This window comes from Oreochromis niloticus, linkage group LG1, assembly GCF_001858045.2.
Source record: "Oreochromis niloticus isolate F11D_XX linkage group LG1, O_niloticus_UMD_NMBU, whole genome shotgun sequence".
Lineage (NCBI taxonomy): Eukaryota > Metazoa > Chordata > Actinopteri > Cichliformes > Cichlidae > Oreochromis > Oreochromis niloticus.
In genome coordinates, this window is record NC_031965.2 from 33448897 (window position 1) to 33509844 (window position 60948).

Consider the following 60948-nt stretch of genomic DNA (forward strand, 5'->3'; position numbering starts at 1 on the left):
CTTCTTTTGAAATAATGGTGCTAGCATGTCACCTACAATTTAAGTCACAGTGCTTTGCTTTGCACAAAACAGTGCTTAATTTCACTCTGTCATCCCCTTATGCTAGAGTCACACTAAGGAAAACAATTGTTGGAGACTTTGCCTACCAGAATTATTACGACTGTGTTCAATGAACTCGCAGTTGCACTGCTACTAAAATGCTTGCTTCAAAGACAGAAGGCAGGTCTGGGAACACTCACAGCTGCTTTCTTCAAACCAATGTTGGCACATCACAACAGAGATAAAACTGCAATAAGAGTCAGTTTGCAGTTAGTCCATGTTTTCCTCTTTCTCCTTCCGGGTAGTAGGGACAAACCAATCGGGCATTGATCTGATAAGCCAATTGTCAGAATCTTACAGTCCTTCATTTTAAATCTGTCTGCAGTAAATATAAAACATAATCAATTATGGAGTAAACTGAATGTGGGTTGGAGTAGTGTATGTAGCCTCTACTCTTTGGGTGAAGATCTCTCCAAACATCTATTATGTCCACCTCTTCCATTAATGTTTTCACTTTCTTAGGAAGGGGTTTGTTCTGAGGTGATGATCCCAATGAGTCTAGTCTAGGGTTTAACTTGAAATTGAAGTCCCCCCACATATTACTACCCACTGAGAGTTTGCCATCATATCGAAGACATTTTTGTAGAACAGCCATTTGCTTCCCGTAGGAGCATAAACGTTTAAAAGCGTTACCTCATTCTCCTCCATTTTCCTGGTATTTACACAAACCTTCCCTTCTAATCATAAATTTTCATCCGGTGTTCACACTTTAGTAAAACTTAGTGAAATAAGAATAATGACTCGTCCGTGGCCACTTCTATATGAGGAGAAAAATACATGACTGAAGACTGTTCTTTTAATTTTGCATATTTGGATTAAGTCAAGTGTGTCTGCTGTTGAAAAGCTATCTGTGCTTTTTCTATTTTCAATTTCGAGAGAATTTTTCACCTCTTAATTGGATGCAGTACCCCATTTACACTGAATGAAATAATTTTCACCAATTCCTCATGTATAATGCTCATTTATATGTAATAAACACTGTTCCTTTCCAGGCCATCAATAGCGATAACTGCCACAGATTGCTGTCTCCCTTCTTTGTTTCGCTAGTGGCCCAACTTTTCGTCTAGTTTATTCATAAATAAAGTTTTGTAGCATTAATTAAATGCTGACCCAAACTAAAGTGCATTCATTCAGAAATTATTTGGTGTTCCCTACATTACTACCTTTTCTGTTTGGTCAAATCTAAATACTTTCAACTTTTCTCTGTAAGTTGAGGCTCTCTTGGTTGCTGTTCATGGAGGCTTCACCATCTGAATCCTTAGCAGTCTCGTACATCTTTGTCTCGTCTTCGTAAAGAATGCTGAGATGAGCAGGGTAGAGAGTGTGGAACCTGATGTTTTTATCCTTCAGACCATTCCTCACTTCCATGTAATCACGTCTTCTGGCAAGGATTCCCAGAGCGTAGTCGTGGTCGATGCTGATCTTACAGTTGTCCCATGTGTAGCCTTTCTTTTGCCAGGCCCGCCTCACCACTCCCTCCTTCATTCTGTAATTCAGGAACTTCATGAGGATGGATCGGGGTTGTGCTCCCGGTGGGGGCTTTGGAGCCAACGCTCTGTGAGCTCTCTCAATCACCATGTTTTTCTCATTGTCAGTGTCCAAATTTTCTCTCAGTAATTTCTCCACGAACTGAATCATCGCTTTTGGCTCACCCTCAGCTCCCTCCAGGACACCATATATTCTCACATTTTCTCTTCTTAAGCATCGCTCTTGGTTGGTTAGTCTCAGCTGGGTCTGCTTGTGCATTTTTAGCAGCTCAGATAAAGCCTCCTCCGTTTTTTGCAGCCTCTCGTCGTTTTCCAGGGTTCTAGCTCCCACCTCATCCAGTCTTGTGTCGGTTTTTGCTATTTCTCCTTTAGTATCTTCGAGCTGTTCTTTGACATCTTGTCTGAAGTTGCATATTTCTCTAAGAATCACGGTTAAATTCACCGAAACCTCCCCTCCACTCCCTTCCATCATCCGAAGTCAGGTTAGCTGTGTGACGGCTAGCATTGGTTTCTCAATGTGGTGTTGTTTCGTTGATTTTATCGATGAGTAGAGCAGATTTCAACCCTTTCTCAAAATTAGAGGAAAAATTATTTTTACCTCTGCTTATATTGTCTTCAGGATAGTTTATGTTGGCTTTTTTTGGAAGGCTGTTTACTATCCTGCCATCTCTCACAAACTGGAAAGTCATAAAAGAGGTTTCTAAGTTTGTAGATAAGGATCAGCTGGCCCAACGCATTAAAGGAAAAGAAAGACAATTCTGGAAATTCACATACATTGCAAACAAAAGCATTACCATATTACCAACTGCCTGTTGTTCTGCATACCTACAACAGAAGCAGTGGAGACTGTCATAAAACAACTACAGCAAGACAGCTCCTTAGAAAACAGAACCAGCGTTACCCTCGATCAGATTTGCAGACTGTTAGACCTCTGCTTTACCACCACATATTTTAAATACAACAAGGGTTTCTACAGACAAAAACATGGATGTGCAATGAGCACCCCAGTGCCACCCATTGTAACCAACTTTTACTGTCCAATCAACCCAGTGAAAAGAAAGATTTAATCAGGGAAGATTCAAATTATAACAGTTTGCCATTTGTGGACCGTGCTGTGTACACTGAGGAGAATGGAAACCTCAACACTGAAGAAGCCCACACACACAGACCAGTACCTACTCTTTGACTCCCACCCCCCTCTGGAACACAGACTTGGAGTAATCAGGACCGTGCAACAGAAAACGATCCGTCTAAGCAAAAAGGCCAAAAGAGAAGGTGCACACACACGTAAAGAAACCTCTTGAAACAAGTTGTTATCCCAGTTGGGCTTTGATGAAATCAGCAAAGATGCACGATATAGAAGGTCAGACACCAGCTAGGAAGAAACAGAATGACAAACAGAAACAACGTTGTCATCCCTTATTTTGCAGGTTTATCAGAGAAACTCGGGATAATCTTCTCCACTCATGACATCCCAGTGCACTTCAAACCTAGCCACACACTCAGACAAAAAACTGGTTCATCCCAAGTACAAAACTCCCAGAGACAAACCAAACAACTTAGTGTATACTGTGCAGTGCAGCGAGGAATGCTCAGACCTCTGCATTGGAGAAACCAAACAGCCACTCCATAAACGTATTGAAAGAGGAGTGAAGAAGCCATCTGTGAAAGACCATCCTTGAAGAGAGGGGGTGGCTTATCACACCCACTGTCTGCCACTTACAATCCAGTTTTGAGATCTTCTCCCAGGCACTTTAACGCCCACTCACATCTGGCGTCAGCTGATCTCAATAGGTCACATGATAGGGTGAGTAAAGGTTTCACCTGAAACCACTGCTGATAATGACCCACACCCTTTTTCACACCTTGGCTCATGTGATGAGGCATATGATCAATAGTGGGTCAATGACCCTCTTAAGGGACAACTCCCACTAGGGCTTAAATAGCTGGGACTCTCCACCATTTGTTCTTTGTTCCTAAGAAGCTTCTCGGATGACAGAAGAAGAAATCCAGTCGCTTTTTCTTTTCAAGCTCCTTAATTTGTTTGAAGCTGTTGCCTACCACCAGGCCACCTATGCAATTACCCTGTGAAAAATTTAAGATCAGCTGTTCCTTAGACCCTTTGACATTTTATTTCAATTCATTACTTTTTTGTGCAGTTGCAATAATAATAATGTTTGATTTGACACAAAATCCCAGGGCACACTTGGGTTTACCTCAAGGCACAGCAGTATGTTACCACTATCCATTAACACGTGTTTGGATTGTGAAACAATACTGGCTAAAAATATATCCTTATATCCTTGAGTTGCTATTTTTGTCTTTGTGTTTGAGTAGATCTACAGAGGTTTAGGGGAGTAAGAATAAAATGCAGCATTATAACATTTGGAGCTTTTAGGCAAGATGACTTATACAGTACAGAGTCATGCATCCATTTTTGGCCTAGCTGTGTAAGTGCCTGGCTCTGCAGGGCTGCTGTGATTTAACACATTGCCTCCTTTCAGTGAATCAGGATATGAGGAGGGAGCAGGTTATTATTTATAGACTAAATTCCTTTCTTTTAAATGAGGAGCTAGAGCATTTTGGGGTTAGCTGTCTGGCTTAAGACTCTTGCTCAAGAGCACTTTGTTAGAAGAATGCTCAACTCACCTGTTTCCTTCACCCAGGTTTTTCCCATTTAACATTCCCCATTCAAGCCTTTGACCCTTTAATCATAAGCCTGCTTCTCTAACCTATACCACACAGCTGCCCCAATTAAAAAAAAACATTATGTCCAAAATTGTCCCCTGCTGGGAGATAATGTAAAGTAAATTACCACTATCATCTCTTATCAGTCTTAATGCGGTTCCAGCCACACTACCAAGTGATATTATAGCTGTTGTTAAATGTTACAGTCATTAACGGTACGCCATAACTCTCATTGTGCTACTTTAGAACCGCACAAATCGAAGCAGATCATTTGTTATGCTGATCATGTCATCAATCACTCTCTTCGTAAAGCTGCACAGCATTAGTTTAAGCTCCCTCCGCTTCAGAGTAGCCACTATAACACAAGACGAGGATCGACTGACTGATTTATCTTTGATAAGTAACCATCTGAGAGAACTTCTGACTGAAAAGCTGGTGGACTGAGTTATTTATTTATTTGTTGGATAAGTTTGTGTTACTCAGAGACTGTCTGCTCACTAACAGATACAGCTGGCCTACTAGCTGACTTAACTGTTGAGAAACTAATTGAGTGACTGAGAGATTGGTTTACCGTGTGACTGGCGGAGTTGACTTGCTCGCTTGATACCGAGCAAATCAATTTCAAGGGGAGCGGTGGTTGCTTCGGTAGAGAACTGAGCCCAATTGGCAGAAGGAACACTAATTACCACCAGGAGCCACGGATACATGTTTTGGTTGGATGTCTCGATTCCTCGTCTTCCTCTGAATGCTGATTATATTCCGCTGTGGGAGCCGACCTTCTCGACGGCCTACAGATGAGACTAAAGCCTGCTCTGTTTTGTTCCAACATCGCAATCCTCAGAGAGAGCAGAGATGAAAGATAGATAGCAAGGGAAGTAATGGAGCTGTTGACTTTGTTGTAATTAAAGAAGACAATGACTGAAGTTGTTAATCAGGCTGATGAATGTCTCCCGCTCTTTCCTTTGTGTATGGATAGCAATGCTGTACGCACTAAGCTGATGAGAGAATTACAGTTCTCTCACTGTATTAAATAGGATCATAGAACGTGCACGTTTTATCAGGATTATCCTCCTCTTTGAAAAAAAGATCAATACTACTACTTTCTAAAGCAAGAAAGATTTCTTTAGTGTCATAGTGATATCTTGAAAATCATACTCAGTATGCATATCAAAGCCTCTCCATATAATCTGAAAAGTAAGTATATGCAGTTTGCTCATTTGACATTTTTCTTTGGTCTGTGATCGATGTGGGAGAATGTAGTGATTAACTGTCAGGAGTTTGCTTGGTGTCCTTTCAGTCTATCCCTCCAAAAAGAGCAGGGCCTGCAGCCTTGTTAACAGGAGATGGCTTAATTAGTGAAGGAGCAAGAAGGGAGTGGAATGATGATGCATTTTGCCTCTTTTTACCTAGGTCTGCACTGAGGATTACCTGCCTCCCATCTGTAATTGATGCTTCTGCCCTTTCCAAAGACTGCTAAGATGAGCATTATGAAACACACAGTAGTTGTAGTATTTCAATGCCTTCTGCTACTTTTAAGGATTATGATGCGCAACAATTAATCTGTTGTATTAACGAGCATAGCCTAAGTAACAAAAGCCAGATATTATGGAGCCTGACATGAGGCTTTTAGGGCAGCCAAAATCACAACTGAAATTAAAAACAGGTTAAACCCCTGCCCCTTCACACAGTAGCTAGGTAGTGATATCAGACACCACAAAGCTTGCATGACTGGTACAGTGCATGATCCCAAATTTTTGGAAATGTAGAAGAGGAAGAAAAGAGAGCAGAGATGGACTAAAATAAAACGTGTTAACTCATGGCTAAGAGTTATTTTTTTAAGTGGAGACAGGTTTATTTATGCCACAAAATTTAGAAGAATAAATCAAAGTAGACTTTGTGTCAAAGCTGTAATGTTACCGCTAACGAGTCAATCAAATCTTTTATTCCTCATGCAATCTCTCTCTACAAATCACATTTGTCTAGCAGAGAATGTTCTTTTCTGCTATTTTTAAATCCTGTTGTGCTTCATTGATTTTGAAATATTTCACTTATTACTCTCACAAAAGACTTACAAAAATCTGAGATAAATAAATCATTTCTTCTCTTACTCTTACTCGTATGTTGTTAAAAACACTGGAAAAGAATGTATTTATTGCTAACAGAGCCACATAACTTTTAATGTAAAGCTTTATGAAGCCCTTCTTATGGAGGATTAGAAATGCTATTACTGCCACTACTACTAATAATAATGATGATCATCACATAATGCTATGACAATATTATTTTGGTCATCCCACCCAGCATTAGTGCCACATACACCTGTAGCAAACTCACTGTACTAATAATATCTAAAACTCAAAGGAGGAAGCAAAACACAAGAGAATAAAATTTATTATGAACTGGCCAGTAATCTAAAAAACTGCATTACATTTAGTTTTTTAGAATGAAGAGTCACATTTTGATAACATTAATCTTTTCTGTTTCTATATTTACTTTTCAGAGAGAATGTCTGGAGGAAAAAAATCAAGAAATGGCAATGCTTTGGTAATGGCTATTTAATGGCTACTTGCCCTCATACAAAGGGACAGATGGCAGACATGACTTTTATAGAGGTCATGCTGGACAGACAGTTTAGTGACAATAAGATTTTGAAATGACAGTGAAACATCTGTAAGACATCTTTGTAAGATAAGGCGATGACATTCGGTCTTAGATATTTTTATATCACTACTTTATCATTTGTCAATTTCACTTTTTTGAAAATGTCACAATTCCTAACAATTCCTGAGTAATGTTTGATAAAGATGTGTGGATACTGTGAATCTTAAGAAAAGAGACAAAAAGGGAGCAACAAAGATGGTGGGAAAGGAAAAATATAGAGCTGAGATATATAGCACAAAAAAAGGGTAAAAAAAAAGACAGGGAATGAGTGGAAAGGGGGAGGTGGAAAGGAGGGAGAAGGCTGGAGAGAGATGGAAATTGAAGAGATGTAGTGAATCAATGTGCTTGTCACATCTCCATCCCTTGGGATCCATGTTTTTTAATCTAATTAGCCAGCCTGGTCTTTGTGTTGCTGTCTATCAGTGGTAGCGTCTCAAGGTCAGATCCTCCTTCAGAGGTCTGAGCAGAAACACCAGTCCTGTTGGTATTCAATTACAGCTTAGCCTCACTCTAAACCTCCACATCAGACCTCTCTGCTCAGCAAAGCATCCAGTGGAAACACTCGGAGTGTGTTCATATGCATTTTAGCTCCAAAACATACACACACTCCGCTGATACTCTGATTACGCTAATGCACACTCATTACGGTTCACAGGAATATGTCAGCGCTGCGTAGAGCTCTGCATGTAAATTTCACTGTCGGAGTCAGTCAATTAGTCAAAGCATCATTAATAAATGTACAGACGAGTGACAAATTAAAGGAAAAGCCTGGATAAAAGAACGGAGAAATACTGATGCACTGCATGGTACACCTGAGCTATTATAAGGTGTGCATAAAAATGCTAAATAGGAGTAGATAATTGTAATTTTGCATCAGTTTGCCTAGATGAAAGATTGTTTTGACTTTGATTTTGGGTTCTTTGTCAGGAAACAGTTTGGAGGAGCTTCAGTCACAAAGACTGTTTAAGAACCGATATCTGTATTCAGATCAAAGACGGTATGAAAGACGAACTTAACTAAAGTGGTAACACCCATTGGTCTTAAGATATTTCAAAGCTTCAGCATTAATGTTTTGCCCATCAGTATGTTGTTTTCTTGAGGGTGGAGTGCTAAGTTAGAAGCTAACAAGAGCAAGTTTACTTAGCAGCTGCATACATAAATTGTACAGGTGCAATGCAAAAATGCAGATACCTGCTTTTTAGGTACAAACAAAATACTAAAATTTCAGTCACCAAAATTTAGGCATAAACTTCTTGGACGGTCTCTGGCACAAATCAAGCCAGAAAATCAATTAAAATGTTCCAAATGTCACACACATAGTATCGAGGTCCAATTTAATGACCAAAGTAGCAGAAATGATGCTTGCAGACACCCATCAGGCCCAGCAGCCTTTTCTAGGACACCTGTCAATCAAATCAGCCACACCCCTAATTTAATTATCCAGGTGAATGAGTCATGGAAAAAGAAAGAAGAATTGCCCTACTCAGAGTTGTTATGAAGGAGAAATTATCCATAGAGGCCAAAACTGTAGCGTGTACCTGGCTGTAATATACTTTTTAACATTGTAAAGTTTTAACATGGGAGTCTGTGGGGATTGACTGTCTTCTGAACCAGTCTCATCTAGAGGAACTGCAGTTTTTGACACTCATTTTTCAGCCTTGGAGGATTCTTTTTAATACAGCTCTATGGGGAAAACAGCAACATAAACTGGTATTTACAGCTCAAAGAGGGATACCAGTGTAAGGTTGTAGTAAATAAATCGCTGATTACAAAGAAAGTATGAAAAAACATTAGGGCCATTTTAAGAACAAGAAGCTACAGAGTAAGTGGAAGAGGTTATTACTACGAGAGAAAAAAATGATGCTTTTACTTGTATTACTGTATGACTGCAAATCGCACTACAGAAAAACTTGTGATATAACTTTAACTTGTAATATACTGTTTAAATTGTGTCCTGGTGGCATTTGTGTTATGATGACATTGATCTGAACTTGCAAAAGCAAAAGGATGTGATCCTTAGACAAAATATAAAATAAGACAAAATAGTTTTTCTTGCAAATGTATGACTTGATACTTGGAAGGATGTTAAGTAAATATACAGCATCTCTTTTTTTTAACCAACATCTGCTTTATTATCTATGAAAAAAGGGGTAAAAATGTCAGTAATTAGTTACCTTTTATTGCAATTTCATAAAGACAACAGCACACGTTTGAAAGGTTTTACTGTTGTGAAAGCATAGGTAATCACTGAAATTTTGCACTTTTCTAGAAATGGCAATGCAAATTAAGCATTTTTACTGACCTCTAAGTCATAGTATGTCATAGTAGTATGGAAAACATTAGCACGGTGTTGTTACTACATACTAAAGTCATGGCACTATTTTAAAAAAGAAATAAATCATTATTCTGAGGGTGTGCTGATGGAATGACCCCTTTATCCTACGATGAAACATATCTATCCTGATGGGAGTGGTCTTTGCAAACACGCCCCATCCATTAAATGTCAACATACCATTCACATGAACAGCATGAACCATGTTTTCCATTGCATTGTAATGAGATGATCAATCACTTTACCCGTCGGTAATTTTAATGTTGTGGCTGAATGCTGTATGTCTACATAAATCTGCTGGTATAGTTGTATGTCAGTGAATGCATTAATAAACAAATTAACAATCGATCATCTCAAAAACACAATAATCAATCACAGTGTTGATGGCTGAGGTCATGATGGCATTTGCTTTTTTTCCTTGAGTCCTTTGCCTTTGTTCATCAGTTAAAATGGAAAAACCAGGGAGCAAATACAGGTTTGCCAAAACTACTATAAATGCAGTGAATTTTAGAAAGCAAAGTCAATATGACCCATAGAGCCAGAACAGCCACACAAGTAGTCCACACGTGACATGTAGTAAACGTGTGACTGTTTAAGGCATATAAGATGAAGCCAAGCATTGCTAAATAAAAGATCTCCTGCTGTATTGATCTCACAGGGCCAAGGAGATCAGCCAAACATCAGCTCTGGCTCCAGTCTGGCCCAGGACATCGATTTTGCGAGTACCTAATACAACGTCGCCCCGATCGCTGCCAAGCTTGAAATGCATCATAAAGCAGTTGCATTGTGGAAGCATTTTCTGCCTCATAAAACAGCCAAACACACAGAAGCTGTGCTAAGCCAGACGGCTGCCACTGCTGGAGATGTGATGCTGGTTGCTAAAAATGCCAGCGCCCTCCATGCTGACTAGGTCAGCAAAGACCTGGAGAGCAATGGATCAAACCTACTAAAAAGCTTAAAATACAATGAAAGAGAGCTTAGTGGATCAGCTTGGAGCCCCTTACTCATGAGATTAGATGAAACAATAATCCCTACTAGGAGACTGCTTTGATATAATTTTAGCCTGAAATAACACATATAGCTGGTGGCCATCCACCGATGACAATCTCAAATTTAAAATTAAACTATGAGAATTTCCTAGCAATAAAATAATTTCAAAATAAATAATAAAATGACGCACATTGCACGTTAAATTAATTCATACAGTTGTAACTTTACAAGTAAAAGATTTTCAAAAAGAATATATTTTCAAAATGTTTATAAACAGATTTTAGAGATGGCCCAAAAATTTTGGTGGGGTGTAAAGCTTTCTCATGATCTGTTAGTAGAGTGTTACTAACAAGAGTATTGAGCAGCCTTTGGCTGCTGTTGAATACAGGAAAGCCCTGTGTCAAAAATTATCTTTTTGAGATGCAGTCATTGTAAAACCTGTGAGATTACCAATTGATCATTTGAAAACACAATAATCAATCACTCCTAGCTGCTGAGGTCGTATTGGCATTTGTTTTTCTTTTAATCTTTTAATCCTTCACCTTTATACTTAGAAGTCATGTACATTAAGATTAATACAGAACAGACCATTTTTTGTAGAAAATGTTCATGTAACTCTTTAAAAACAATGTCTCTACAGATCTTTCAGCAAAATACTGAGCCTGATCATTCAAATTCAAATCTGCAATTCAAATTGTAACATGTTAACATGAATCCAGTCCAGTGGTTCAACATAGAACCTCGTATCTGTGCTGTGCTCCCACCTAAAATTTCTTCAATTTGATGTTCATGCTACTGATTTATAACTTGAAGTTGACTAAACGACGTAACAATTCAATTCAATTTTTTTTATACAGCGCCAAATCACAACCAGCACCTCAAGTTGCTTTATATTGTAAGGTAGACCCTACAATAATACATGCAGACAAAAACCCAAGCACTTTGGCGACAGTGGGAAGGAAAAGCTTCCTTTTAACAGGAAGAAACCTCCAGCAGTACCAGACTCAGGGAGGGCCGGCCATCTGCTGCGACCGGTTGGTGTGAGAGAAGGAAGACAGAACAGAATCTTCATGTGTGACTGAAATAAAAATGTGTCTTCCAGTTACAGTACAACACATGAATTTACGACATGTGAGGACTGTCTGGCCGTATGTCTTATCTTTTCTGTTATTTCCAGTCACAATTTGATACCGTGGTACTACTTGTTTAGATTTACTTAAAGATCACTTTGGATTAAAATACATCTCTGCTTGCTTGAAACCCTTGGAGGCAAATTTCCCCTATGCGCAGTTGCAGGCTTTTTTTAGCCAGGTTAACAGGGTCAGCATTTGTCTACTAATTAATGGCGTGCTCCATTCTTTAACTCTAGACTGCATAATCTTTTGCTATCTATTTAATTTATTTCAAGGAACAAGATCCTGTCAGTGGCCACCACTTCAACTGCAACTTCTCCTGCACATATCAGAAGTGCATTTAATCCTCATCTGAAGCTTTCTTCTCTTCATCTTAAGTAGATCCACCTCACCCTGTACAGGAATGTAGAATCCTTTTCCTACCAAAGGCCATTTCAGTTTTTATAACATCCGTTGAGGGCCATACTGAATTATTGAACATCTATGGTACTAACCTCATTCATGCTGGAACTGTTTCACTTTGCTGTAATATCTAATGTTAGATGCTGTTTTTTGGTATGTTATTCACAGCTTGTTCACTTCAGTTTTAAGTGGTATACTACTTTATGCAGTTTTTTCCAAAAACAAAGAAATAAATTTAGATTTTTTTTTTAAACTAAATTCCCATGCAGGCCAAACTATCATGCAGACTGTTTCACATTACTGCTCAATTACTTTTCGTTTCTCTGTTCTCCGCTCTCTTCATCTTGCACTGACAGCAGACTGTCATAGTCTACAATTTATCCCTTAGCTAGTAGTGACATTACCATTGCTCAGGGGGTGTACCAATACCTGCAAGCAGAAAACCTTTTTTCTACAGGAGTCTTTCCATGGGACAGAGAGGAGGACCGTTTGGGTTATATTTCATAGATATTTGATGGATGCTCTTTGGTTAACTGTGTTAAGAAGATATGCAAAAGATGAAAAGGTCGAAGGTCTTGGTCTGTGGTCTTGGTGTGCAGAAGATCTGAAGGTACGTGTGAGCCATTGTGAGGTATTTCACTCGGGTTGCAGATAACAGCAAAATCTTTTTCCTGATCAAATCCTATGTTGATAACGGAGGCATGATTGTGAATTACTCAACCTCTGAAGTTGTCTGAGAAGAGCTTCACCACCCTCCTAAGTGTATGATCCGTGACAAATCCCTGAAGAAAGCACTTTAGTGTGGTGAAAAGATCATCTTCCAGGAAAGGTAGCATCAGCTTATCAGTTAGATACTTTATTAGAGAAGCATGACACTCTTGAGCAATGGAGAGGAAGATGTCATGTTCTTGCTAAAATCAACATGTCTTTTGGGTTTTGTTTTTGTTTTGTTTTTTTAAACAGACCAAAAGAATTCATTTATTTTTTACAGTTGTAAAGGCATTAACATTAGCAGCACACAGCATGTCTAGAGCCCTTGGATATATTCTAATGGCTCTTTTTTGCCTTTTTAGTGACATTTTCCAACTATCTATGTTGACAGTATCTGAGAGGCAAAACCACTGAACCGTCACTTTAGTGCAACTGTCACTTCTGGCTGGGGATTCCAAAAAAAAGCCAATAAGAACAATTTAGAGTGAGTTCAGTGCTATGTGAATAATGCAGTCTACAACTCCATATGCTGGGGAATTCAGAGGCAGTCTCCTCTTCCAGATAACTGTGCAGTTTCTCAAACAGCTTCTAGTTTACATTTGTTCCATCCACTGATTACTGCAATATGCCATGAATCCAAACACTACTGCATTTGTTGCACAGTTTGCAGAGGTCATCTGCACAGCTATGTCCAAAAAAACCCAAAATTCATTAATGCAAATATCTATCACATGGACCAATTCAAAGCATTTATGTATTTAGGCATATAGATATTGTCAAGGCAGCCTGCTGAAGTTGAAACAACATAATGGGTATTTTAGAAACTGTTGATCTACTGGAATTTTCCCACACAACCATCTATAGGGTTTAATGGTCTAAAAAAGAGAGCTGCCAGTGAGTGGGCTGGTCTGATGAGCATTGATTTTGTATGGTAGCATAATTCTGGTAACAGAATTTCCATACTATAGATATATCCCGTCTTGTATCAAGACAGGATGTTGGGTGTTTTTTCCTTAGCACATTTTAGGCACCTTATACCACTAAAGGACAAAAACTCAATACTTTTCTGTACTGCATAGAAAATTTGGCCATGCAACTTGACTGAAAAAAACTTGTTTGAAGATGTTGCTGTGTAAGATACGTTCACACCAGACGTTTATGTGCTGCACTCAGAACACCATTATTTCAATTGGCTTGTTTCACAAAACCATGGTCCATCTTTGTGACTGCACACAGCTCAGGAGTGCTTGCAGGCAGAAAAAATTGAAACTTGTCTTCAACAAGTGTGCAATATGACCAAAATCTCATATCCCAATACAACTTATTTCTTTTTCCAATAACAACATATATCACAATATAGTGCATTTTCTGTAAACTCAATGAATAGTTTATATCATGATGACACAGAATTATTATTTCTTTTTTTAAATTTCAATTAAATAGTCAAAAATAAAGGCTACGCATTCATATGTGATTTTTGTACTTTTATTTAAAACACCTGGGAAAATATTTCACTAAGAAAGTAAACATAAAAATATTAATGCATAAGTGTAAAATCGTTTTTCTGTAACAAATGATAAAAGGCCCAACATAAAATACTGCTATATTAAATACCACAGACCAACAAACTGCAAACTGTAGCAGTAATATCAGGCTCACAACATATTAAATATAAAAAGAATAAAAACACTAACAACTACATAAGGGTAATAAACACTTCAAACAAAATAAATATAGCCCTTATGTGTTGTTATCTGTAGTGACATGGACAAAGCCACATGACTCAAGAGGTTCCCCGAGGCCTCTGGCTATCATTTCTCACGTCAGGAAAATAGCACGTCTTCAGTCATCAACTGCAGAGTGTGCAGTCTCGGATGAAGTGCTCATACAGGGATATGTTACTCGGCTTGTCCAGGTGATTCTTGCATAGGTGGTACACGAGGTTTGTTGTGTTCCTGCAAACTGGAAACCAGTTTGCAGCAGTACAGTTTTCTGGTCTGTGTAAGACGTTTCATAACCAAATCATGTATGAGGTAGCACGCTTAAGTTTAAGACCACTTGAAAAATGGCAAAAAAAATCATATGTTGTATGGTTGGATCTTAACACGGTTCCAAGTCAAACTTCAACATGCAACAAGAAGAAATGGGAGTGAGACTAAAGAATTTTTGAGCAAGCAATTTATTGAAAACAATGCTTAAACTGAAAAAGGCTGTTTTACAGCTGATCAAAACTTTAAGACCATATGCCTTTAAAAGGCCAATCCTGTGAAAAAATGTGGATTCAGTGTCATTTTTTGTCAGGTAGTGACACTGTCATGACATTCTGATGGCAAAGGCCCTTTTTGAACATGGTCAGGTTGTTGAACTACATAAGCAGGGCCAAAAAATATTTTGTCTCACTCCCATTTCTTCTTACTGGATGTTGAAGCTCGACTTGAAATGTTGTTAAGATCCAAACATACAAAATATGTAACAGCCCTATTGACTGCCTGCATGGCAAAGGTCAAGGTATCCAGCAGACAGCAAGAAGGCAAAATGGAAAAGTAGTTAATAATCATGTATCTCAAGTAAAAAACTACATAGCATATGTTTTGAGCTTGGAGGAAAACAGGGTTCCATCAAAGCAGGTAGGTCATCCATTTTTTAAAATCGCATAGATGATTGAAGTCAGAGTGTTTAAATGCCGCTTAGATTTGCTATATGTTTATCTCAATAGTTCTACAGATCTGTGAAAGCTCCAAAGGTAAAGAGGGAAAGAGGTAAGGAAAAACAGACTGACATCCCAATGAAACCTTTGTAAATTCATCCATTTTAATCTGTCCTCTCTGGTTCTGACAAACAGTTTGCTGAGCCATGTGCAAAAGTCACAGCAGAAACAATTATTGTAGCCTTGAGTTTCTAACCTCTAACAGAGATCTGGTGAACTCACTTCTTTCTGTCTTCTCCAGAAACTTGTAGTCATCAGCTCTAAACAGCACTGCCACTTTGTAAAGCTTTCTCTGCGGACTAAAAATAAAAGCTTCAGATAACTTTCTCACATATGTTGTAGTACTCCTCAAGACAGACTTTGATGTGCAAAACTGGTGGATTGTAATAACTTTGATGAACCTTTTACTTTTAAGCCTACCTTCTGATTAAGATAAGTAACAACTTGGAAGAAAGTACTCACTGGACATAAATTACTCATTTTACATATCTGTGAAAGATATGGGGGAAACATTTTCCTTTCAAAAACGTACATATGAATGGGTGAAATTCCTTATCTGACACAGTCCCACACCAGTGCTTTCAAAAAGACTTAAAGATTAAACAGAAGGAATCTACACAAGCTCCGCATCAGATCATCAACAATGTCTACGGCCGACACTGCTGTTTTTCAAGCTGCTCCAAAACTCTAGAAACTGTTAACAAAGAGAAAAGCTATACTCTATATGAGCAAAGCATAGTGGACAGTTAACAAGAAGAAATAGTGAAAATAAACTGCAGATCTCTCTTTAAAGAGTTGAGAGAAGTGTTTCACAGATCTTTGAGATTACAGAGAGCTGCGACTTACAATTTGATTCTTATAAGAACAGGGGATTTATGTTATTAGCCTGTGTTATTAGCCATTCATATTTGTATCAACAGATTTTACTTGTGTTTTAGGATTTATGTAATCACTTCAATTTTTAGTTTAATTAAATGTGATTTGAAAATATAATTTATTATGGATTTATATTTGTATGCCCGGAATTTGGACTTCATTTTTTCTGTCTGTATGTGTATTATAGTTACATGATTTTGACAATACAAAATTTTAGAATAATCTTGTCAGCATGTCCTGGGTCTGCCCCAGGATTTCCTGGATGGACATGACTGAAACACTTCACCTAAAAGGTGTCCACGAGGCATCCTGTTCTGCTGAACCAAGCCAATTCGCTTGGTTTGATGAGGAGTAGCATCTCTGCTCTGAACTCCTTTTGAATGACTGAGCTCCTCTCGCTATCTTTAACACTGAGCCCAGGCATTCTTTGGAGGAATCTTATTGCAGTCTCATTCTTTCGGTTACCACATGGCCAGAGGTGAGAGCAGGAATGTAGATTGTCCAGTAAATCGACTGCCTCGGCTTCGCGGTCAGCTCTTGTTATCACAACAGACCAGTGCAGCACACACATTACTGCAGGTGTTGCACCAATCTGTCAAAAAATCTCTCACTCCCTTCTTCCCTCACTTCTGAACAAGGCAAAAGATACTTAAACTCCACTACTTGGGCAGGAACTCATTCCCAACCCACATCTGAGAACCATGGTCTCAGACTTGGAGGTGCTAAATATCATCCGAGCCACTTCACACTCAGCTGCAACGCTTTCCAAACTGAAGGTCATCATTTAGTGATTCCTGCATGGCAAAGGTCATCCACAAAAGGCTGAGATGAGATACTGAGGCCACATAACCCAACACCCTCCATACCCTGCACCTAGAAATACTGTCTGAACCAAATTGGTGACAAAGGGCAGCCCTGGTGGACTCTAATACCCATCACAAACAAGTCTGACTTTCTGCAATGCTAACCAAGTTCTTGTTATGGTTGTACAGGGATATAATAGCCAGTAACAAGGGCCCCAAACCCCACACTCCCAAAACTCACTGATGGTCTTGGGCCCATAAGAACACTAACATCAGCTTCAACTATACTATGTAACTACCTAATTAACAATTACACTAAACAAACACACTAAACACAATAAATGGTCAACCTGAATAACATCAGCGTATTACTTCCCTCTTGCTGTAGTATCTGTAAGTAGTACAGGCTCCCTCTTCTTTGCAACAATCCTGTCCTTTCAGCTGCAAAGTCTTATCTGATTGATGGGGGGCGGCCAGGTAACGACACTAGGGCTGGCGACTTAATCTGAATGCTATATGCTCTTCCAGGTTCACACATGACTGAATTTCTTAATTAGTGTTTCATTCTTATGCACATGCCTCTTTTCTCTGCAGGATCAAATCACTGTGTCATTACGAGCTGAACTGCAGGGAGTGAGGTGCGCTGGGATGTGGGCGGGTCTCTGAGCTCTCCAAAACTTAGCAGCACATGATTGTTGTGGATGCTTCTAAACTCAGTGAATAACATGAATAAATTTTGTGGATGCTTTCCCCATGAGTTTGTACAGTATAAATGAGCATCATCTAATTACTGCATGTTTTCAAATATGAGATAATATAAGAAGTATTTCTATGTTTTCAGGAGAGCTTTTAAAACACATCTTTCACCTGACAGGTGTGACAGCAAGTATAAGTCTAAACCACGCATTAATTTTCTTAGTGTTTTGAGTTAAAATATACCTTCTAGTGCCTTCATTAATTTCTCATGCTAACTGCTAACCCGTATCTGCTCCCATTTGCAGAGAGCACTCATCTTCATCCATCCCACATACGACAACTTGCACTTTAAAAAGCATAGTGGCCTAAAATGGACATGTAAAATAAATATGGCGAGTTCATAGGTAATGTCTGCGTTACCATCAATGAAATATTGAAAACCTTTTTTAGTTATAAAATTGGCTCCTTCACCTGTGGGCTTTTACTGGCACGGTGATCCTGGTTTGGCTGTCACAGCAGAGCAGCTAATGGAGATCGCGCACGCAACACTGCTCTCTTCCTCTCTCTTTACTTTCACTCTCAGTTTGTATTTTTTCTTCCTTGCGGCAGGCCTTTGTTCTTTAAATACCAGGTCTGTCACATGTATGTTTGAATCCTTAGAATGAAGCACTACGCTAGAAACAACATTCCACGTACTCTGCTCCTAATAGCACAAATTATTTTTTAAATTTGCCATTTCATTTTTTCTGGAAGACATGCACATTGTGTTTTTAACTACACAGATTTTCACCGCTAACAGCTTTTCTGTCCTTGTTGTAATTTATTACTCTCCTGAGCCGATGGCCTCCTTCTAGCTGACATTATTTAAAAACTCAAATTAATCAGAACAATAGCTGTGCCCCAGTTCAGTGCCTGATTCCTTTGAAGGACAAGCTCTACAAAAGTGAGTCCCTTGGACAAACTAAACGGATAGTTGGACAAAAACCTCCCTCCCAGAACACAAAATTACAGTTTAAGCTGTGTGTTATTTTTACATTTTAAGCTGGTTAATGGTTAATATAGCCACCACTCATGTAATCGATAATATTAGCAGTATATTCAGCCATTTAAGGCCTTACCGCAGTTGAATTTAGGCCTCAGTGAAAGAACGCATTCTCATCATTAATTTAATTTTTTCAAAATGCATTAGCCACACTGTTGTGGCCAATTATATATATGCAAGCAAAAATTCCCAGTGGACCATCTTGCAAAATGAATCAGATATTTTAGTTAAAACTGTCACAATACATATAATTTACTGCTGTGATAACTCCCAGAGTATCTGATGGCCCTTTAAATTTACACCTCTGGTACTAATCCAGCTAAAGTAACAGTGGATTAAGAATCAATGAAATGAGAATCAAACAGTTTCTTATTTGATTCCACTACAAATTTTAAGTCCATATGTTCTGTTTGAACATGTTTCACATGACTATATTATATATATAGTCCTGTGAAGAATGATCTGCTAGGGTAAGGAACATCCAGGTTCTGCCCATAAAATGCACTTGATTAAATGATCATCAGAAAGTGTTACCACCAATAAAAGCAGTCGTTCTGGCAGTTTGCTGGTCTAAAGCAACGTGTGTGTTAGCGCAATTCCAGAATTTCACTCCACAAACCTTAAATTTCAGCCTCAATGGGCTGGTATTAAAAATCACCAAACTCTCTGGAATCTATCATCAAAGGAACCAATAATTTCGGCACCAAATTTCAATGGACACCAGTTATAAAATCATTTAATTCTTGACAAAAGTAATGGACAAACTCGGTACTTTCAGCAAATATAAATATAAATGAAAGAATACTCATGCCTACCTTTACCACGTAGGAGTGCAGATAACATTCTCAGTTTAACTATACACAGAGGAAATGAATCATGAGTACCAAATCTGACAGCCTAAACAGGATATCTGCAGGAATTGTTTAAAATTCAACAAGCACATGTAGATAGGACTGACTAAGCCCTGTGACCTTGGTTGTGTAAGAGCAAGTAAAAAGCTAGTTACCTAAACAACACTCAGGCCTGAATGAAGGTCTCCTAGTGGGCGTCTAAATTTGACAATTTGGTATTTATTTATTTATTTATTTATTTTTATCTATATAGGGCATTTATTATACTAGATACTATAGTAAATTATTTTAGCCATTATAAATTGGCTGATGATTTAAAACTGGTTGAAACAAAAGGAAAAATTATAATGAACTTTAATAATACAAAGCAACAAAATATATATAACATGACTATAAGGACTAAGCAGTAGCTGTGAGGTCTTGCAAACCTAATCATTGTGCAGAATTTTATCTTATTTCCTTCAGCTACCTGAAAAACAGAACAAAAATTGCCTTCAGTTCCCACCCCCTCCTCTTATGATGACAAGTATACATGACTGTGGCAGCTCAGACTCCATACAGCGTCTAACATACTAGGTCACAAACTCAGACTTGCTTTAACTGATTAATGGAATTAAAAATAAATGTCTCTGTGTCCTGATCTTTACATTTTTAGTGTATCACAATTCATTTGGCAGGTGTTATGCATAAAAAACGTTATGATAGAGTAAAGATGCTGTGTCTGTCCGGAACAAGTAAAATCTACTCTAATTTTACACACAGAATTTCTGTACACCTTTCACATGGTTGTAAAAAAACAAGTGTTTATTTTTTTGGGAAACCAAATGGGACTCGGCTTGTTGCTCTCGAACTGTGACCGTCAGCGTGTTGTTTGCTGCTGCCCAGTTGCTGCAATTAAACCTCTTTGTTCTGCCCTGAGTTTAGTGGGCCTTGGGCCTTGTAAATTGTTGTTAATGTGACATACACTTTGACCCAGAACAGGAAGTTGGCCATGTTAGCTGGGATAAGCAGGTGCACATGTGCTGAAGGGTTCCTGTAATTATCTTCTGCAAACCTCTTTCTTGATTATGCCTTTGAAGGAACTCGTTAACTTAAGGGTAGAGAACCATATTTTAGTAACAGGTTGGTAGGTTTGTGTTCTGTATGTAACCACATGTTGTGTATAAGATGGCCTATTATATAAACATATCCTTGTCTTTTATTGCTCCTCTTGACCTGCTGTAAAGTAAATAAGGAAATTTAAAGGAGCTTTGATAACTGTATTCTTATATTTGACATATTGTAGCTTCGCTTCTCTTTGCTTCAACATTAGTAGAGACAATACAACTTAAGCATTCTCAAAGAGATACACGTGGAGCAGCACTATATCATTGTATTAAGCACCTTACTTACTTATTGTATTATTTTGTTTTTATGTTTTAGTTTCACTCTGATTCAGAGTGGCGATGCAGTGTGCTCTTTTGAATGGAGTTTGGCTTGCTGCTGAACCTACGCATACAGACACACACACACACACACACACACACACACGGAGAGCAGTGCACTCTTTGTTTCTGTGGCTATTTTGGGTAACCAATTATCAGAGATGACTAATGCAGTTGTTTGGGCAATCTTAGTCTGCTAGATGGCACATATGGGAGTAGAGGGCATAAACAAAGAAAAATATAAAATAAACACTAAAATAAACAAGTGAGCCTGAAAAGAAAAGACAGGCTAAAATAACCCACAGGCAGTCAAATTAAGAAAAATACACCTAGGCTCTATTATTACCTTAGGATACTTATAACAGCAGTTACATATCCATGCAAAGGGTAACCCAAATACTTTGTCATAGGAGAATGTTTCAAGCTGATAGTACAGCAACAGTAACTCAAAAAACCGGTCATTATATGAGGAAGAGCACCTCTCAATGGACAACACATAGAACCTTGAAACATATGAGATTAAGCAGCAGAAGACCACCCATGTCAACTAAGAACAGGAATCTATAACTCACACCAGACTCCTCAAAACTGGACAGCAGAAGACTGTAAAAATGTCGCCTGGTCTGATGACTCTGGATTTATGCTGCGAAATTTGGATAGTAGGGCCAGAATTTGTAGTAAACAACATGAAAAGATGGATCTATCCTCCCATATCAATGGTTTATGCTGGTGTTGGTGGTGTGGAGGATATTTTCTTGGCATACTGTGGTCCCCTTGGTGCCAACTGAGCACCATTTAAATGCCTCAACCTACATCAGTGTTGTTGCCGACCGACATGGTCATGTCAATAATGTCAATATGGACCAAATCACACACGAATGTTTCCAACACCTTGTTGAATCTGTGCCACAAAGAATTAAGGCAGTTTTAAAAGCAAATGGGGCTCCAACCCAGAACTACCACCAACAGTAATAAAGTGACCGGTAAGTTTATTTGAGCTGCCAGAAAATTCACCTTCATAAGTTGATGTCCCAACTCTGAAATTTAATTGTATGCATAATGATAACCTTATCTTAATAAAAATACACTGACAGTTCTGATGAAGCTGAGCTTATTACAAACACTGTGTGCAGCGGCTAACCTTTCAGATGTGTAGAAGAACACAGAACATTCTACCGTCTGATCCTGACTATGTGTTACCTAAATTACCCTTGCTTGTCACGTGCACAAACATAGACATCCCACTCAATTAAATGAAACCCTTTTTTTATATTTGTTGTTGTGTAAAGTTGACGGGAAATCTGACAAAAAGCCGGCTGTGAGGGACAAACAGAATATCAGTGAAATGGATGTTTCTGCAAAATCCTGACTGACATTCAATTAAATAACACATGAAAGACATTACTGTGACAGTCAGGCATTAACATGTTTTAGATCTTCCTCAGTCACAATATTGCCTTTGTTTGACCAACATTTAAATGTGCTTAAGTTAATATGTGACACTGGATAGCACAGTGTGACAACATGTCAACAAAAGACAAAGACTAAGGCTTTTAAGATCCCCACATTTAATATGCATAAATATGGGTAAAAAAATAACAATGTAACTTTTCTATATTGCATCCATTTCCTGTATGCATCTTTTAATGTGGAAAAACATCCATCTCCTTGCAATGCTCCACAGTATGCTCAGCCACACTAAATTAAAACACCTCTTTGAGCACCACAGTTACTGTACGTCTACATCTGGTTGACAATTGTGTTTCTTTAAACTAGATGTACCTACACAGCCTTGCACACCAACTTTAAAATGACATGTACATATGTAAGGTTGTTGGCTAGTAAGTTCAAAGAAAAGACACCGAAAATAAAAATAAAAAAAAGAAAAGAAAAAAAAACAACATTTTCCAGTATTGAGAGGAAACACAAACCCACAAAACTGGATTTGATGTTAAAAATAAATTGAATGTATATTTTGTAGTACTATATGTGATTCAAATGCTCCATTATGAATACAGTCAAATGTATTGACAGTTCCCTCTTTCCATACACTTCCTAATTGACTTTTCTTTGCATAATGTTCAACAATGCCAAAAGCTGAAAGTAGTTTACTTCTGCTTTTTGACATTTTGTGTGCCCCTCAGATCAATTACTGGCAAACCCCAGGATTAAATTACATGCTTAAAATCAGTAGTTGGATGAGCTGCAACAAGCACAAAGCCTTATCAGCTCTGCCAAAGTAAATGAAAAAGCTAGCTGCCTGGAAAGTAGCAGTAAAGGTTATTGGTATTTATAAACATACGACTGTGTGCTTTCTTTAATTGAGAGTTTTATTAAACAGTGTTTATAAGAGAAATTTCATGTACATATATATGCACACTGAATTTATGCATTTATATTTGCCATGTTTATGCATACAGTTTGCACTGAGCCTGAAAAAATGGTTCTTCCCCACTGAAGTTGTATACATATATACACAATAAAAATTAAATAATACAGCAGACTATGAGATACATGTGTCTGTGTCTTAATGAATAACATGATGAAGGTGAATAAGGATTTTGTTGCTAGAACGTGTCATGTGAAGCGGGGCAAGTGGCAGGCAGGAAGTAGAATGAAGGACTCAACAGACAAATAAAACCAAATATCACAGCTTTATTGCTGGCAAAAAAAAAATGCAACAAAAACAAAAGCAAAACTATAACAGAGCACAGAATTAATTGGCTGACTGACTACAGACTTGACAACAAGCTGAACTGACAGACAGATGGAAACAACACCCACAATGAAGGAGAACCAACAACAGACAGAGGGAGATGCAGACAATATATACACAAGAGGGTGATTAAGGAAAGTGAAGCCACATGCTAAACTACATCATAACTAACGAGACAGGGGAAGCAAAACTGAACATTACAAACACGAGACAGGAGATTGTAAAATAAAACAGGAAGTAACACACACACACAATACACACACAGCCTCAGACTAAGACGTGAACTTGACATGGAGACATGATAGAATGGGAGAATGGGATGCAAGGGGAAGTTAGATATGTTGGGCAGTCAGTCAAATTTTAATTTCCATTGGGATTTTGGCTTATTATGAAAACAATATAAACATCATATATATAACATTCACTTTTTTGCATTCATTGTTACTACTAAGCCCCATTTTTTTAAAGTCTTGTGCTATAAATTAACCAAATAAGCACAGTTCTTTATATAATACTGCTGGAACCAAGAGAACTTGATTGAATAAAATCAGTCTACATTACAAAAGACAAAACGGTTTGTAGGTGAACCTGTAGAAGGATAATTAACAGTTGTCTTTGCCTACTGATCACTCGGGGTATCTTACTCAGTCAACGTTTGGTGGCACGCGACACTTGGGTCTCTGTCACTGCAGTTCCTTCGGGCACGTAAACCCACTGCTGCCTGGGTCTCTTTTCAACCTGCATTAGCAAAGTCTGCGATATGGAGGCAGATTGACAGGGGGCGACAGTTGCCTTTGTAAAACGGGCTTTAACTGCAACCTCTGCTCCAGACGTTTTTTTAAAATTTTTTAAACGTATTTATTTCTTTTTCATTAGAGTTCTGTTAAAAGACACAAAGGACAGTCTTTCTGTACAAAATTTTGCAGCCGCACTTCTAACACACTCTAGTAAGTGAGCTCACATTACCCTATTTTATTCTCTTTACATTGGCACCCAGTTGATTTTAGAATTAGTTTTTAAATTCTCATACCTGCATACAGAGCACTAAATGGACAAGCTCCAGACTATTTATCCCAACTTTTTATGAAGCACACTGCTGTTCTGTCTTTGCTCACAAGCTCAAAATCTATTAGTAGCCCCTCATACAAGACTAGGGGTGACAGGGGCTGTAAGTCTGTGGCACCAAAGCTCTGGAACAGTTTACCGCTCCAGCTCAGTGGAGTCTTTTAAAAAACAAAAACTTTTTGTTTAATCAGGCCTTCTGTTGATATTCTTTTGATATTTATGCTTTTATCTGTTTTAACATGGTTCTCCATTGAGGCTGTGTTTTAATTATTGTACAGTATCTTTGTCAAAAGCTACTTTTGGCTGCTTCGCTATTCACAAGGGGTCACCACAGTTGGTAGCTCTGCATGTTTTGATTTGGCAGGTGTGTTTTTTCACATTGGATGCCCTTCCTGACGCAAGCACGAGGGATCTGTGTCTCCTCCCAGCAACAAACCACTTATCTTTCAATTTATGTTGTGTGAATGTTTAAACCAATACATCATGGATTTGTTAAGTTAATGAATAATTTTGTTTAATGACCAATGTAGTTTAATGATTTTAAATAATACTGTTAAATGACCAATGGGCCTGGCATCTGAGGCTGTATGTGAGGTTAGGTGAACACGTAAAGGGTGTACTTGAAATGCGAAATTCTGTCAAACTAGGTCAACATGTTGTATGTACATGCAATAAGGTTTCCATTCAGTGTCACTGCTCTCACAGCCCTGATTTTAAATACAAAATCCCTCTTCAGAAAGTAAAATCTACAACAAATCTGTCTTGATGCATGCTCAATCAACCAGGAAATCCCATCTGAGCGTAGCGTTTTGCTATGTCCAGATGAACAGAATCAACTTTTTGGGGTACTACAAATTTAAATCTGTATTAATCTTTTTTCCTCTTTGTACTTTCTTATGACCATTTTGTGTATTTCTTTGCGGTTATTTTGTGTTTCTGTTTTGTCTTTTTGTCACCACGTTTCTGTGTGTTTATGGGGGTTAATCTATGGATTGAATTTTCATCAGGCATTACTACTGACCTTTGGCCTCTAGGAACAATGTCCTGCAGGTCTGTTAACTAGGACAGCAGAGGGTAAGGTAACAATCTATTCAGAAAAAAAGTAATACAACTTGCTCTTATTTTCAGCTCCTGCAATATTTATGTATTCTTGCTTCATATGTCTGTAACGTCTAAAATAAAATGCATGGTAAAATGGGTAACTGTTGTTAAATGTGTCTGTCTCACTGACCTGACATGGTTTATGAATGACTGAATTCCTGTTTCTGGATTACCGATGTTACAAGTATAAGGAGTTCACGCAACCTCTTAAAATTCTCTGACTTGAAGCTATTCTCACTGTTCGCTGTTGTGCCTTTAGTATGTTATATTTGTGGAGATAATTGTACACTGGAGCAAACAAACAAGTCAGACAATATTTTCCTAATAAGGCACTCTATCTGCCAGAGGGAGCTGAATCTACAACAAGAGAGAGTTTACGTTTTTATCTCAGAAGCGCGTCTAATGACTCTCGGTATTTGCCCTGCAGCGTCAAAACCAATGTGCGCCTCCCGATTCAATTTCAAGCACACTAAGCACATTTCATTCAATGATAATATACATCAGTAATCATTAGGGCGTGGTATAATACCAAATTACCTGAAATTACCTAAAGTTAGAGGAAGCTTTTGGTCTGTGTGAGAGGGAGAATAAGATTATCTCTGTCTTAAGTTTAGACATTTGGAAATCATGACAAACTCATGAGGTATAAACAAGACAGTGCTCTGGAATTATAATCTTGTAAAAAAAATCAAAAAAAGTTTGTGACTTGTAAAAGAGTACATCCCATGATTCAGTCATTGCCTTGATTCTTTTTCAGTCATTTTGTTGTAGACTTACTGCTGTGATTGGGAGCATTGTTCTGTTCCATGACCCAATTTGGGCCAAGCTGTTGGACAGATGGTCTTATATTTGATGCTAGAATACTAAGGTATACAGAGGAGTTCGTGGTTGACTACGAGACTGCAAGGTTGCTAGGTCCTATAGCTCCAAAAGAAGCCTAAAGCCCATGAAGTGCTGATATGCTACGTTTGGTAAATGTAATGCAATGTATTATGGCCACTTTGGTTTTGATCCTCCCAAAGGACATTAAAGTCTTCTGGGTTGTCCACTGGATCTTTGCAAATCTATCTCTGTTGTCATGTTCTTTTTTTAGATGCATAAATGGTTTAATAAATTAAAATACTTAGCAGATGTATTTTTCAATATGCTGCTATACCCTAGAGTTTAGCCAAGGTGAACTGTACACTGTAGAAATTAAATTTAAAAAACGGTGGAAAAGCAGCTGTCTTACATGGTGGGCAACAGTGAGAAACATCCAGATCCATAAAACAAAGTGAACCGAAACTCCAACAGGCTGATGTATGTCTCTTTTGTGTTAATGAATATCTACCAAGTGATGCAGACAAATGAGCAATGAATCAGTGTTCCCAAAATAAACCTATGTTCAATTAAAACAAAGCAAGAGTCTTTCGTCCAACTTAATGACACAAACCTTGCAACAGACAACCAAAATAATAACTTGTCACATGTCAAAAAGAAAAAAAATGAGGTGGATTATATTCTAAACCATTACAATAAAACCTGCATATACTGTATACAAATCTAATACATGCTTATGCTAAGCCAGAATAAGCCTAATTTTTTGGATCAGTGGTCATGTACCAGATAAGATTCACATTAAAAAAAGGATGGGGAAATATTAGTTGATTCAGAGGACGGGATTGTAGTTATACTCAAGGAATTCAACAGACAAAGTATAATTTAAGGAAGAGTGGGCACCAAGATAAACAGGTTTTGTTTTGCTCGAGGACATTCTGTCAGAACCTATGGCCGTTGACGGACATGCTAAGTGCCGCGGGGAAAGACATAAATCAGCGAGAACAGAAAAAACAGATGCAATGAACCGAGACAATTAGATAGTTTTATAATGTGTCACTTATTTCTCTTTGAGTTCTTTTTCACTACAAATGACATCCAATTTAATTGCAGGCTAGCTGATAATTTGTCTCTTTCAAGATGGGGATTGTTTGAAATGTCTCTGGACAAACGTTTGACGCCTTATCAAGATCTGTGTTTTAGAGCTGAAAATCATCCATTGTGTGGTGATGAAAGAGCAGCTAAATCTATAGACTAAATAAATGGTGAGAAAGTCCCACGAAAAAGAATGGGATCTTTAATTAAGGGATTTTATACTAAAAACGTTTTCATTGTGTTGGAGGAAATAATCATAACTTTAAGCTGAACTCTGTGCTCCTATTAAACATACTTATCATATTTTCTCTCTTTCAACATGTCAGAACTGCCTCTTATGCTTGCCTTGCATGACCTGATTATTAACTTTTGGTTGCAAACAATTTTTTTTCCTTGTATGAAGTCATCTTCACAGTATGCGCTCCAGTCACTTGTTTCCCTTGGTCCTGTACTTACTCTAATGTCCTCTTATAGGGTAAAATAATCCTTTCTCAACCTTTCTTGATGCTTCACTTATTTTCCCCCTTCAATTTTCCTGGAACTTTCTTCTGTGCAGGATTTCTAACAGGCCACAGTGCCCAACTTTAATGGAATATTATAACATTAAGTCCCCGATTATTACAGTAATGCACTTGATGTGTTCTCCCACTCAAGCACTTTAGATAAGAGTAAGATAGACGGTACATCAAATGAAAATTTGTACTTCAGTGACGCAGAGATAAACTTCCTTTTCAGTACTTTTATTGAGCTTACACTTCAGTGACAATAAAATACAAAATACAGAAGACTTCAAAAGATGGGCATGGCACAATAAGTTCTTTGAATTCTGACAAACTTTAACTCATATTTCATTGTGTTTCTGCCAGACACACAAAGGTGCATGACCCTGAATCAACAAGCACACCAAGCTAAGTTGGTCTCAGAGGAGCTTCCACAGGGTCTGTACCACATACTCGGTCTCAGTGACTTTAAAGCCCTTGAGCTAAAGTAAACAGAACTGAGCTGTGTACAGAATATGAAAAAAGGAAAATGTTTAGACCAGGGTTGCAAACTGTCACGCTTAAGACACCAGCTCTCAGGCTATGTCTCAGCTTCAAAGTCCCTCCTTTTATATGTTAACCAGCCTTTCTCTGCACACTGGACAAAGTCTGAGTATCAGGTTTTTTCCACATTTCAGCTCCAGTGTTTACACAATGAAGATACACAGAGCTTACCGAAATAACAAAACGCGATATGTGTACACCAGTGGTTCTCAAACTGTGGGGCAGGCCCGAAACATAGAGCACAGACCTGCTGTGGATGGAGCAGAGACAACTAATTGAAAATTATAGGTGAAATAGTCTCACAGATAATTAAGGTTTTTAATATCCAGAAAAACGTGACCAAACATGGACGTGTTGTTCCTTCACTGTAGCCTCATATAGCAGCAGGATCCATATGAACATCTCCAAACAGATAGAGCTATAGACTCAGTAACATTAGTTACTGTAAAACGTTATCCTCGGGTGCAGAAATCAGAAAATAACAGGAAATGACAGGGTGTACCTCAAAGACATGATGTGCTGTCACACAGCTCTCTAGCCAAAATGTTATTTTGATTTTTAATTTTAATTTTAATTGTTTAGTAACAAGAAAAAACATTTTTTGTATAATCAGTTTCTTTAATTGATTTCACGAGTCATTTGTGCACAATGTAATTTTTAGGGCTGTGCTTTAAAGAACCTATTATCATTAAATGAAGTAGTCATATTGTAAATGTAATTTTATTTGAACCCAAACTCTGATTTTTTAATAAAACAATTTGTTTTGGTTCCTAAACATAATTAAGCAAAGAGAAAAAACAATGAAAAATAAGAAAGAACTAAAAATATTAGTCCTGTGTCGACTGCAGTCAGTTAGGGGAAAGTCTTTTGACTTTTGCCATTACCTGCTATGGCAGACTTTCTCAGAGTGAAAGCACTACATTTCTGTAAAAGAGACAATTTTGTGAGTATTTCACAGGCTGCCCGGAAACTGTGTTGGAGTTTGACAGTTTATTGTCATGCTATTTTGGATGCATCCAACAATGCTGAACAGAAAAGAACATTGTGCTCTAGAAACCTCGTTTTAATAATAATGTTCAGCTATTTGCTTTAACATCACATGGTCCTGTCAAGCTAATTTTGTTTTCTAATATGACTTCAGTTTATGACCTTACACAGGAATAGTTGGGCACAGAGTTTTTCAACAGTGATACATTTTTGTAATTTAGCATCTATAGACCATCACAAAGAATTTCAAATAAACAATCAAGCTGCGACTGAAGTGCAAACTTTCAGTTAAAACTCAAAGGATATAACTTAGTATTGCATAAACGTAAAGTATAAAGTATTGCATAATCTCCCATTTTCTCAAAAGTAAGTGGACAATTGACTGACAAACAGTCAGTTATTTCATTTCAGATTGAGCAGTTTGGGGCTGATTTTAAGTGATGAACTTGTATTTTCAAGAGAACGCTCAGTGTGAATGAAAAAAAATTCAATTCAATTTAGTTTTATTTATATAGTGCCAAATCACCACAACAGTTGCCTCATGGTGGTTTATATTTCAAGGTAAAGAACCTACAATAATTGAGAGAAACTTTAAGTGGCCAAATCAAAGAGAGAAGGCACTGACAAGCTCGACAACACAAGAAGCTCTTGAGGAACACTGGAGACAACTAAAATACATTATAACAAATGGTTGAGAAAAACAAAAATTACACCGTTTAGTCAAGTTAAGAACCTTCTCAAGGAGGTGGGCATAAAGTGTACAATCAACAGTGACCATCATGAATGTAAACGTAGAGGTTTACATTAACAGCAAACCACTGGTTACACTCGAGAAGAGGAAGGCCAGACTAGAATTTGCCAGAAAACATCTAAAAGAGCCTGCACAGTTAGGAAATTAAATCTTTGGACAGATGATCAGAGATTAAATTCTACCAGAATTCTAGGAAGAGAAAAATATAGAGAAGCAGAAAAACAGCTGATCAGCTGAAGTATACATCGTCATCTGTCAAACATGATGGAGGCAACGTTATGGCATGAGATGCCACTTTAAAGCCAGTGGAACTGAGTCTCCAGTGCTTATTGGTGAGTGCTCATAAAAGTAGTAGGATGAATTCTTAAGTGCACAGGGCTACATCTCGGGTCAGATCCAGTCAAAGAAAGAAAGAAAGCAGCCATAAACCTGTTTTTTTTTTATGATTTAGTAAAGCTGTTCCTAGCCTTTCCCCCCAGTTTCTACTCTTTGTGCTAAGCTAAGTTAAATGGCTGCTGGTGTAACTTCATATTTACTCTGCAAACATGAGTGTGGCATCAATTCCTCATTAAGCATTCAGCAAGGAAGCAAATAAGTGTATTCCCCAAATACATTCATTCAAAATATTAATTTCAGCAAATTGAAAGCAGCTGCTATTTATAATTCCACGCACTAGTTGCAATCATTTTGCTGCACTTGCTGCACGGCTTCAGTTGGCTCTGAATGTGTTCATTTAGTACTTCCTTTTGACAAACATTCCCCATCTGCAGATGAAGACAATTTGACAGAGGAAATTAAGGATAATTAAGCACTCAACTGTAGCACCGAAAAACAGTTTTAAAATGTCCAAGTTGACTCTGTTTTAGCTAATTTTAAAAAACACTTTAAAGCCGTGACATTCTTTAATCTAGAGGCAACGGTTATTACCATAAATTACCATACAATTGTTAAATATAAGCCTACATGAAGACTTGACATGGTCTAACTGGAAGACTTGACTTTTAACTTGGAGTTCTAGTGAAGTACAACGTGAGCGGCAATGTATTTCTTTGGCTTGTGTTCGTAGTAAGAGAAATATTTAAATGTCTAAAATTAAATTATTCTCACAGTGGAGTTTCTTAAACAATGTCCTTGTGTAAAAAGAAAAACGGAAAAAAGAAAGATGATTACAATTACACAAATCAATAAGGACTTCGCTTCAGAGCTGTCAGACATCTGACAAAGGACTGGAAAATTATTCCACTGATATTTTTTCTTGTGTCAAAAAAAACAACACTTGGATGGAAAAACTCTTTCGCTAAACACTGGCTTCATTAGCGGTCACAGAAGCTGATTTATGAATTAAGCATGGCAGGGTTAGTAACCCTCATTTCCATGACTACTGTTTCTATTGGAAGCGTTTGCCCTCACTGACAAGTGAAGATCGAAATGTGTGCGAGTTTACAACCAAGTCGTTCATCTCAACGACACCTGTCAGAGCCCCACTGACCTACACCCATATAAAGGTCTAATGAACAAATTGGTAATGCCTCTGCCAAGGTCCTGCTGAATGCCCACCACTGACTGCACGACCCCTCGGGTCATGTGACAAGCATCTCAGAACTGTAATCAAAGAAGTCCTTGCACCGCTTCATGCCAGACTACATAAAAGCAGCAATGAATGGCTGTAAAACTCAGTGAGAATGTCAGAGGCAAGTCACGTTTCATACATATTATGTGTGTTGTCACAAATACTCCCACTTTTGTTTGTTCCTATCACCATGAAACCTTTGAGAGGTGAGGAAATTCTGTCATCTATTTCGGCCTAGTCGAAAAAGGTTGAGGGGACTGAGATGCCACTTTAAAGCTTTGAGTCAAAGTAATTTCAGAACAGTAATTTTCCCCTTTCTCTGCGAGCAGGTTACCTACACACCACTCTGTCAGCTTTCTGAAAAATCCTCGGCAGGGGATTGCCAGCTATAAAGTGAGCATTAAACAGATCTATCACGGAGCCAGATCATTGGCTGCGACTGGCACTGGTGTCCAATAATACAGTCTGCTTTCTCCAATTTCAAATGACAGACAGGGAGATGGGGACAATAAACACATTTTACCTCCTCACACACTCTCACAGTGTCTCTCTCTCAGACCAATCCTTTCTCTTGTTATGGTTTGATCATCAGATCTTTCTCTCTCTCTCACTGAACACTGAAGGTTTTCAATTTAGCCAAGCTATGATTATGTTTCCTATTTTTATTATTATGAGAAGAAAAAAAAATCCTAAGAGTTGATGGTCTGTTTTGTTCATTTATTGTATCGCTGCACTCTTGCTAACCTCACCATTGGGACTGATTTGCGTATGAATGTGTTTTTCTGGGGGTTTTGATACAGCGGGGAAAGTATGGGCCTTCGGAAATGTGTCTGTGGAACATTTATATGTGTGCTTCTTCTACAAAATAATGAATTTGCACCAGGAGGACAAAAGAATGGGCTCTTCCTTTCAGGTGAAAGGAGGCAGACTGTTAGAGACAGGTTGCTTGGAGAGCTGTGGGATTATTCCACTGTTTCATGTTGAACGTTATCATGGGCAGGCAGACTGATGTGAGCTAAAACTAGCAATGCAGCACAACACCTAACCAAGGTCAAGCACTTCCTCTCTGTCTCTCTGCCTGTCTCTGCAAGTCGTAGGGAGATTTGTTCGGGAAAAAGTGAGATGAAATGTCAAGAGCAGAGTGATTGCCTGGGAAAGGGAGATCCTAATTAACTCTCTCTGGTGGAGCTCTCCTGCTACCTCCCTCATGCCGCGTGTGCCTGTATGAATCTTTCATCTCCTCCTCCTTGCCTTGCCTCAGAGGACACGGCTCCACTTGCAAAGCCAGCCAAAGGACAGACGGATACAACGAATGCAAAGGTCAAAAAATAAACAGTGTGGGTATGAATGACAGAGCCTCTCTCAGGGATGGATACAGACAGCAAAGCAATCCCTGCAGCATGTCTACAAAGCACAAGCAAGTAGCACAGAAGAAGAAGTAACATCAACTGGTGGCCTGTTATTGAAAAGGAGGATATTGACAATGATGGCCTCTAAAGTCAATAAACGGATGATGTTGTTTTGAGTCCTTATTACTGTATAATTAATACCATGTTTAGCTGAGGGAAGCATAACTGGAATAGATGCTGGTGAAATTATTTATATGTTAAGGTATATGTTCACTTTGCTTTGTCCTTTGCTTTATCATATACTTAACTATAACCTTGACCTTTCCAACTTGTCTTATTTAATCAGACAAAGAAGTCTCTTAACAAGCAGTAGGTGGTGAAAAGTTTAGTTGGCAATAGTTAATTTAGCTGTCACAGCCAATGGATATATACACATTCATCTGTCTTCCACTGCTGCTGTTCACTGCGTCGATACATCAATGTGGCTGTAAAGGTTGGATGAAGCATGACCCCCCCTATATATTTGGTTGAATATGTGGACAGACACAGGCAAGCAGTCTTTTCTACTGTAATTTTTCTAATCCACTCTGAGTGCAGATTTGTACACACAGATGTCTGTTTGAACCCACACATAACACTAGTGAACTGCATAAATGTAAATCAGAACCGGATGCACATTTATGCATCCATGATTAACTAATTTTCCAGCTGTCCTATTTTTTAGAAACATCAATTTATCAGTGATAAATTATACTATAATATACAAAAGAACTTTCAATCCAAAATAGTTTCAGTAACAACACTATTACTAAAATGAAACTCCACTTACTACATAAATGATATAATGATACATGTAAATGCGGCTAATTAATTAAAAAAAAAGAAATCAAGATCCTAAACTGAAGATATGGAAAAATAAAAATGAAATATTATTAGGAGAAGACATACTGCTTCGTAGTCCTGCAGGAGGAGTCCCAGCTAGGACGGTCAGGAAAGAAGTGACTACAAGCTTCAGGCCACAAAACAGAGTTACTGACCTTCAAGTAAAAGTAAAGCCGTTACATCAGACTGAGCTGCCGGCTGTGTTGTCTTCAATTCTGGAAAAGGATGAGAACCTGGAGGTTTTGGAGCTGATCGAGGCGCACAGCACAGGTTTCTCTGGGGATGGATCATAAGCAGTCTCCTGCAGAGTTCGGAGATCAAAGCCAACCAATTATAACAGAACTTAAACCTCTGTATTCACACTGTGCACTGGATGACTATGACTTTATTACCAAGTTTCACAACTATGTCTATGTCTATGCATTTTCCTGACAAATACAGAGGCTCATTTAGATTTTCTCAGCCAAATTCTCAGAGTAAAAAAAAGGCATTTGTCTAAATAATGGCGTGGGTTAAAATCATTGACCTGTACTGATTGTGGGTGTAAATGCTAATCTTTTATTCATCTTCAGCTCTTGATGAATGTGATGAATAGGATGCCGTTTGGTCTATTCATCATATAAGGTCACTTGATTTCATTTATTTGGCAAAATGCTAATTCTACCCACATATTTCAAAAAGAGTTCTTCAAGCAGGCGTTTGACGAAAGCTATCATGTATTGAATAGATGGAGCCCTTCATTGCTCAGTATATTGAAGTGGACTGTGTCAATAAAGGTCAGGTGTTTCAGTGAAATGCATTCAGGTGCCAAGAAGTTATCCATCAAACAAGAGACAGATGTGGCATGCATGGTTAATGAAGGCAGACCAGCTATCACATGTATCACTGAGCTGTGTGTATGCTGATGGATGGGAGCCACTCCTGTAAAAAGCCTTGTTGTTAATAAAAAATGATATTATTGCAAAATAGACCAAAAAAATGCAAAATAAATATTGGTTAAACTGCATGATTATGTTTATTTTCCTTATTTTCATCAATTTGAGGTTTGACATACTGACCTGTTCTTCTTTTGCATGGATTGGCCACGAGCTAATATGAAGTAATTCCTCTAAAGCATGCAGAGATGAGTCATGATTACAGAGCTGATTTTTGACTGTGTGTTTTGTTTGATTCACATTGAGACAAAATAAACAATAAAAATCTACTAAATTACTGCCCAGCTTGTGGTCTAAGGTAGCACTTGATTGAATGAGATGCCATCTGGAAAGCAAAGAGCCTTCCATTGATGTTTATCTGGGAGGATATTGGAACAGGAATGGCTTCTGTATTATTTGATTCTGTGACTGAGCCATGTTTTTCCTGTTATAGTAAAATTGCATTTCCTGCAACTGATTATTTTATCAAAATCTTGCTTTTTAAAATCGGACAATACATTTTCAGTTTCTGAATTCACATCTACATTTCCCGCAACATTCGGGAGGCCAGCATCGCCATGGATATCCGTCAGATTCATAAAAAGATGTAGACATGTAGACTATACGTCTCTCCCTATAGAGTGTGTGGCCATCAAACTGCTTGTCTACTGGAAGCTTCTTTGTTATTTCTACCTGCAATATGCACCTGCCTATTCTTTTGATGCCTTTCACGCAAACATACTTGTTATTAACAGAAATCCTGTGGTTTCACACTTGTGGTGAAGACTGCTGTGTATGACACAGCCTTGAATAATGTTGATTATTAAGTGACAGGAGCTAAATCCTCACACACTGGCTCATGTTTCTGCAACTTCTATCTCTTCTGTCTGTTACTTGTGTGACAGATAAAAAATAAATAAATTAAAAAAATTAAAAAAAAAAAGAGCAGTTGCCGGACCAGAAGAGAAAATAAATCTGCATACGTATAAAAAAAAAGAGAGAAAAAAGAGAGAGATAGAATGTGCTGTGCTCCTACTGTGTTTTATTAATAATTCATTGCAAGAATCTGATCAACTGGCTCGTCCTCAGGCTTTTTTTTCAGGTATTTTCAAATTTAATATTTTATATAAAGAGCTCTCTAAACAGTGAAAATCTACTATAATATTGATGATAGGGTTGGTACTCATCAAGCATCTTTGTGAACAATTGGCAATAACATCAGCCACTCCCTAAAAAATAAGGAAGAAGCACATAGAAGTGTGCAAATAAACTGAGGCAGATGAGGTGATCATATGTGGAGCGATCTCTGTCGTGTCTCTGAGCCATTCATGAGACGTTTGTGCAGTGTTATGGGGGTATATTACCATGATAGGTTAGGCTGCTGCTACCAGGGAGTGGCTATAGTCCCACAGGGGGTGTGCAACAACATTAATGTGGATGGTATGTGTCATGTGGTAGTATCCACATATATGCCAGATTCCCCAGCAGACACTGCACAGTAAATTTCACACTGCATTCCAAACATGCATATAGAAATGTGGTAAGCAAACTACAACAGCACAATTAGGGTTATAGACTCACTTGGCAGTCTGTTTCACTTACTATTTTTTCGCAACCACAGCTTATCAGCACACTTTATGGATGACTTAAATAATCTGACAGCCGCTAAAAGCATTCACTTTTCTGTCACTGCTGCAGCTTTTCACAAACACCGAGAGACTCCTATCTCCTATGACAAACCTGCTATGTTAGACCGAGTCACTCACCTCAGCTCAATTTAACAGGTGCTATGAAACCTCTGAGTTCTTACTCCGAGTTCAGTTGAGTAAAGCTCTGCAGGCTGTTAAAGAGTTTGTTTTTACTTTAATTACTTTTTGTTGTCTTCTCTTCCTCCTGCTCGTTCTTGGCTTTCCAAGTGTTTGAGCTAAAGCTAGCTCCTCCATGAGCCTCTGCTAACATGCCTACTACAGCTGCAAACAATACATTTTAAAAAGCTCAACTTTTACTCTGAAGGCAAATGGTCTCCATTTCCAGTTCGCACCATGTGTATCACAGCTTCAGTATCACTTGGCGAGTAGTTTCCAAGTGTCTGCAGATAAGCAGACAGAGTCTTCTATACACACTACTGATGAGCATGGCAAACTGCTCATTGCCAAACAAATTCCAAGGAGCTTTTTGATTCTGCATCCTTGTGCTTCTTTGCAAACAGTTTCACCTAGCAACTCCCAGCAACCATTTGCCAACCTGTCGCAGACCACATACTTTTCCCTAGCTGTCCGTGGTTGCCAGATGGTTTAGGCCTATGCAACTAGGCTCGTTGTTCCTGATATCTGATCCAAATATCAGTTCAATAAGGAATTCTTCATATATAGAATTCAATTAAGGTATTTGGCGATTTGACTCCAACAGTCCATTAAAGCAGAATGGAATCCCAGCAGTGATAGGTATTAGGTCATGACCTCCTGAAGTCTACATGCTGGTGGTGGAGATGAAGATAGAGGCTTTGAAGGAGCCTGAGTCACATGGAGAGCTGTAAATGGAGAGAAGGTGGGTTGCACGAAGGCGTTTGCAAGGGAGAATGACAGATGAGCAATGAGATTTAAAGTACACAGAGTGGAGGCTTTTATGGCCTGAAGAAGTCGGATAGAAAGATTATTGGACTACAACACTGATGTCACCAATGAGCCCGCCAACGTGGGAAAGTGCAAGTGATGTAAAGCATAGATTAGTTCAATTCAATTTTATGTATATAGCACCCAATCACAACAACAGTTGCCTCAGTCAGAAACTGAATATGTAACTCTTATCACTCTGATAAAAAAAATGGACTGTTATTCCATGTAAAATACTATGAAAGCACAGCAGTATGTGGACTTACAACTATGCAATCTTTCCAAGCCAGCCCCATTAGCTTTCCAAGGAGCTGTGCTTTTCTTTTTGTAGTTTTTTAGAATTCTACAAAAGCAAAAATCTTACAAACCAAATTACAAGAAAAACTGAATAAAACATTACCTGAGCTAATCTTGTAGTGTCCTTTTCAGATAAGGGACTGAACATACTAGAAAAACTAAAAAATGCAAACATCTTTTTTTATCTACTCACACAGTCCACAGTGCTTTTATGCTTGAGAAAACAAATGCTGCTTTTATGCTTCAAAAAAGGGATCAATCTAGGCCAATCCTTACTGTGGTATGCCTTTAATTTGGGGGATCCCAATTCTCTCAGTGTCTGTATTCATTTGTCTCAGTGAAATACCATCTCCAACTGGGACTAACTGCAGATGCAGTTATTCTGGCACTGTGCCTTACTCTTCATCATGCTGGTAGAGCTCAATTTAAATTAACTTGACTGCGGTATATTTGGCCTGTTGGTGGCTTTTAGATTAGAGAGCTGGACTGGTGAGAATGTTGCCAATTAGAATCCGCAGATCAGCTACACAAATTTAAGTAGAGAAAACAAATGCTCCCTCATTTTCCTCACATACTGTCATTAAAGTGTCCAAATTAAAGGGGGATAACCTTCTCTGTTGCTTAAAACTAAGAGTCTAATTGCATTATTGCAAAGAGCTTAATTGCCTTTTGTCTCCACATCATCAATATGTGAAAAAATGGAAATTTGCCCACCAGTATTTTAATTTCAAGCTATTTAATGCCCTCAAAAGACAAAGGAAAACAGCTTGCTCTGCTCAAAATTCAGTGTTAAACTCCAGAAAGAAGAAAATTTGTCACTGAACTCATGTGATTCTTCTCCATCAACACCAGGGATCAAAACACAAGGATCTAAAACTGCCCTGTATCCTCTTTTGTCAAACACAGGCCTGCTACACATAAAACACAGGTTGTTAAAATCATTATATTATGGTGCACCCATTAAATACAGCATGAACCACTATGTAAGGGCTCCTTATTATCAGGATCTTTTTCAGAATAAAAGTAAGGATGATGATCCAAGTCCCACTCAGTCAACGCTCTTTTGAAAACTGGGTCACTATGTTTGCACTAGCTGTGGTGTGCAGCCTCTACTGCTTAGTATGTGTTTTATTGAAGATTCAAAGTGTAGCTCTTGCTTAAAGACTTATCCTCTGTTGGTGTTTCTCTGACCATGTTAAAAGGGAATTGAAAAAAAAATCTGTGCTGTGGAAATATATTTGGTGCTACAAGAGAAGTGTGAATGATTCAAAACACAAAATCTGATGTTGTAGCACCAGTTTTTATCCATTGTGTATAGTGCAAGGTTTCTTTTTTTTAAAGGTACTTGCTGTATGGGTTGTTTCCAGCACCTTGGAGAATTTGTCACGGTTCGTCCTAGCTTGCTGTCTTGTTGTAAAGCTGAACTGGTGGATCTCAATCAGAAACTTTTGGGGATGACTGCATGCCTCCTTGGTGGTAGCAGGCTGTCTAAAATTATCCATCCATCTTCATCCACTTATCCATTTCAGTGTTCTGAGGTGGGGGTTTGAGCCTATCCCAGCCGTCGTACAGAAAGAGGCAGAATACACACTGCACAGGTCACCAACACCTATATACTGTAAGTGAGTTGACAGTGTTAACAACTGCACCAAAGTGCTATTGTCTACATTTAATTTTTCATACCAATTTAATTTTAGTGTATTTTAATGTTATTATTTTTATGACTTTTATCATCCATTAAAATTAATTGTTAAAAAAAATAAATGGCTTGTTTTTGTATGTCAAGTCAAGTTTTGCAAGTCTAATTGTGGTTTCACATTGCACTATTGGAATCAGCAGCAGCTGATCGTGATGACAGTTTTACTGCCCGGAGCAAGGCCTGTAATCCCAGAGGAGCTACGGGGGAGACAACGAGGCTTCAGAGGTCGAGCAAAGTAAACATCTAAGTGGAGGAAATATAAATCACCTGTTCCAGCTATCATCATAGGGAATGTGAGGTCTTCGGACAATAAGATGAACAAACTCTGTTAGGTGATTAAGACCCAGAGGAAATATTTTAGTAGTTTAATGTGTTTCATGGAGACAATGCTACTGTACATTCACGCTTCTTCAGGACTTTTCAGGAGAACTTGGATGTTAATATGAGCAGTAACAAAAGGTGTGAAGGGATTGCGGTAGCTATGATTGAAAAACAGTGTAATCTCAGTTACTCTGATGGAACATGCCTGTGGCCTGAAAATGGACCCAAAATGACCCCACTAGGTTTGTGTATCAGGCATTTTTGTACTCTCAAAATTATTTTCTATAGATGAACCCACCGTGAAGTCTAATGTGTCTTATCAACTTAATGTTACAATTAATTTTTTTTTAAAATGTATAAAAAAAAGCCTACAAAGAACAAAATCTTAAAGAACAGCTTAGATTCTGCTTGTCATCTCCTCTGTCGTCTAAATTCTTGTCATTTTGCGTGATCTAAATCTGTACAGGGGTGAAAATATTGTGTACTTCAAAATCTCATTTATGAAACATCCAAATAACATTTAAGACTCCTTCAAACTACATTTAGGACAGTTAATCATTTTGTAATATTTTAATGAGTAAATAAAGACTTTTTAAGGACTTGCAGATATCCCGAGTAACAGATAAAACATCGCACATCATATTTATATACATATGAGAACTAACGTGTGTCAAAAGAAAAAAAAAAGGCAAATAGAACTTTGACTAAAATAGGAAGCGCAGTTCAAAATAATTTTACAGGTTAATAAGGTGTATTTGTACAACTCTCTATTTAGTCCTGTTAACACTCAAAGATCTTTACACAATGCTCGCACAACATCACAACAATGTGTGTGACAAGTACTGTTTGTGTTTCGTTGACATTTAGTAATGTGTCCTACAGGACATAGCTGGATTTATGATCAGCACCAGGCCACAGAGGTAAAAACCTATCAATGTAAGACTACCTGAAGCAGTAATTACAACATCATTCATTGCTTTTTTTTGCACGTCTTATGTTCCATTTTAAAATCAGGCCCACTTTGCCTTATTGAATCCTTTTGCTGTGCTGAATTCAGTTATTTTTAGAGATGCCAGTCCTTAACATAAAGTAAAGCATTTTGTAATGAAGCCACTATTCCCAAAAGCCTTAAACCTTCATTATGGCTCATACATAAGTCAACCAAATAACCTAATTTCTTTCTATATTGAGGTAACACTAGGCTTGATGGCTCCACTTCTGATACTGCTCTAAGCTCAGTAGCATTTTTGTTGTCTGCCAAAAAAGCTAATTTAACCTCAGTTAGAGTGACCAGATCCAGTCCCTCAGCAGTCTGACGCTAATGTTTAATGGCATCATAAAGTCTTGTCTGGCCTGACAGCTTTCCAGGGAAAGACAGTCAAGTAAACAGCCAAAAGTCAATGCTGGCCTGAAGCATCCTGGGTACACAGGCTTCATTAATGTAAGACCACCACTCTTCTAAGTGAAAGAAATGAGCCACTGGGTAGGACAGATGCCCAGCAGGGAAATGCTTCCTTCTATCTGTGCTTAATCCAGTTTGTGACTGAAATGGCTATAGGTTCAGAGCATTTCATGCCCAAGAAATGAAGCTATTTGTGATGGCATCATTTTTATGCTCCTCACCTTTTGCCATCAATGTGGACAACACAAATAATTATCAAGAATGCACAGAAGTTTCACTAGAAGTCTGTAGAGAAGCAAAGTGCTGTAGTCAGTCAGGATCTCACTTCTGTTGAAAAGTTGTTATTAAGGGGCCTCATAAGAAGCTTCTCAGACCTGCTGGGACTTGAAGAACCTTGTCTCTCCTTCACCAAAGCTTAGAAGACACACTTCACTCACTGTAAAACCAAGCACTCAGGTCGAGATTAAAGTAGGGAAGAAAGATGAGAAGGAACATAGCTGCAGATTCTTAACAGCACTCCCTGATGGAGGCAGACTACAGCAGCGATGGGAACAGAAGAACAACCCCGATTCAGCTACCAGTCTGCATTTCAATCTTATTTAACACACTGGAAATACCCTTTTCCCTCTTATTCTAACATTTTCTTTTATGTTAGCCACATACATCTGTAAAAGTTCATTGCATCACACAGATTAGCATACTCATATTCATCTGAGGACAGTTCAGCCTCTGAGACACATTTGTTATCACAGCAAGCTTATTCTTAGTTTTGCATTACTTTATTGTTCCCCCGACTTTTCCTTCAAAGAGCTTGTCCACTTGTATTTTAGTCAGTTATTTTCTGTATTTTATTGAATGGCAATTCCAGACCCAGAGAAAATGTATGAACTTGATGTTTTTTCAGTCAAAGATAGGTATATAGGAAAATAGTCCTTGATTGCTGCCACGGCCCCTTTCAGCATCACTGATTTGTTGACTTCTGAAGTTTCTGTAAAAGGGGAAAAATTGCCTTCTCCAATCTTACTTATTCAGGATTATGCTCGTTTGTGACTTTTTGTTGCAAATGAACATAATCACACTGACTGGGAACAGTGTGCAATGGTAAATGGACTAGAGATGTTCTTGGCGACTAATTTCAGAGTCCATTAAACTGGAGAAAAAATATAAAACTAATAGACTAGTGTAAAAGTAAGAAAACAATGAGAAAACACTCAAAATTAAGAGCAATTAAACTGGGCTAGTTAAACTGTTAGTACTGTATGTACTTATTTTGTATACATATAAGACCCCTTTAAGAGCCAGAAACACATTCTTCAATAATCTAATTATATTTGAAATGTTGCTAAAATATGTGGCACGTACACAACACAACAGACACATTATGTCAGTTTACTTAGAAACAGCCAACATTACATACCCTTCATTTTATACATTAAAAGCTTCAGAACTGTCCTGGTTTGTCTAATTTTTCACTACAGGTTGGAATCCCTAAAGAGTCCACGATATCATCAGAAATCTTAATTCATAAAATGATACGATTTCAATGTTAAACATTTTTCCATATGCCGAGTATTACAATACCATAAACTGCAATACATTATTACCCCTTTTTTTTCGCTACAAACTATACCCCAACTTTCAGTTGAGCGTCTTTAACACTGTGTGTGTCTCACATGGTGGTCAGCAACACTGGAGCAAAACAAGGGACCATCTTCTCCACTTTCCTATTCATCCTCTACAACACAGACTTCAGCTGCTGCACCGACACCTGCCATCTTCAGAGGTTTTCTGATGACTCTGCGGTGGTTAGATGCATCTGCTGGGATGATGAGACGATGAGGCTGTGGTGGACTCCTCTATCATATGGTGCAAGCACAATCATCTGCAGCTCAACGTAACAAAGACCAAGGACATGATTGTGGATCCTGTTTCAATCCAGGGAGTTGATGTGGATATGGTGGAGGACCATAAATACCTCAGAGTACACTGACAATAAACTAGACTGGGTTAAAAACAACTGCACTGTACAGGAAGGGCCTGAGCAGTGTCTATTTTATGAGACGGCTGAAGTCTTTTAATCTGTTGGACAATGCTCAGGATTTTCTATGAGCCTGTTGTGGGCAGTACCATACTGTCTGCTGTTGCATGCTGGGGCAGCAGGCTGAGGGTTGTGGATGCCAATAAACTGATCCGCATAGCCAGTAAAAATGCGGAGGTGGAGCTGGACTCTCTAAAGGTGGTGTCAGAGAGGTAGATGTCATTTAAGCTAAAGACAATGCTGGACAATATTCTCCCGACCACTCCATGACGTGCTGGCCAGTCACAGGAGCATGTTCAGTGCGAGACTGAGATTACCCAAATGCACCACTGAACGACACAGAAAATCATTCGTGCCTGCGGCCATCTCTCTGTACAACTCCTCCATCTAAAAGCACAAGCACACACTGCAGTAGTTGCACACCGTTAATATCTGCACAGTCTGTACAGAGAAAATAACAAAGTCGGGACGATAAGAGGGGCCCCTCAATTACAACTTTATCTATATTTAATTGTGTGTAATATATTGAGATATTTATATATTAGAGCTATTTTGCAATAATTTGGAAAATATTGTAATATTTGATTGGTACTTTAACTTGTTAGTTACTGTTCTAACTGTCTTGGAACAACTGTGACCACATAATGTCTTCTGGGATTAATAAAGTATTCTGATTCTGATGAGTTTTATCCAATAAGATAAAGCTTCCAGTCTTTTGCTGGTTGTCAAGCAGACAGCCTACTTTTTTCCTATAGGCATTTTGATTACAGTCCAGCGGTCACAAATATCAAATGAAGAGTTAACTGTTACAAAAATAATACATTTTTTGGTCGATGATGGTCTTCCGACCTATCCGGAAAACTTTCCTCCCTCTTTACCCACTGGCAGCTCAAATAAACACTGACCACTGACACCGACATCCCACACACAGCTTAAAATGGAACTAGTTAAACTGGCAACAGATCTTGGACTTCACTACTATGCCAGTGTTCCTGCTCCATTCATTAAAAAAATAATAATAATAATACAATTGATTTTTTAAAGGCTTTGTAAGACCTCGATTTAAAAACAAAATTTTACACGAAAAAATAATAATTACTTAGTGAGGTATGCAAATATTCAACAGTTTACTAATCCCTACAAAACTCTAATTTATGTTTTTCTTTGTCACACATAATAGCAAAGTGAGTGTCGTTGGCTTTTTCGACTTAGTTCGACAAGGCGGGGTATCTGAGGATGTGAATTTGATTTGCAGTTTGAACAATTTACAGTGTATTATTATTTACTGTCATATTACATTCAGCCATAGTGCTAAAAAAATTACACTTTAGTTGTAGTCTAATCTGCATTACCATGAATAATTTCCTCCCAACTGTATAATAAATGTAGAGTTACATGAATGTAGAGTTACACGTAGAGTTGCATACTCATACAAGACCACTACCAATGCATAACAGTGCTTAATGAGCACTTAAAGGCAGGCAGCAGCAGTGAGGGAATACTGAAGCATAATAGTTTTTTCTGCAGGGTCATAACCGAGTCATTGACAGCTGCCCTTTGTCGATACTGGCCGACCTGGAGATTACTAAACCAGTTTCTGTTTTTGTCTACAGGAGCAGCCCGTGTGGATTTGGTAGATTAAAATGGGAACACATGTAAACTTAAATCTTGCACTAGGCAGTAAGTTAGGATTCTTCACCTATAGTTTACATTGATATGACAGCTTGATAGAATAATACTAGAGTAAAAACAAACAAACAAAAAAAAAATCTGCCTGATCGCATAAACTTTTCTCATATTCTGCATCCGATTGCAAGTAGGTGCTGTTACTGGCTGACAAGTGGTTGACATGCAACATCATCAACCTCTGAACAACCACATTTAATCTCAAGGTGACTGCACAGGTTATCTGTTGGGAGGCAACTTGTCAAACAATTTTAGTCCGATTCAGATTGACCACAAACTCTCTCAGCCAGATTGGCAAAGGTTTTCAAATAATGGTTGTCTAATTTATAAAGTCTGACATTAATTACAATTTCTCTTTGCAGCTGCAGACTTGTGGAGTAGAGTCTGCTGTTTGGTATTCTGATTATATTCCTATATGCCAAAAGCAAGATTACAAAGTGTCTGTGTCATTTTGCAGTTAAATAACTGTTCTGCAGCAAAGTCACCCGTCTGCACACCATGTCTAGATATGCCAAGATTTTTGTTAATAGGTCTTTGGGAGTAACCTTGTTGATGCAAAAATTCTATTTCTTGCCTGTCTAACTGTTACCGTTGGCATATTTCATGGATTTGACTAACAAAATGGTAACAAATTGTGTTTATGCAACAGGCTGTGCCTAGTGTCCCAAAAGATATCATTTAAATCTGTTTTTTTCCTACAATTTCTGTTTTGTGTAGACACAACACTAGTTCATCCCCTTAGGTGCCCATTTTAATGTTTGAATGTGTCATAAGTCGGTCAGTGTTAAGTGGCTTAACAAACAAACACAAAACATTCTAAAAATAGGCACAGAAAGCTTAGAGAAATATTGCTTAATACCAGTTTTAAAAATTACAAGAAAGTCTGGCTCTCTGGAAGCAATATGTAAAGAAATTAGGGTTGGCTCAGGTTGCAGAGTACTGTAGTTAATATCAATTTGTGTTTAATGTAAATTTCCGTGTATGTTGATGACAACAGGTTTGCAACTTTCACCGAAGTATCACAGTATTATCTTTGCATTATCACAAATAGATTGCATGTATTTACAAAATTGCTCCCATTCAGTCGAAAACTAACAGCAGACTTATCATCACCTTATCTTATTGATTGCAAGTTCTTACACACAGTCACAATAATTTTGATTGTGCCGTGGTCTTCAACCATTGTTTTCCTTAGTGTGACTGTAGCATTAGGAGAACTCTTAACAAGAACCTTCTGTTACAACCTAATATTCGTAATTGTAGTCAACAGCCAATGTGACAGTGTAGTTAACTCTGACGCAAACAGCACGCCCAATCTGATCCCAAAAGTGCCCAATGGGACTGAGGTCAGCATTGCAGGCAAGATATTTCATCCTTTACTCTCTGAAATTCTGAAGGTAGTCTCTGATAAACCCAGCTCTGTAAAGGCAAGCACTGTCATCTTGCAGGACAGAGTTCGGTTCCAGACTGTGGACATATGGGATTACAGCTGGTTGCCGGATCTCATCTCAATATCTAACTACACTGAGATTACCTCCAATGATGTCAAGCCTTGTTTTTCCAGTGAGGGACATGTCGCCTCACACCATGATACTGCCTGCACTAAACTCTGTTACCCTATTGTTCCAGCAATCAGGATAGAGTTCTCTACATCTCCTTCAACCTTTGGATGCAAATGCCATAGGCAGAATCTGGAGTCATTGCTAAACGGCCCTAATCAGGTGCCAGTCAGGACTCTAACTGTCGGCACCTGATTGTCTACGGTACCAGAAGGTCAAAACAAGATTCAATAGTAGAATAAGCTGTTTTGGTACAGACAGGTAAGTTTTTATGGGTGCAACCCACATACTCAGATGTGGTACTGTTTAATGGGAAATGAACAGTCTTTCCAATGCCACAAATAATTTTTAAAAGAATGAGTATTACTTTAATAAACACAACTTAAAGCATTTGCCAGTTATTTTTTGTCATTTAATAAGAAAAACTGTATTTTAATCTAGAGGAAATAAAACTCACTCACAAAAAACAATTTTTCATGGTTTATTCCTTTGGTGAGCACCAAGATTTTCTATACACAGGAAAACCCCTGTGTATGCTAATAATATTTCTACCAGAGAAATTTAGCATCCGGATTATCAGACTTAGGATTTTTTAAATGACTCACTGATACCCTGGAGGACAGTGATTCCTAAAGTGTGGGCCATGGAGGAACTAACTAATGACAACTTTAAGAACTAATGAACATTTAAGAACTGTGCACCAGGAGCTTCATGCTACAAGTTTTCATTATCAAGTCAGCTCCTGTTGGTGTAATGTGGTTACCCAGTATTTTGTCTATTTTTTGTGTTTCTTACAAGCGGCAAAGAAGCAGCTATCAGGTGGCAGAGGCTTGTTAACAGGAAATCATCCTAAATAAGCAAATAGTGATCAAAATGAATGCACAAAAACACAATGAAGGAATTACTTTATGTTGAGCTCATGTTATAATCGGCTTGGGTGGATTTTTAGATTTTGAAACTGGGCCGTGGCAGTCTTGGGAATGTCTGCTGTAGGAAATGATGGCAAAAAATTGTCACTGAAATTCTTACATCAACCACCATAACAGACACAACCAATACCTAATGGTTTACACTGAAAGACTGGGAAAGAAAACCAGATGGGGAAGAAAGAAAAGCTTATATTCGAAAGTAAAGTTTTCTGAGAGGGTACTTACTCACTGCTGATTAGAATACTGTTTGCATTTCAGTCTTAATTATTGAATGTGACTTCCTGTAGTGAGCAGATTTCCTGCTGTATCAGTGCCCATACCTGAATTTAATTTGGCCAAACAGGGTAAATCAATGGCATCTCAGTTAGAAATATTGGACTGCAATCCTCTTATCGGGCTCAAACTTCTGATTTAATAAGACAGGTGCTTGTGTACATATAAATTTGCTTCGGTGCAGCTTTGAGCAAATATTCAGACAGTTGATCTTAAAAATCACTTTTGATCTCATAGTGAAAACGCAGCCAGCATTAGCTCATGGTCACACAGTATGTCACTGATAACATGTTTTTCTGGTTGATCTCTTAGAGGACAATCCCTCGGGCCTCTTCTGATGTCCCTCTGACACTATCTGCTATACTGCAGTCAGACAAGCACACTACATGACTAGGAAATCAACCAGGAGAGACCATTTTCCCCCACTGATAACATCTCACTGCAGCTTTTCTTCTCACCATAGCATTCAGCAACCGCTATTCAGTACTTCATCCTATTCATTCACGTTCCACAGAGGATAGGAGACAGACAGAGTGTGTGCCACATGCATGTAAAAGCAGATCATTGTGAGACTCATCTGATAATCCACTGAGGGACATGTCTGGTTCTGTAGTACTACAACAGTTAATAATGTATATTGGTAGAACTGGATAAAGGTTCAAAACCAAGCTGACATGTGGTAGCAATAAAGGGAAATTATAACTCTGTAAGACTCTGTACAACTGTCTTGCTTTGAGCCTAGCTCAGGTACGGGCAACATTTTTCTCTGCATGGCCAAACCTGGTGTGCACCTACCTAGAAATGTAACTACAGGTTGCGTCAACGCAGCCCACAACTATTATGATTGGCCAGTTCAGTAGCATAGATCCTTCTGTGCAATTCCAGCTACTTTTCTGCCATATTTTTTGAATTTCTCAGTGAGAGAATAACACATAAAGAATAATAATCACAGCATCAATGTAAGCACTCATAAATGTCAGCAAATTGGGACATTGTTGAAACTGTCAGAATGGATGTACGGGAAAGTAAAAAGAAGTGGAAAAAGAAGAGAAATAAATACGTTTTCCCCTGACAAAAAATGAAAAATGACTTACAAAGACTGGGGACCCAGGAAGGAAAAACGTTCCCGCATTTCAGTCGTTTTCTATCATGTCTGGCACCGCACACAAATCACCAAGACACGTCTGCAAGGTAATAAACCCATAATAGACCAGAACTCATGGCATAATCACTCCAAACAAATGGTCACCAATGTGAGGTTAGGTAATGTCAAACCCTAAAAAGTCTGGAATGGCTGGAACGGTTCTGAAGTGGCTTTGCTCGTAATAAGAAAATAGGCTTCTGCAAAACTGGCTAACAAAACACTGGTTATCAGCTGCAGAAAGATAAATGTGACCTTGACCATGCATTTAAGTAAAGCCTATGAGGTTATCACTGTGTGCAAATTTCACTGAAATCTGAACAATACTCTAGGAGGCTTAGTGATTCTTGTGAACTGTAGACAGAGGCACAATGGCATCAGCTCATTGGTCCTCTGGCTGGATGAGCTAATCATAAGTTACAAGCCTGGGTGTTACTCAGTGACCTCGGTAATTTAATATAAAACAGGAAGGGGATAAAAATCACTCTTGCCTTCAACGATCTGATTACTTTCAAGAACTTTAAAAAAAAACCCCACAAAACAGCAACAACTTATCTAAAGCTCCGCTGTGAGGCTCACAACCAGTGTGAGGACAGGATAGCGACTTTAGCTTCTCCAACTTATTTCCCAGTCACACTTAAAAGTGAGTTGTTTAAAGTTCTTTTAATGATTTGCAAAACATTAAATGGCTTAGCCCCAACCCATTTTGTAGAGCTACTAATCCCAGCTCGTATCCCAAGGTCCTCCAATACTCCCCTGCTGCTCTCGCACCACAAACCCCATAAACAAGCTGGTGGCGAAGGCTTTTCTGATTAAACACTCAAACCTGGAATGCTTCACCATCTCATGTTAAAAAGCCACATTTTAACATTTTGTTGTGCTTTCTAAAGTATACCAAAAACAAACAAATTCAATTTCTTCCAAGTCCATCCACAACTTTTAACATCATCTTTTTGTCCAATTAATGAAACCGCTCTATGAACCACACTTTGCAAAACTTTAAATGAAATACAGATAAATCAGCTGAATAACTAACTACCCAGATCAGCCAATTATCAGTTATCAATGTCAAATATTTTTTGTTTTCACATTATTTTGTACTAGCTAAATGCTTAAAAATTGGGATGAAGAGCTGAAACAACCATTAAATGTTTCAAGATTCAAGATTAACCATCTTCCTGCAAAAGTGGGAATAAATAACTACCAAGACAAAACAAATAAAATAACAATACAACACAACTTTATTTATATAGCACATTTAAAACCAAAGGTATACCAAAGTGCTTCACAATAATACAATAGATCAAAATAAATGTATATAAAAGGCTTTAACAAAATACAAAACAAGCACTAGCACTAACACTAACAGATGGGAAGCACTAATTAGACCAGAAGTGTGGGCTAAATAAAGTAGGTATCAGACCTCAATTCAGAGATAGGGTCAGTCCACACATATAAAATATCAACTAGGAGGCTAACCAAAGATATAATAATAATATTAAAATAGATGAGATGAGGGCACTAGCTAGTCGGGAATGCCAGATTAAATAAGTAAGTTTTCAACCGTGATTTGAAAGAATGGATAGAGTCCAAGGAACGAATAGTAGCAGAACGAATTAGGTGCAGCTGAGACAAAAGCACGATCGCCTCTGGTCCTCAGGCGAGACCTAGGTTGCACCAAGAATAATTGACCTGATGATCTTAGTGCTCGACTAGGAGTATACAAGCTGAGAAGGTCAGTGAGATAGCTAGGCGCAATATTATTTATGATTTTCAAAGTAAGCAACAAGATTTTAAAATCAATACGATATTTGATGGGTAGCCAATGCAAGTCAGGAAGAACTGGAGTGATAGAAGCAAACTTTCCAGTTCCAGTTAGGAGGCGAGTTGCAGCATTTTGAACAAGCTGTAATCTGTGAAGAGGGCCAGATTGGAGACCAAAGTAAAGGGATTTGTAGTAGTCTAATCTGGAGGTCACAAAAGGATGGGTACGTTTTTCAAGATCCTTGCGCAGCACATAATGCTTAGCTTAAAAAAAAAAAAAAAAACACAACATATCAGTATCTCTGATAAACATTTCTTAGGCTCTGTAACGGATGCTCACGTTACTTCTGTAGTTACCATTGGAACCACTGGAAGCACATGCACAGATAAAGGTTTCTGGAAAATATCAAACCTGGAGAGGGTGGGGGGGGGGGAGAAGTTGGAAGAGAAGGTTATCAGCTCTGTGGTCTTATGGTCTGACACAGGCTGATGTTATTTGACAAGTGCTGCCAGAGCTCCAGGAGTCTCAGTGTAAAGTACCAGCTTTTTTCCTCTGATTATTTCTAAACTTAAGAAGGTGCTGCTGCTCATTCCTGACAATGCTGAGAACTCAACGTGTCTTTACCACTCAGAGCACCGACTTCTGGAAGTTAAAAATATTTTAACTTTTAAAAAAAGGAGTGCTGCAAACAGGATTTCACTAATCGCAGAGCAACAGCAGGAGCCACAACTAGACTTTCCACAGAAGCATGTTTTAACCATTCAAAAAAAAAGATGTTAGTGGAAGCAGCTTTTTTTTAAACATTTGGGTTCCGTGACCCTGTCACTCTCCTCTCTGCAGACCCTCCCTTTCAAACACATGTAAACTGTCTATCTCATCTCTAACCAACACTCATCCCTTTGTACATCAGCATGTTTATTCATGACACGACTCTCACTGTGGCACATCAAGAGGTTGCTTGAGGAAGAGTGGCGGGGTGCTGTGAATTTCCACGTTGACAACATGTCAAAGGAAGACAGACACAAAGGAATAAAAAATGCCCAAATTCAATTGCTGCACAACGCTTGGGATCGTGATATAAAATGAACAGAACAGTCAAAGCATTAGACTCGATATGTGCATCGGAGGTACATACAAATCACCTCATCCAGGTGACGGCTGGAGTACTACACATTTCATAAAAATAAACACACTCTATTCTCCGTCGCTGATTCACAGAGACAAGCCTACATAAAAAGACAAAGCAGATCAAAGACTTGCAGAGCAACAATGTCACATCCTGTAGACAAATATGGCAAACCTTGGGACTATACTGCCTGTGGCAGTGCATGCTATCTGTAGCTTAAAGCTATGAAATCTTGCCTTAATTTGCCAAAGGTGGGCAGAGCAGGAGGCAGAACATACAGAGAGGGAAGACATGTGACTCACTGTGGGGTTTCAGCTCCTGCTTCTATGTTAGGCTTGTGTTTGAACATGAAGAGCTGAGGAAATAGCTCCACTTCTGCAACGCTAATGGGGCCTAAGGTTAGACATGTTGAATAAGTAATATGGGGAAAGTAACACCACCATGGCCAAGGAGTGTCTTCTAAGCCTTTATACATAATTCAATCCAAAAAGGAAAAAGAGGCTCTTTTCTGCAGCAGAAGGTGCTGTCAGGTTGTTGCATATTTTCTAATTCAGCCAACTTTGTCAGTGGCAGAAAGCAATATTCTATTTTCTAACAAAGGGAAGAATGTTGAATAGTAAATTTCAATCTCTGAAAAAAAGAGGCCAGTTGAGGATAAAAGATACCAATTCTGCCTGAATGTGTGCGTGAGTGGCGGGGGTGTTTTGGCTCTAAGGAGGATGGCCGGCTCGCTGAGTCTGATGTAGTGCTACTGTATTGCTACTGAAGGATTTACAATAATGTCACAGCCAAGTCTGAGAAGCACAGTAAGAGGGGAAATTTAATGCAGAATCTTATTATTATACTGACATAAACATATGCGCAGATGCACGGCCCACGCACACACAAATGCGTGCACACACAAAGACACACAAAGAGTGGAATTATTGCGGTGTGAAGCTATTTGAATTTAGAGCATATCTAATCTTTATATCATCCGAAATATGAACCACTGACTTCACTGCCATAGAGAGTGGGCAGTTTGCTGTGCACAAACACACGCACACACTATCACGCCCCGAAAACACTCATACTGACATATAAATATATATCTATATATACGACATGGACAAATATGTAACAAATGCTTGTGGAGTGTCTAACAAAAATGAGCTGTTGAAAATCCTGCTGTTAATGGACTATACTTCTCAAAAATTTTGGAATGCTGCACACAGGAAATGGTGCTTCACTTTTGAAGAAAGCAAAGAAAAGTCCTCAAACATCATCATCATTCACATCATTCACACCCCTTCAGTTAATTGGGTCTTAATCCTTCCATCACACAACCATAATCCCAGATCAAAATACCTTTACAGGTCAAAGGCCCGGACTTCTGCACAGCAATAAAGTCGAGAGGACACTTAAGACCAGCGTGATTAGACTCTAAACTTTAAGGTCTGGTGCAGGTACATATATTAGGGAGCCAAAAAAGACCCCACAATTCAAGGCTGTGCAGTTTATGGACTACCAGAGTTACATTTGATCTGCCAAATGTCCGGCACTAAAGCCTAATATTCAGTCACCACCATAGAGTATCTTTAACCCTGTTTGATCTTCTGTGCCCTAGTGAGTCCACAGAGAAACACATGCTCTATCAGATTTTGAGTATTTTCAACATAAAGCCGGTTCAGCATTGCAACAGGGATTTAGTGTGAAACTTCCACTTCATGTCATTCACAGCATGCAAGCAGCCAGTCAGCAGGTTTACAGCTGAGTAAATTCAACACTTTGTTGCAAGACACTGAATTTGAATTTGAATAGAGGTGCAGTGATACAGAAATTTTACAAATAACAGGAATACAGAGTGGGACGCAGAGGTTTTGAGACTTTTTTGATCTGTGTTAGTAAGCTGAGGCATCACATTTATTATCATCAAATACTGTATGTCAGTTTTCATCTTAACCCTTCACCTCCCACTGCAGATTCAGCCTTTTCATTCCTTTTTCTTAAATTCCTTCATACTGACTCGACACAGCTGGCAGTTTTGTTTTAAATAGTTACCGAATTATTATAAGGGGAGAAACTTTGTTGCCATTTGTTGTTCTAGTATGGATGGCATAAACAGTTAAATATACTTACATAACTTAATGCCATATATATTTAAAAAATAACTGAATATCTCAAGAAATAAATCTAGAGATTTTCTAAATGAAGAACGTCATAAATGATATAATGCCATGGTTCTCAAAGTGGCATATTTCTGAGTGGGCTGTAGCTGTTGCCTGCTGGGGCACACGTTAGTGGTCGGTAACAACACAGCATCTCAAAAACAGCAGCTAACTGGCGTTGCATTACATTAATATATTAGAATAATAATTTGTTTAACCAACATGTCTTTCGAGGGCTGGCTAGTGAGAGCTTCAGCATTTATAACAACCCCATTTCCAGGTCCAGGCCTCTTCTGTGCTAGATGAGGTGCTCATCGTTTTTGCGTACTGCTGTGCTTTGTCCCTTGTTATCTGCACAGACACAAGTCCCCAAAAAACGATTCAGTTGCCATTCTGCCCCTAGAGTTTTTATTAGAACTATTTATGTGTTGCACTTTAAGCTCAGTTTTTAAGAACTCACAGCATACCACAAAACCCCTTTGTCCTTGATTATTTTAGCACTTCAATCCAAACCACATAGCAGCATATAAATGACAAACCTGGTGTTCATTTTGGTAAAGTTTGGCCAGTTTTCCATGTCTTATTTGCGCCATACAATGGCATCTGTCTCTGCTCATCAGATGCTCTCAACATGGACTATCACTGAGAACAATTGAACCCTCATCCTGATGTGTTAATACAACCACAGCTATCTACTTAAACTGCAGGTAACACATCATTACACAGTACACCAACTAGACAAACTTTATAAACCCTCAATTGTTTTTTAATTTTCATCAATAGTTCGCATCCATCAGTTAAAAGCACTACTTTTCATTTTAGTTGTTTTAGAAATACTTCAGTCAGAACATATATATCAGATATATCATCTTCAGATGTCTGCTAGCTAGATAAATGTCTACATAGATGTCTACTAGCTTTAAACTGTGCAATCACTTCGAGTGAGACTGCCTAAGTCATTATAATAAAAGGTAAAAATACATAAATGAAGATGTAAACAAAACAAAACAACAAACATTTCAACAAGTTCACTGAACTCATTCATTTATCCTCCTTTTTTCCCCATTTTACTTTTTATTTCTGCATGGATGTATTTTAAGGATTTTTTTAATCTTTCCAAATGTTTGTCGTTTTGCTGGCACTAAAAAAGTTAAACTAAAATGAAAGTCTGGGCACAAAAATCAGAACGGAAGGAAGAAAATGTGACACATTCAAGGTCTTTTAAACAGTGAACACTCAAACTGGGTTAGAAATCAAAGGTTTTATTTGGACCCTCCAAAACATCCAAGAGACCTTGGTGATATCTCGGTGATATCTGTGAAGTGTTTTCTTTTCTAGGGCTACATAACAAAATTCAAACTCTGCATAGTAATGCCAGGACTTCCTGAGCTAACTAGTCATAACAACAAGCCTATTCTAAGTAGTATATTTAACATTTCTTCTCACCAAAAGATTGACTTTTTACTTAATTTGCTCCAAAAACGCTCATATTTGTAGAGATGCTGCAACAGGGATTTTCAAATTTGTCTTATGTAACCCCTGCACTACATCTAAGGGTAGGTAGTAGAATTGAAACCTGCCTTTCGTGAAAAAGTGTATACATGCAGTGCAACCTCAGGTAAAAAAAAAGAAAAAAAGAGGTACTTTCTATCAGCACTAACTCTATAAAACATTAAGCGATAAGATTTATGGCGGTTCAGTCTCTTTAAAGATTATACACAGATCCTTTCCTATATTCAGACTTTGTAATTGTCCTTAGCTGTAGCCAGTTTACTTGTATGTCATAAATCTGAAATCAGTTGTATTTCAAGTTCTGGCAAGGAAAGCAAAATGACTGTAGTAACTGGGTGATTGTCCTACCATAGAACTCCTGCCAAACAGAGGTCTGTCTTCTTTCTGAAGATTGGTAACTTGCCATCACTAGAGATAAGCCAGAGTCCAAGGTCCAAGACACAGTATCCTTGAGAAGTCTCAAAAACCTAGCACAGACACCAACAAGACTGTTATTGTGGGTATTATTGCAGAGTATATATTGAATAGTAAATTGATAAGCACCCAAAACTCAGCAGCATTGTAATGAAAATAGATATTTAATCAGTTTTGTTTATTGGGATTTCATTTCTTCATATTATTAATAAATGATCAGAAATAGGAAATGTTCAGATTTCTATTTTAAATAAAACTGACTTGTCACGAATCAATCATTCTTATGTGTGAAGTGACCACTCAAATTGTGCCACAGGGAAACCCGTGTATGGCCATAAGCTAATGTGGTTCCCAAACTTTTTTGGCCAGGCCCCCCTTTTTTACAAGAAAAATGTTCGCGCCCCCCCCACGCACAAACACATCCTCCAACCACACACACCCATATTTTGTTTACAAACTCCATTGCGGTTTATTTCACACCTCAAACATTTACTAAACAATTAAGCAAATACAAGTAAACGGCAATAAATTACAGGTAGTAATAAAATATACTACTAACTCGTTTACGCTACGTCCACACCTACACGGGTATTTTTGAAAACGCAGCTGTTTCTATGCGTTTGGGCCTAAAACTCCTTTTTTGCGTTTATGTGTGGACGAGGAATACAGAGTTCGTTACGCAACGTCAAAGGTATGTGCCTCTTTTCACGTCACGCTGTGCGCCACGTTATTGTTTACATGAGATGAATTGCAGAATGGCAGATAGAGACAAAATACTGTTACTGTTACTATCTTCAGGTTTTACACGCTTATATATACACACGCAGTTACTGTCCCTCCATTTAGAAAGGCAGAGGCGTCATGGTGTAATTATTTTACGCGTAGTTGTTTTTTTTCCTGTGTAATAATTTTCAACATTGCTATCAATACATTTTTCAAAAAATTCCTCTCTGTGCAAAATGGGTTCAAAAACAAAAACAGCTGTGGGATACTGTTTGTCCGTGATTTGAACCGGGGGAACAAATTACGGCAGGATCAGCCTGATATTATTTGTATCCCGCTGTAACTTTACTGTATAAAAAGCTAACATGTCCAAAATGTCAGGAGTAGTCATTACAAGAAGTATTTGTGAACTAAAAATCAAGAATGTGGGATACTGTTTGTCCGTGATTTGGAGAGCCCGGCGCTGCTCCCGACGCAGGGAAAACTAATTCTGCAGGGGAGACCTACCTTGGCACTTGTGCAGGTGAAGCCAAAGGGAAGATATGCTTCACCATATTTTCTAGTCTTTGGCTTGGAAGGAAGTTGGTTTGGAAACATATTTGGCGATGCTTCATCTCCTGCTTTGCGTTTGTGTGGGAGCCCCGTCAAAAACCTGTCCATTAGCAGTGTCCAAGCGCTCTTTTTTTTTTTAACTTTTCATACCGCGCCCCCCTGCAATGGCTCTGCGCCCCCCCCTAGGGGCGGGCCCCACACTTTGGGAACCTCTGAGCTAATCAATAACCCTCAACATGACACTGCAGTTCAATTAGCCATTAAATGAGTAAACTCTTTTTCATTTTAATTCTGAATTTAAAACGTAAACCATAGAAATTGTACACAGAATACATCTATCATGAACTCAGGAATAGTACAAAATGCACGTTAAAATACCATAAATATCAAAAATGTACATACAAATAAAAATATCATTTAAGTGATTATACGCAATGTCTTTTACATATTTTCTTATGGATGAATAAAATCATCATTTAGGCTTTAAGCAAGCAGAATACTTTTCTTACAGCTAAGCATACAGCACCATTAGACATTGCAGCAGCGTTCAAAAATTTTACCTGTAATATCTTGACAGTAAAATTTCATAGGTGTATTATTTAGGTCACACAGTTGCTATGCAATGCATTAAAACATCTATTTAGACACAAATGAATCACCTTTTCAAAATGTTTACACCCTCTTCCCGCATCAGACCTAAAAAGTTTTCACCAACCGAATTTCGTTGGTCTTGTTAGGCTGAGTGGGCGGGACTTTACGCATTTCATCCAACAGGAACTTTTTCCTTCTCTGACCAATCAGACACCAAATTCGACTTGACAGTCAATGATTGACCAACCACAAAATAATCGAAAATAAAAGAACACTTTATGGAATTTGTTTCTCCAGTGTATTATTTATATAAATATATATATAAAATGTAACACTGACACGAATGCCCTCTTTTATGCAAGGACACGCATCCTGAAACACAAAGCCTCAGAGCCTAAGAGCTGCATCATTACCAAACAAAATACCTTGTATGTATAATTAAACATACCTTGATATGATGCCATAGTTATGTTGGTAAAATATGTCCTGTTTGTGTTGTTGTATAACATTGCCATATGTTACAGAAAATTCTCCATGCGATCTGATTATTTTGAGATCATGAAAGGTCTCTGAAAGTCACCATTTCGTAATATTAGAAATTATGATAAATTTAAAACAGCCTTCTGCAAACCAGATTTCAATATTCATGTTGTTGTTCATCTTCTTTCTTTCTTTTTTTTTTTTTTGCTTTCAAAAGATCTGCATCAGTGACATGAGACATTTACCACACTTCTCTTCAGTAGCTTCAGGTACATCTTCATCTTGATGCCAATATACCCACCAATATAAAAGAAAATGATGAGCTGAAGGCCACATAGATGCACTTCTTTATTACTCTGTCTTGATTTATTTGAGACATAGCATACCTTAGGGTAAAACTGGGAATAACGACACTGCCTTTATTTATTTTTTTCAAATGTTATTTAAATGCTTAAATTTTTATGAACTTTAGGTAACTGGCAGATTTTTTCATCTTTCACATATTTTATAAGATACAAATACTTTGAAACCAGATACGTTAATGGCTAACTGAAAAATAAAGAATGAACTTGTATGCCTTTAAGAGCCTGTTTCTTTATATGACTGAGACAAAAAACTAAAATGTGCCAAAAGCACTTTTTCTGCAGCTTTGGCATTTAATGGCAAAAACTGCTAGAGGATTGGGTCTAGAGCTGCTTAGATTATTGTGCGTTTCACAGGAGATCATAAACATTGTTATTCCCACTTGGCAAAAATGGGGTCACCAGCATCTCCTCACAAGAAACATTGTTCTACGTTAAAATTCAGTTACTGGAGCTACACCACCCACTTTCATTGAAATGTGCTGTATTGGTTTAGAAAAATATATTAGTTTTGCCATGTTTTATTCATCCTCAAGCAGAAGGACAGAATCTACATTGTTTTCCATTTTTGTCCGAACTGACCGACAACCCCATCTGAAATATTGTTCTTTCTCAGAGTTGCTATGACAACAGGTTGTGTGACTTCCACTATGGATTTTACGCATAGCAGAGGATATTAATTTAGTGTTGCCAGCCGATATGCATGTTCTCCACTGTGGAGTGATTACATTTCATTCACAGTGTATGGGTTAATTAGTAAATATATGTAATTAGTAAATACATGGCTTTTGCTCAGGAGCAGTGGTGATGAAATGATGGAAGAATTACAATTCATCTCAACCAGCGTGTCATTAGTTGCCATGTTTTATGATTGTCCTCCTCTAGACAACTGCCATGTCTTCGACAGAAAGTTGTGTGTAATGAACTCGACTGAGAAGTATGCAGCATTTATACTGTTTGTAATAATTTACTCAAACTTAAAATTCTAATTAATTCTAATAATTTCAGATACTAGATTCCTGATTTTTGTTACCTATACAGTAACCTGTAATCATCTTTATTAAAACAAAATTTATTTTTGAATTAGTCTTTTTGAGATGAATTAATAAAGTAATCTTAATTTTAAACCCACATCCACACCGTCTCATTATTAGGTATTTTATGTCAGCATGCTATACTACATGTCTTTGTAGTTTGATGGAGTTGTTTTGTTCCCTCCTCTCATGTGATTCTCAGGGGATAACTTCACCAGGCTTTTCATTAGATACACTGCTGAACTGCTCAATAAAGCAAACATCTAATCAGCCAGTCACATGGCAGCACCTCAGTGCATTTAGGCACATAGACATGGACAAATGACTGCTGGAGTTCAAACAAAGGATCAAAATGGGGGATGAAAGGAGATTTAAGTGACTTTGAATGTGCCGTGTTTGTGATGCCACACAAAGCGTTTCAGAAACTGTTGAGTGGCTGGAATTTTCCTGCATAACGATCTCAAGAGTTTACAGAAAAAGAGAAAATATCCAGTGAGCAGCAGTTCTCTGGGTGACAAAGCCTTGTTTATGTGAGAGTTCCGAGAATGATGTCCAGACTTCTTTAAGCTGAAAGGAAGACAACGGTAACCCAAATAAGCACTCATTACAACCAAGGCATGCAGAACAGCATCTCTGAACACACAATACATTGAACCTTGAAGCAGGTAGGCTACAGCAGTGAAAGAACACTCTCTTGTCAGTATACTGATGGCTGCTTCCAGCAGAATATTGTGCTGTTTTGTTGAACATAACAGTGAGTTCACCATATGCAAATGGATTCCACAGTCATCAGATCTCAATTCAGTAGCGCACCTATACAATGTGTTGTACACATAGACGTGCTCCTGACAAATCTACATCAACCGCATGATCTAGGTAACTATCTTCTAATCTTCATGTATTTTTTTTTCATCGTGAATGACAATAAAGAATCCTTGATGCTATTTTGTCCGTACACACCAAAATCTCTGAAGAATGTTTCTAGCACCTTGTTGAATCTATGCAACAAAGAATGGGTGTCCAGTCTGGTACTAGTCAGGTGTAACTAATAAAGTGGTCTGTGATAGTAAATCATTTCACCTGTCAGTGGTCTT

At 38.2% G+C, this 60948-nt stretch overlaps 1 long non-coding RNA gene across 1 annotated transcript; it reads right to left on the reverse strand.

The window, feature by feature from the left end:
* Positions 1–34437: 34437 nt before the first annotated feature.
* On the reverse strand, positions 34438–58111 carry LOC112847085 (uncharacterized). Its single transcript, XR_003220412.1, has 3 exons — positions 58047–58111; positions 56047–56165; positions 34438–34578 (listed from the first exon to the last, which is right to left on the reverse strand). It is a non-coding gene; the product is annotated as an uncharacterized LOC112847085 (long non-coding RNA).
* Between the last annotated feature and the right edge of the window lie 2837 nt (positions 58112–60948).